General features: G+C 57.8%; 1 protein-coding gene and 3 long non-coding RNA genes across 6 annotated transcripts; all 4 read right to left on the bottom strand.

The window, feature by feature from the left end:
• Nucleotides 1-7,286: 7,286 nt before the first annotated feature.
• On the bottom strand, nucleotides 7,287-35,398 carry EPHB3 (EPH receptor B3). Of its 2 annotated transcripts, none has more exons than XM_065674452.1 (16): nucleotides 35,234-35,398; nucleotides 21,907-21,971; nucleotides 20,874-21,546; nucleotides 13,200-13,355; nucleotides 12,712-13,047; nucleotides 11,786-11,910; nucleotides 11,454-11,622; nucleotides 11,257-11,362; nucleotides 10,809-10,906; nucleotides 10,485-10,607; nucleotides 10,142-10,389; nucleotides 9,700-9,915; nucleotides 9,460-9,609; nucleotides 9,179-9,372; nucleotides 8,887-9,042; nucleotides 7,287-8,577 (listed from the first exon to the last, which is right to left on the bottom strand). In XM_065674452.1, exons 1-16 carry the CDS (start codon nucleotides 35,328-35,330, stop codon nucleotides 8,469-8,471), a joined length of 3,021 nt encoding a protein of 1,006 aa, XP_065530524.1. In that variant the 5' UTR covers nucleotides 35,331-35,398; the 3' UTR covers nucleotides 7,287-8,468. The 2 variants fall into 2 exon arrangements, with proteins under 2 accessions (XP_065530524.1, XP_065530525.1); XM_065674453.1 differs by having other exon boundaries at nucleotides 10,809-10,861; nucleotides 35,234-35,397.
• Nucleotides 35,399-37,407: 2,009 nt separating this feature from the next.
• On the bottom strand, nucleotides 37,408-38,394 carry LOC136010902 (uncharacterized). 2 transcript variants are annotated; one of them, XR_010611052.1, is made up of 3 exons: nucleotides 38,310-38,394; nucleotides 38,097-38,231; nucleotides 37,408-37,710 (listed from the first exon to the last, which is right to left on the bottom strand). It is a non-coding gene; the product is annotated as an uncharacterized LOC136010902 (long non-coding RNA). The 2 variants fall into 2 exon arrangements; XR_010611053.1 differs by having other exon boundaries at nucleotides 38,097-38,205; nucleotides 38,310-38,393.
• Nucleotides 38,395-45,845: 7,451 nt separating this feature from the next.
• On the bottom strand, nucleotides 45,846-50,049 carry LOC136011907 (uncharacterized). The gene is made up of 3 exons (XR_010611503.1): nucleotides 49,922-50,049; nucleotides 47,421-47,509; nucleotides 45,846-45,879 (listed from the first exon to the last, which is right to left on the bottom strand). It is a non-coding gene; the product is annotated as an uncharacterized LOC136011907 (long non-coding RNA).
• A 13,553-nt stretch (nucleotides 50,050-63,602) lies between these two features.
• On the bottom strand, nucleotides 63,603-67,401 carry LOC136010903 (uncharacterized). Its single transcript, XR_010611054.1, has 3 exons — nucleotides 67,227-67,401; nucleotides 67,012-67,117; nucleotides 63,603-65,434 (listed from the first exon to the last, which is right to left on the bottom strand). It is a non-coding gene; the product is annotated as an uncharacterized LOC136010903 (long non-coding RNA).
• Nucleotides 67,402-68,788: the final 1,387 nt, after the last annotated feature.

Raw genomic sequence — 68,788 nt, forward strand, 5'->3', positions numbered from 1 at the left:
GCAGCCTCCAGCTATCTCGTTATCTCAAGAGCTCGCTCTGGGTCAGGGTGGACATGTCCGCACGCAGAAGTAGGTGTTGCTGGATGCCCAAGTCACCCTGCCCTGGGCACAGGCATGTCTTCGGGGGTGAACAAATAAGGGCAGGAAGGGCAGAGCACCGTGTCTCTGCACTGCTTCTGCTGCGGAGAGGGACAATGGGGCAGCCCTTCATAGGGGAAGGCAGGCACCCAGGGGTGCTGTTCGTATCTGCAATGGTTACAAAACACCTTTTGGCTCCACTGAGAAGCTGCCAGAGCCCCGCAGCAGCATTTATCCTGGTTGAGTGGACAGGGCACATAAAGGGCCCTCAAGAGTCCCCAAGGAGCTGGCTGAGACACTCGCTGTCTCCAGAGTGTGTTTAGGGGGCAAACACTGTGTCCCTCCCTCACAGGAAGCCTCTGAGCCCCGCAGCTGACCCAGCAGTGGGGTGTTGAGGGGAAAAGCCCTTTCCCCACACTGTGCCCATCCCAGCAGCTCCTGCAGAGTCTCTGGCTCCAGGTGGCTTTTGATGAGACACCAGCTCCCAAAGCAGCAGACTCAATGCGTGCCATTCCCCAGTGGATGGGCTTGACCCCAGTGCTGCAGGCACGTCCTCGGAGCTGTGGCCAGCAACTCATCCCAGCTCCACGGGCTATGGAGGGCTCCCAGTGCTGGCATTTTAGAGCATTTTGGGACATTTTGGGGCCAACCTCATGTGGGCAAGGGGGTGGCACACAGGGAAAGGCTACTTCAGAAATTGCAAACGCCAGCACAAGCTGTCCTGCCTTCAGTGCAAGCGGCGAGTGTGAAGTTAAGAGATAAAGAGGGAATTAGGAGATAAAGTCTGCGTAATCCCAGTTGCTCTATGCAATTAAAATGAGCTTCACCCCACTGTAATTGGATGGAAGCTGCCTGCCAGCGTCAGCTCGACCGGGAGCACTGGGCGAGCAGGCGCGAAGGATTCACCGCGCCGAGCACGGAGACTTATCTCCCCGCCAGAAGAACCGAGAGGGCAGCGGCACAGAGAGTGGGAGTTAATGAGATGAAAGTGGAAAGCCTGGCACAAAGGATTAGCTCCCGGCCGGCTCCGCTGCTGAAATCCCAATGTTCTCTGTGAAGACTTTCCTTGCACCATGGCTGCATCCTGCTTGGGTCCGCTTGGCAGATGAGGGATGTACTCAGACCAGCAAAATTTGGCTGTTCTTCACTGGTGTGATCCCTCAATAGAGACTGGACTGTCCCAGCCACCAACTCCCCTGCTCCACTCCATCCCTGTCCTGGCGCCTGGTCCCCATCCTGAGGGTCCCTGCACGAGATCATCCCTAACAGCATTTGCAGCTGCTGGTATTAAGCAGAAATAAAAACCACCAAGTGCAGATTAAAAGGACACTGATGGAATGTCAGGAGAAGAATTACAGCCTTAATAAACCACTGCCTTCTGCTGGGGGTGGGTGACAGGGGGTTTATGAGGCCATTTAAGCTTCACTGTCAGAAAGGTGTATTAAAGCCATAAAGGCCCTGTCGCCTCTCCTGTCCCAGGGATGCCGGAGCACGGCTGCAATCATAAATCCACCTGCTTGCAGCCCAGGGCGAGGGGCCCGAGCCCCCTGTCCCTGGGAAAAGCTGTGCACAGCAACGGGGCCTCCTTGGCTGGGGTCTTGGGGGTGACGTCAGCCCTGGAGTGAGATAAATGCCGGCCGTGGGCCGGCGGCTCTGGCAGGGATGGGATTATCTCGGCGCGGAGGCTGGGACATGCCTCGTCCATCACCCACCACCCGCTCGCGGGGAGCATGTGAATGGGAGCCCGTGCCCCCAGTGCACCCTGCGCCCTGCCTGCCGCCTGGGCCCAAGGGGACATGGGCTGGAAGCGCAGCATGGCTGCCATCACGCTGCCAGGGACAGCCCTGCTCCACACCAGCCTACAGATGTGCTGTGCTGGGCCTCCATCACCCAGGTCCTTGACCCCATGAGCTCCATCCAGATCAAGGGCTGGCACAGGATGGGCTTTCCCCATTCCTCTGCCTGGCTCTCCACTGTCCCGGAGGTTTGCTTGAGCAGGGCTGACAACTCTGCCTCAAACACCTCCGGGCTCTGTCCCTGGGCTTGGTTCATCCTCCCGCTCCCCTTCCGCAAGGCCTGAGTGTGGACAGAAACTCCCACCACCTCCCCAGAGCTTTTCACCTCCCTCCTCTGTCAGTGGCTCCCATGGGGAGCTGTGACATTGCAGGATGGGGATGGGGATGGTGTTGGAAGGTGCTTTCCAGCACAGAGCACCTGGCACAGCCTGACTCACCCCCCGTGGGATGGGTCATGGTTTCAGCTTCATCTTCCTGGGGTGCAGTCCTGGCCCTCTGCCTGGGTGATGATGGGGACAGTGGGATGGGGGAAAACTGTGCAGAGGGAGGATTGAGCCACCTCAGAGGGCTGTGGCATGGGGCACTCTTGGGCATCAGCATGGGGCTGCTGTGGTGGAGGGGATGTGCTGGGGGTCAGTGGGGATGGTGGGGGAGCCCCAGGAGCAGGCAGGACCCCATGAGGGATCAGAGTGGGTGGTGGGCACCTCTCTTCCCCCCATGTGCTATGCTAAAGGAGCTGCTCACCCGCTCCACTGCCCCAATCTGGGGGCCCTCAGCCCTTGCTGCTTCCCACACCTGCTCATTAGGAAGCTCAGAGTGAGGAAACCTGTTAATGGCACGAAATGGCTGCAGGCTGCGGGGAGCGTGTGCGGGGCTGAGCCCAAACTCTCATGCAGAGCAGGGGCTCCTGCTTTTCCCCTTCTCCTTGAACTTCCGCAGCTGCCCGGAGCTGCGGTTCCCCTCAGCACGGACGGGGGCAGCCGGGGCGGCAGGGCACAGTGGGGTGCAGCACCCATACACCCCTCCGCACTGACCCTCACCCCGGCCCCAGGGCAGCGCATGGGTTCGAGGCATCACACCGGGGCGTCTGGCTCTTGCAGCGGGATGGGTCACCCGAGTTTTGGTTTTGCCATGCTCCTGGTTACGCCATCCCCAGGGGAAGGGCTGGGGGGGGGGGGGGGGAGCACCATGCCGGCGAGGGAGGCCAGCGTGCCGGGAGGTGGCCCGCACGCCCCGCGGTGACTCAGCGCGCCCCGGCGGAGGCAGAGGTGCGGTGGTGATACCGGCGCTAAAAAAAACCTGGCCCTGCGCCGGGGAGAGGAAATTTCTCATTAGGCAGAAATGTGCGGCTGAACCTGTCCGACACCCGGGGCGGCCCCCAGCCCCCGGCTGCGATACTGTCCCCGGCTGCCTTCCAGGGAGATCAAAGCAGGAGCAGGGCCGAGCGCTGCCCCAGGAGAAGCCAGATTTGGGTGGCAGCGGCACGGTGATGCCGCCGTGCGGGACGTGGGCAGTGATACCTGCCCTGAGGATGGTCCGCACAGACCAGCCACCCAGGGATGGGCAGGGGTGATGGCCTGGGTGAGACAAGCTGGCCGGGACCAGAGCATCTCCACCTATTGTTCCCGGCCGTGCAGCAGCAGCCCCTGTGTTCTGCTCATTTCCAAAGGAGCCGGCGCTTCCAGCTGAAGCTGCCCTTGGTGGGAGTGATGCAGCCCCAGCCCTACCAGCAAGGCCACTACAGCTTTCCCTGTGACTTCCCCTTGCGGACCCAGCCTTTCCCCAACACCAGACCACAACCTTGGTCTTGTTTAATAACCCAAAGCTGCTTTCCTCCTGATCCAGCAATGGGTCTGATTCTGCTCCTCAATCGAGGCAGGCAGGCAGGCGCGGGGTGATTAATTCTGCGGGTGCGTTCATTCGCTGGCTGTGTGCTGCCAAAGACGATGTCAGCTCCCAGGCATCCGGAGGAGAGCTGCCTCCTGCTCACAAGGCAGCCCCCCAGCCCTAGGATCCCCTTTTTGCAAGCATCCCAGGCTGGCTGGCAGCTCCTGGAGCAGAGATGCTGGGCACAGCTCATAGGGTCCTGTCCCCCATGGTCCCCCTGTGGGGACGCTCAGCTCTGCTTGAGAGGGCAAGGATGCAGCCCCAGCAGCGGTGGGCAGGGAGGACAGGCTGCATTGGCAGCCAAGGCACTGCACCATGTGCAAGCCCCCCACTGGCTACCAAAGGAGCCTGGAAGGAAGGAGTGGGAAGAAAATGATTAAAACTATTTCTTTCCTCTCTCTTTTTTTTTTTTTTTTTTTTTTTTTAATAAAAGAAAAAAAAGCCCTGGGAAAAATCTGTGTAGGGTCCTGGCACGTGAACAGAGTCTGTAAGAGGTCTTAAAAATTACCAATAAATAATCTTAACGGGAAACAGAAGGAGCAGAGCCGGGGCGCTCGTGGGTGTCTCGCAGCTCCTTGCGAGCATGGGAAAACTCGCCGGGTCCCGTCCCTCGGGCAGTGGGGCAGCCCCTTCCCTGGCCGCAGCGTGTCCCCCCGGCTCCGGCCATGGGGCAGTGACCCTCCCGGCCGCCATCCCTCCTGCCCCGGCGGAGCGCGGCTGCGGGACGCGGCCCCGGCACGGCGGTGCTGGCGGCTCCTATGGGCGCAGCGCGGCAGCTGGGGACGAGGCGCCCGCGGGGGCGATGGCGGTGCCCGTGCCCCGCTGCCCCGTGCCCCGCGCTGGCTGGCCGGGTCGCGGCCGCGCTGCGCCGAGCCGTGCCGAGCCGTGATCCCTTCCAGCTGTGTCGGCCCCAGGCGGCTGACAGGGCTGCGGGATCCTCTCCCTGCCAAGTCGTCGAGGTGTCAGCCAAGAGTTAGCAGGGAAAACGCCAAGCAGCCGGCGAGCCGGCCAACCCATCACCCACAGCCTTCCTCCTGCTCTGCTGCGGGAGCCTCCCACCCGCCCACCCTTGAGACCCCAGCCCACCCCACCGGGGTCCCCCTTAGCACCGCTGTGCCCTCGCCCCAGCCGTGCCCCTGGGGGGACCCTCCTCTACTGCTCCCGGGGTGTCCCCATCTGGGGCGCGCATCCCCCTCCTCTGGGCCTGCCTGGAAAAGGACGATCCCCCCTCCCCGAACTTTCCAGCTCTCTGCAGAGCGGGAACAATCGTAGCCTTTGTCTTCCCTTAATCTCCTGGTTAGGAATTAAAAGGGGGGAAAAAAACCCAGCAGCACAAAAGGCCCTTTTGCGCCGGCTGGGAGGGGGGAAGAGGAGGGCGCAGGCAGAGCACAGGCAGGGTGCAGGCAGGACTTGCCTTTCCCCCCCTCCCAGCCTGGCCATCATGCTCCCCAAGGGCCACCCCATGCTGTCCCTATCCCCACTTCCCCAGGATCTCCACAGCAGCACGCGAGGACTGCCCTCAGCCCCCAAAGGCTGAAAAGGGGGAGACTTTCACCCGCACGGAGCTAAGTGGCCCCTGCTCGCTGCCACGGGCCTGTTTTTACACACACAAGTACTCACACATGCCCACACGTCCCACAGTGCAGAGGTCCCCACCACCCAGAGCCCCCCAAGAACCACGCAGGCACCGCAGACCTCCATAAAATTCCTTAAATAATTTAATTGAAAAAATGTCTTTCCGTTAAAAAATATTTTTACAAACGCACGCTCGCATTAATTTCCCTTGCTGCTGTTTTTTTGCTGTTGCTTTTCCCTCACCATCGAACACAGCTTTTCCCCTGTAGGTATCCGTGTGGAAAGGGAGGCGGCAGGCACAGCACATGAGGAGCTGCTGGGTGCAGCCTTGCATGCAAACCAGGCAGCATGGGCACTGAGGCTGGGGGAGACTCAGGGCTGGCTGCAGGGACCCCGAGTCCAGCCCCACCGGGAGCAGGGTGTGCCTGAAGGCTGGGAGAAGGGGTTTGTTGTGGGTTTAATGCTTACAATGAGCAGATCCCCCCTTCCAAAGCAAAGCCAGGCCAGAATGGAGTAGGGTTGAGGTGGGGATGTGTGGGATGCACTGGGGCTGTTGGGACCCCAAATCTTGCAGCAGCAGGGGTTAGGGGAACAAGGGTGGCAGGGCCAGTCCCTAAGCCCCATGGTGCTTTCAGCCAGGGGGCCTGGAGAAGGTCAGCAAGCCCAAAATGGGCTCTAACATCTATTTTACCACTTGCTTTCAAAAGCCTCCCAACACCAGGTTGCTTCGCCTGACCTGGGAGAGGGGTGAAGTCCACCCTGTGCTGCCATTTGGGGTCCCACTGTGGCAGGGTCTGGGGAGCAAGAGGGTGGGGAGCAAGCTGGGGCAGGCAGGGCTAGGAAACCCCAGGGAAACACATCTGTGGTGTCTCCGGCAGCCAGCATCCCTGGCACATCCTGCAGAGGAGGGATGGTGGGATGCAGGGAGCCTATTCCCTGGCACAGGACCTGCTGCCGACCATCCTCCTGGCCTTCCTTACTGTTCCCTGGGGAACAGGACAGGATTAATGAGAAACGCAAGGGCAGGCGAGTTTCAAGGGAAGGGGAAAAATAGCACCTGCCTGGTCACTCTGGGGAGAGAGGAGTGGGGCCGGGCACAGAGAGAGCACAAGGGTGCACCCCTCATTTCAGGGAGCACCCGCTTGCTCCTCTGCACCACCAGCAAAGCAGCCTGTAGCCAGCGGGATGCACATCAGCCAAGAAGTGCTAGGACGTGAAACCACCCAGCATGAGCAGCTGGGGAACCCCTTGGCTACTAAGGAGCAATCCCCCCTGGGCTAAGGGCACAGGGACCCCTGACCCTGCTCTGCCAGGGACGGCAGCCCCTGAGGGAAGGGGTTACCCTGCTGCTCACAGCCGGGCCGGCTCCCTTGGCGTGCTCCTCCCCGGCTCAGCAGCTGCCATTTTGTGGACAGGAGGAGCGAGGCTGGTGATTCAGGGGTGCCAGTGGCTGTTGCAACACTCCTGCCCAGGGCTGGACTGCCTGGGGAGAACAGAGGAATGGAACAGGCTCTGGGGAGAGGCCCGGGACTGCAGGGACCCTCCAGCCCTGGGATAGGAAGCAAGCATGGCTGCTCCCTGCTTGTTTTTCACATACTGGGTTTGGCTCCCACAATTCCAGCTTGACTTGAGGAGGGGACAGTGGGCAAAAACCATAGCCAATGAGTGTATTAGATGGAACTTCACCGCCAGCGCTGCCCTGTGACTCACAACCTATGCACCTCCATGGGGGAGCACACTGGGTCCCCAGACACCGCAGGGTAGGTTCAGCATCACTGCCTGGTTTGACCCTGCGGGATACTCAAATACGTGACAGCAAGAGAAGGGGGGAGAAGAAAGGGGCACAGAGCCTGCCTGGGGCACAAGAAGGAGGAGGACCCTGGTGAGCAGCGAAGCCGCAGGCACCCGGGCCCATCCAGAGAGAGCGCGATCGAGCAAAGGAAACTCCGGTAAAATTCTTATTGCCTTTATTCTGCCCATTGCCTCACACAGTCCTGCCGGCCAGCACACACGCACGCACGCATGCACACACTCACGCACACTCAGGCACGCTGGGAGTCTCTCCCTCAGCTTGGAGGAACCGGGCTGCAGTGAATCCTCAGGGAAAGGTGAGTGAGTCTTTTGGCAGCAATCACAGCGTGTGTCAGGAGCGGGGCGGCCGCGCCGGCTCCCGCTCCTTCTGCATAAAAGAGGAGGCTGCGGGAGGCCGGGCCTCAGCCCCCGGCGCAGCCCCCGCCCCAGCCCGGCTCTGCGGCCCCGTGGGGGGGGGCGCGGCTGCCGTTGGTCGGTCCCGGGGCGGAGGGTCCCTGTGCAAACGTGCTGACGGCCTCGCTCTGCAGTCCAGAGCCGGCCAGGAGAACCAAGAGGGTAAGAGATGTGGAGCCGGGCTCCTCGTCCCCTCCCTCCCCTTTCTGCTCCCTCTTATTTTTTATTTTTTTTAATATATCTCTTTTTTTTTTCTTTTTTCTTTTTTTTTTTTTTTTTTTTGCCTAACTCCCTGCATAGTAAATCAGGTTCGGGTTCTGGCGTGCAAAGCCAAGAAAGGGAGCAAAGCCTTCCCTTCGGACACGTTCCAGTGCAGACCCTCAGGCAGAGGGGCCGCCAGGGCTGGAGGAGAGGAGTGATTGTCTGGGGCAAATTGCCCTGGCCCTGTTGCCGGCTCGGCCTCCCCTGGCTGCTTCCACACGGGGACCAGAGTTAGGGAAGGCTTCGGATGTGTCTGATGGACTCAGCGGACAGGTCAACAGTCTGTGGCCTCAGGGAGGGGAGGGAAGTGAGGACTTGGGGGGGAAATGGGGTGAAAAGAAATCCAAGAAGCAGAACAACTCTTCAAACTGATGAGCACCGAGACAGGGCGGGAAGCGGGATGTGCCATCTCTGTCCCATAATCCATCTTCAATATGAAGATGCGTTGCTGCCTCACCGCTCCAGGACACGGGACGAAAAGCTGGGCCCCCTCTCGGCACGAGTGCCTCCGATCCAGGGAAGGGCGGCCCATCCCGTCCTGTCCCAGGTGACCGTCCGAGGCAGAGGAGTGCCATGTGAAGGGGGAAACGGGAAGCCGGGCTGCACCGCAAACTGAACCTGGTTGGCAGGTTCCCTCGGTCCGTTCCAATGCAGAGTCCCCTGTGGTCAAACCTGCACCGGGAGCGTCTGGTTCATCTGCAGCCTCATGTCCTGAATGCTGCTCAGGATCTTCTTCTGGTGCCCTGCTAGCGTCACCCCTATCCTCAGCAGGTCTCTGCAAGCAGAAGGTGAAGACTCAGCTCCTGCCAGCAGCTATACCAGCACGCAGCCCTGCCCCATTTAGCTACTGCCAAGGGACCCCCCATCCATCTTCATTACAGCCCTCTGCCAAGTTCCACTGTCTCTCTGACACCACAGCGGGACTGCATGCTGAATCCCAGAGCTTCCCTCACTTGGGAAAACTCCATGCACAGCTCAGCCCTGCATGTGCTAAGGCTGGAGGAGCTGGCTGCCGGAGAGGCGAGGGACAATGTGCAGCAGCCCCAGCCCCAGCCTTATCCCTCCTCCGCAAGCAGGGACTTACTCTGCAGTCATCTGCGCCACCAGGTCAAAGGAGGCAAAGCCGGCGTTTACAAAGTTCTCCTTGTACCGTCCCATTTTGATGGCGTCTAGCCAGTCTCCCACAGTGGTGAAGGTGGTGTAATCTGGGACGGTGCGGTCCAGGAGCGGCTGGGAGATACTAAAGGGCAAGAGAGCCACAGGTCACAGGGAGCAGGAGACAGAGAGGTGTAACTAGAAGTGTATCCCTGCCCTCCCAAATCTCTAGTCCCAACCCCTCCAGCTTTCCCTGGGCTGGAGGCAGGGATACCACTGACCCAGACTGGACGCTGGCGATGACTTTCAGGCTGGCAGCGTTGCGGATGAGCTTGTCCAGCGTGTTGACTATCTGTGCAAACTTGGGCCGCAGGTTGCGGTCCCGCACCCAGCAGTCCAGCATCAGCTGGTGCAGTGCTGTGGGGCAGTCCATGGGGGGTGGCAGGCGGTAATCCTGCTCCACTGCGTTGATCACCTGTGGAGAGACATGCAGAGACAAGCTGTGAGCTAACTGGGCTCCCATGGGCAGCCCACAGCTCCCTGCTCCCCAGGGAACACTTACATCCTGGTTGGACATGTCCCAGTAGGGTCGCTCCCCGTAGGACATCACTTCCCACATGACAATGCCATAGCTCCACACGTCGCTGGCTGAAGTGAATTTGCGGTAGGCAATGGCCTCAGGAGCCGTCCATCTGATTGGGATCTTGCCTCCCTGCACGGATACACAACTCCATTATTTAGCACATACTTGAGGTGTCTCCCCCTATCCCCAGATCAGTGGATCCCCATGAGCATCCCATACCAGGGAGCTGGTGTAGGTGGGGTCAGCCGGATCATCCTCCAGGAAGCGAGAGAGCCCAAAGTCAGACACTTTGCAGACCAAGTTGCTGTTGACCAGGATGTTGCGGGCAGCCAGATCCCGGTGCACGTAGTTCATCTCGGAAAGGTACTTCATGCCGGCGGCGATGCCTCGCAGCATTCCCACCAGCTGGATGACTGTGAACTGCCCATCGTTCAACTGCCATAGGAGAGATCAGAAGGGTTTTCAACACCCCAGATGGACTGGGGGAGGATCCCAGTGTGCTACCACCACCTTCATCCTTCCTACAGCCCCCCTCTTTCCCATGCCATGGTGTCTATGCGCAACTTAGCTCTGGGGATACCAGCATGACAATGCAGAGGGATGGAGAAGGAGGCCTTGGAGCTGCAGCCCCCAGCTGGGGCAGGAGGGAATGGATGCTCACCCGGAGGAAGGAGTCGAGCGCACAGTTCTCCATGAACTCCGTGATGATCATGACAGGGCGGCTCTTGGTCACCACACCCTCCAGGTGGATGATGTTGGGGTGGTCAAACTGGCCCATGATGCTGGCCTCGCTCAGGAAGTCCCGCCGCTGCCGCTCCGTGTAGCCCACCTTCAGCGTCTTGATGGCCACAAAGATCTCACGGCGGCCAGGCAGCTTCAGGCGCCCACGGCACACCTCGCCGAACTCCCCTGCAGTGGGAGGGGGAGAAAGGGGTGGCACGGTGAGCCACGCGGCAGGGTGAGGCGACAGTCTCAGCACTGCTGTGCACAGCCCCAGGACTTGCCTGCTCCAATGACCTCCTCGATTTTGACACAAGAGATGTCAATCTCTTTGGCGAATTCCCGGACAGCTTCGTTGGGGTCCTCGTAGGTGAAGGGGTCAATGTAGACCTTCATCCCAGGGGTGACTGCAAGGGCAGAGGAATCATCACCAGGAGGGACACAACATGGGTGACAGACACCAAGCCAGCTTGGCTGGCTGTCAGCCCATCCCTCCCAGGCCCTGGCTAGCAAAGCCTGCCCCTTTGCTTGCTCATGGAGCAGGAACGGAGAGGGAGCAGGATTTGGGAGAGAGCAGGCAGAGCCCATTGCTGGGCTCTCACACTCACCGTATTGCTGCAGCTTTTCTGTGTACTCGGGGTCCGTGCTGTTGCGTTGCTTCCTGCCCAAAGGAGACGAGAGGAGGTGTTCAGTAACCATCCCTTTCCTGATGGGGCAAAGACATTCACTACCAGCTTGCAAATCCCAGCACAGACAGCTTATGCCAGAGAGCTTCCCCTCCAACAGCCTGTGAGCAGAGCCATCCCTCTGCTTGAGGTGCAATGGGACAAGATGGCCTAGTTGTGCTGAATGAGGATGGCAGGAGCTGCTGGGGAAGCAGAGATGCACAATCCTCCCACAGGACCTGTGCTCTGGTCCTACGCAACAGGTCCAGTCCTTCATTCTCAGACTGGAGCTGCCAGAGCTCTATTCACAGGCAAGGGGGAAAGCTCTGGGGCAGACACAAGCAACCCCGAAATCCAGCTCGGAACTCCCTCCTCCCTGCAAAGCCAGTACCTGAAGCAGACGATAGCGATGATCACTACAACGATGACGAATAACAGTCCCGCAGTGGCTGAACCCACAATCAGAGGAAGCTCCTGGAAAGTCTTGCTGGTGGAGCCTGATGGAGGAGAGGCAGGAATCTGTCAAGCTGGGGAAGGAGCATGCATATTATGGGTGGGGGACAGAGGCAGCCCAGTCCTGGTACCTACCATCCTCTGCAGTTGTCTGAAACTCTGTGGGGAGGCTGTAGCGGCCGTATCCAGCCACTGTGCGTGCCCGGACCTGCACCATGTACCGAGCATTGGCCTTCAGCCCGTCCAGCCGCACTGAGTTCTTCTGGCTGGTGACTGTGTTGGCAATGCCATCACTCTGGCCTTGCTGTAGGGGAGACACGTGGATGTCACCTCTAGGAAGCAATCCCTCCTCTGCTGGCTCCCACATCCCCCACGCACTATCTCTGCAGGGACCACTTTTGCCATGGTGCTGATGACCAGCCAAAAGGGCTGGAGGAGGGATAAGGCTACTCTGCCTTCTGCTTTACCTTCTCTGAGTACTTGATCTCGTAGTCGAGAATGATGCCGTTGGGTCTCTCCGGGGGAGTCCACGACAGTGTCATGCTGTTCCCAGTGCTGCTGTGCAGGTGCATCGTAGGCACGGCAGAAGGGGCTAGGAAAGAGGGCAGAGGAGGAATGAGCCATCTGTGCTAGGCTACCCACCTCCACCATCCTGCATTGTCATGGGTGAGTCTCTGCCTGGGACCTGCTCAGATAACCTTGCTGGAAAGGCATGGAAAAGCTTTGAGACTGGCCTCCCACAAGTCTCCATAGAGAGCTGCGATATCAACATCTTGCACACCTAAAGTGATAACGGACCAAGGGGAGCCTCAGAATTAGCACAGAGGTAACACTTCACCCCATGCCTAGCTGCAAACTGTTCTGGGGAAGCGAGCCCAACTGGGGGCTCCCTCCCCTCCTCCACTTGCCAGGAGCTCCACACTCCACCCCACTGATGAGACCCGTGAAATCAGATCAGAGCGCGGTGGCTGGAGATTACCAGCACGCTGGAGCCGGGCCAGAGTGGGAGGAAGCAGGGAACGGCAAAGCACTTGGCTGGCTGCGAAGGTTTGGGCTGGTGCTGAGCCTTCCCAGGCCCACAGGGGAGAAATCTCATTTCCTTCCTCCTCCCTTCGCAGCAGGCACAACATCTCTGGGGTAGGTCTAGGAGATCCAGAGCTCTCTGGAGCATCTGCCAACCCTGCCCTTCTCTGCTTGCATGCATTCTGATCTCATCTCCTCCAGGGACACGCGTTAAATGGAGAGGACAATTTACCCAGGGGATTAGATGCAGGCGCGAGGAGCCAGTAACACGGCAGCACAAAGGACTGCAGCCTCCAAGGCTGTCAGCAAGAAATCCCTGCTCTGCTCTGCAGCAGAGAGCCAGCCCCCACTCTCCAGCAGCAACACTGACCTGCCTGGTTGGTGGTGATGTTGACAGCGGCGAAATGGGGAAGGTAGGGGCTCTTGTTGGAGATGCCGTTCACAGCTTGGATCTCAAAGGTGTACTGGGTGTGGGCCATCAGATTGCTGATGTAGATGCGACGCTCGGTGAGGCCGAGCTGGCGCGGCACGAACTCCACGTTGTCGTCACAGCGGGTGCAGAGGTGCCGCTCCACGCTGCACTTCTTGCAGATGACATTGTAAAGCAGGTCATCCCGCCCGCCCGTGTCCTGCGGCTCGCTCCACTCCAGCACCAGCGACGTCTCGTTCACATTGGAGATGACGTTACGGGGGGCAGAGGGGACGCCTGTGGGGAGAATGTGGGGGTCAGCGATGGCACGGCCCCGTGCCCAGCTCACCTCTGGCGTGAGCACAGCACACTCCCTGCACACCAGCTGCGGACCCCCATCACCTCTACAGCAGCCCTCGCCTCCCCTCCTCGCCCCAGGCAGGACTCACTGGTGCAGGCGCTGTCTGCGGGGTCTGTGTCTGCTCGGAAAAAGCCGTTTCGACAAGTGCAGACTGTTGCTGCTCCGGACGTGGTACGGCTGTTGGGAGGGCAGGGAGAACAGGGACCTTCCCCCTGCTTAGACTTGAAGGTTCCCGGGCCACATGCTGGAGGAAGGGAAAATAAAATCATAGAATTACAGAATAGTTAGGGTTGGAAAGGACCTTAAGATCATCTGGTTCCAACCCCGCTGCCATGGGCAGGGACACCTCACACTAAACCATCTCACCCAAGGCTCTGTCCAACCTGGCCCTGAACACTGCCAGGGATGGAGCACTCACAACCTGCCTGGGCAACCCATTCCAGTGCCTCACCACCCTCACAGGAAAGAACTTCCTCCTTATATCTAATTTAAACTTCCCCTGTTTAAGTTTTAACCCATTACCCCTTGTCCTGTCACTACAGTCCCTAATGAACAGTCCATCCCCAGCATCCCCATAGCCCCCCTTCAGATACTGGAAGGTTGCTATGAGGTCTCCACACAGCCTTCTTTCTCCAGGCTGAAGAGCCCCAAATAGACTTGAGTTATAAAATGCACCCAGAAAACATTCCTCAACCTCCTTCCCAAAGCTGGGCAGACCCTTCCCCACTGCCCTGCCAAATCTCTGATCAGAGGCTTGAAGTACACAGGCCACCTACAAGCCTTCCCAATGCCATCAGCCATGCCTGGGGATGCAGGACCCCCGGCTGGGGCCAAGTGGGTGAGAGTGGGCTGCTGACACTAGGCAGGGGCACCCACCAGCACAGGCATAGCTCTGTCCTGGAGATGCTGTGCTCCAGCATCAGACCCAGGGCAGTTGGAGATGTGAAGAGCTGGCTGCCACCAGCACTATGGGGGTGAGGGCAGGTCCTGCTGGAAGAGCACACCCTCAGTTTTGTTTCTTCACTGCGCTTCCCCTGCTGGCTCCCAGACCCAGCACCCTCCATACGGCCAGTGATCTGTGGAAATATGGCTGCGAAGGAAAGGACCCCTCAGCACTGCCTGTAGCAGCTCCCCTGCAAGGGGCCTCTATGGCCCAAAATGCAGCCACTCAGCTCCAAACTTTCTGCCCCGGGCTCTCCAGCCACTTCTGAGCCCCGAGGCAGTGGCACCTCCTGAGGCCTGCTCAAGTGGAGCACTAAGCGAGATTAAAACATTCCTGCAGGTCCTTGGCTAAAGAGCTGCTTCAGCATCACTGCCACCTCCTACGCCCACTTCCGATCAGGGTCCTTTAAGGAGCCACAAATCCTGGGACCCTTCCCGGTTGGCACCAGGGGTTGTTTGGTTGTAATGAGGGGCACATGAAAGGATTAACAGCACTTGAGCCAAGGACCACAGTGGGCTCAGGAACCCAACGCATGCCTTGAAATAGCCTGATTTATCGCAATGCTGCCCCTGGAAGCGGGTCCTGTGCTCTGAGTTCGCAGCCAGATGAAGTGGCAAGTGACCTGCTGGTGCTGGCTCTGCTTTGGCATCACTCTGTTTACCACAGGTGGGGCAGCATCAGCACCAATGGCCCCAAAGGAAGGAGCATTCTCTTCACTCTCCTGCGGTTAGGGCAGCTCCTGAGGGCACGTAACCCTCCTGGCGGCCCAGTCCCACCTCCCGTGCCTGTCCCACATCACCCCGTAAACAGGTGGATGTTTCCTGGTGCTTCACCGGGCTGTGGCAAGCGGAAGTTTCCTGCTATGAGGCATCTCCTGACACCCTCCGTGGAAGTTTTCCGGCTGGTTGCAGCCCCACGTGTGGGGTGTGGAGCGCTGAGTCACATGCTGCTGGGCCGGCTCCACAGGGATCCACACACAGCTCCAGGGAGCCAGGGGACGTGTGAGCAGCCCCATGATGGGGGGAGGCCAAGCAGGGGACCTGCGGACCCTGTGCTCTTTAGCTCCCCTGCATGGATGGGCAGCAGGAGTTGCCTCCAGCTTCCAGGGTGCGAGCCTCCTGGCAAGGAGACTCCACTTTGGTCAAAACAGGACCAGCCACACGGCTCGACTTGCTCCGTCTCCTTCACCCGAGTTCACCCAGCCTCTGGGCCTTCCCTTTGGAAATGAAAGCTTAGCCCATTTCAACTGCGCAGGCTGGAGGGCAAAGGAGTGCACAGACCTGCTCCTCTCTGAGCAATGGAAGCTCCAGACCAGCCCATCCAGGGCTCCCGACCCTCAGCCCAGGCTACCCTCACCACGACAAAATGCAAAGACACGGACAGCAGATGGCCAGGGGTAGCGGAGCAGCCTCAGCACAGGCAGACGCACCCCAGCCGGAGTCCCAGGCGGTTCAAACTGGGTGGATGCAGATTCACACATAAGGAACCAGATTGTTGAGGAATGAGAGATGACTGAAACCTCTTGGACAGGAACGTTCTGGGCTCAGAAAGCTGCCAAACATGCTTCGGTTATGGACAAGAGCCCAGATCCATCAGGGACAAAAACCCCTGAAATAACAGGCTTGTTAGGGGGAGAGCGAAGCTGGAGCCACCAGAGCTTGCGTGAAGCTGACAGCCCAAGCATGGAATGGCAGTTGGGGACAGCGAGAAGCCCTGCAAAGGATGCAGGAGGGATGACGGCACTTGGTGCCTAGGGCCACCTGGTGCCAGCCTGGTGGGTTATGAGCATGGAGGGAACAGTGACCTCCTGTGCAGTGAGGACAGGCAGAGCCGTCCTTGGGCAGCTCCTTGCCATTGCACAGGAGTGCCCAATGCAGAGAAAAGAGATAAAGGTAATTTCTTCACATTCTCATGCCACTGTGGCAGGATGGGAATGACCCATGCCTCAGCTCTTTTAAGCAAGAGAAGAGCAGGAGGACCGCGGCCCAGATGCACTTGGGTGTTGAAGTTTCCAACTCTGCTTAATAAATCAGAGTATAAAGACCTTGGTGGCAGCATGACAGCTATCAGCCGCCACATTTGAAGGCTGTAACCGAGCTGAAAGCTGATCCCAGGTCCCCAGTGGATAAGCCGCTGTGTCATCTCTTCTCTGCAAGAAACTGCCTGTACAACAACCACTGTCTTGGCCGGCATGCCGCGGAATGAGCCTGGGAGCTCCAGAGCAGGAACGTGACTCCATCCAGCCGGAGCTGGGGAGCCAGGCTCCCTTCTCGCTACTGAGAGGTTTGCATAAGCACTTTTCCTGCTGAAGTGTCCTCAAATAAAATAACAACCCTGAACCTCAGCACACAGATCACATCTCCTGGTGCCAGGCTGTGGTCACCTCTGGGGAGAACATGACAGTCACTGACAGCCACAGGATAACAGGTCAGGGAAGCAAAGCGGAGCTGCCCAGCCTGAGGAAGAGCTGCTGGTTTGACAGGAGGGAGATGTAGCCTGGCCTCACAGTGGGGACGAAGGGGATTTGTGCACAGTGTGGGAGGGAGAGGGGCAGTAACACAGCCCAGGGGCTGCTGCAAAACTGCCCCTGCATCCTCTACGGGGCACCACGCACCCAGCACGGCACGGCACCCACCACTGCCCATCCAGCTACTTCTGCCCACCTCTGGGGCCTGATCCTGCCTCACAGAACTGCAGCACAGGGCTGGGGGAAGACGAGGGCACTCTTCCCAAAACAATCTCCACCCCGGTGAATAAAGTCCAAGGGAGGGAGCGGAAAAAAACACCTCCTGGCAGCACCAGTGAGCAGTGACTCATCCCGCAGGCAGCCTCCATCATTGCATGGGATGTGGGCAAGCAGCAACGAACCCTGCATGCATCCCCAAAATTTCGGAGTGCCCTCCCTTGGGAAAGGGAGGAAGCAAGGGATAGCCCACAGCATATAGGGAAATACCAGCCCCAGACTACCCTGTTTCAGGTCTCGCCTGCTTTCCCATCCACACAATGCTATTCCAGGCTAAGCAGCATCCTTCCAGCTATTTCTCTCCTTGTAGGACCGAAGCAGAACGCCTTGCTTGAGCCTAGATAAATTAAACCGATCACATCCCTTTGTCCAGCAACCCTGTAATTTCTTTAAAGGCAGCAATCGAGTTTGCCTGGGACGATCTGTGCTTTATGAACCTGCACGGCTCGCTCCCTTCCCGCTTTCGTAAGCGGCTGCAGATGGATTAGAGCTGTGGAAGCAACAGCCTGGCTACAACCGAGGTGGTAACTCTGGTTTTAAGTCTCTCTTAAAAGGCACTCGATTTAGAAAAAAAAAAAAAATAATAATAATGAAAAAAAACACCCTTTGGGTAGAAATATTTCACACTAGCGCAGTCCAAAAACCGAATGGAATAAATCTGAAGGGGAGAGCAGGGGAAGAGCCCCCGGGGGGTTGAACAGTGGCATCCAAAGAACAGTCGGGAAAGCATTTGATTTAAAAAAAAAAAAAGGGAAAAAATTCAATAAGCAAAGCTGCCTCTGGAGCCACAGCAGGTCACAGGCGGGACGGCAGGGGCATATTTCCTCGACTGTGTTACAAGTAACCCATTGTGGAACTGCCTGGCTGTAAACCGGCAGCTCTCCCCTGCCTGCGCTGCTGAGCTGCCTTTGATCTGGGAGCCCGGGCAATTAATAGCAAGCAGTTTCACTTCCTGGGTTTCATGCAGCAAGCCCGTGTTGCAACGCAAAGCTGCAAACAGTTGGCAAGTGTAATGCTTGCTTGGCATTTTTTTTTCTTTTAATACAGGGTGATGTTTCCATTAGTCACTGATTACACGGGAAATTTATTTCTGCAAAAATTCAGGTTTTGGCCTCAGCCTGACCTGCTATCACCTACTGACAGCACCCAAACATGCAGCGCCTGGTGCCATCAGAAAAGGGATGTCAAAAAGGCTGAGAAATGGGTCCAAGAAGAGAGTCTCATTCCTCTTCCCAAGCAGGGGGTAGGCTCTGGGGGCACCATGGCCCCTCCGCAGGACCCTCCATAGGATTGATCGCGATGCAAGGAGCGGGCTTGCTGCTAGTGCTGGCATGGAAGCCCACCTGACCCCAAACTTTTCTGTCTTTGGGTGAAGCCTGCTACACGAGGGGTGCAAACCCTGGTGAATTTGGCATGGGGAGCACATGCCCGGGAGCATTTTCGGGGATGTGCCGCACGCTGAGTTGCTCTGCGCCAGGAGCCCTGCACTACTCAAAGGAAACTCCCACCTGTGCAACATGGGGAGCACCTTGACACCGAATCCCCCCAGAAGTTTCGGCGCTTGCAAACCAAAAGGAGGAGGGATGGGGCTGCAGAAATGCTGAACCATGGGGGCTACAGAGGGTGAAAGCAGGGCACTCCTGCCTGCGGAGGCATGCAGGAGCCTTCATCCCCCTCCCTGCTCAGCAGCTCCTCTTCGTCCTGCAAGAGCCGCCTCTGCAGCTCTGCGTGGCAGGGAGCCTGTGGGAAGCAGCACAACCCCCAGAAGGGCCGTGTGCTAATTAAATAAAGATAATGAGGCTGAGAATGAGATGCCAAATCAATGCTGTGGCAACTCAGGACTAGAGCGCCAGATACCAGCCCGGCGTATCGCATTACAAAGCATGCCAAAGAAACTGCCTTCAGCCGGGCGGGATGAGCCCTCAGCTCCCGAGGGACCGGGATACAAGCTGCATTGTAACAGGTCTGAATGCAAGGTCTAATCCTGGCTCTGGATGGAGATAAAGAGGAGGAGGAGGAGGAGGAGATCTTCAAAGGCCACTCAAAGTCTCGGGAAAGGGAGAGATTTACAACAGGGCTTATCCCATCTAAGCAGTAACTGGGTATTGTTATTTATTAAAATGCCATCTGGCACTCAGAAGTGCTCCTTGCCTGCACGGTGAAGCCCTGGCGGGCTCCCCGGGGCTGAGTGCCGAAACCCCAGCTCCACAGGGCTGCATCCGCACCGCTCCCCACGCAGCGGGGGCTGAGCGCCTTCTCAGCGGTGCTGGGCTGCCGAAGCGGGGTAAGGGAACTTCCAGCCAAGAGCAGAAAAGGGAGCTGCAGCTCCAGCTTCTCCCAGCCCTTCTTCAGCTGTTTCCACTTAAAATGCACGATCACATGGCGGAAAATCTGATCCTACAAGCGCAGCGCAGCTTTCCCAGAGAAACGTGAGGACACCACCGCTTCTGCCCAGCGAGAAGGCAGGCTGCCGGATGGAGACGTGCCCACAGCTCAGTGTGGCTTCCCTGCACGCTGGGGCCTGGCAGGGAATATCAAAGGCGTTGGGAGAGCTGCCGTGTGGGTGTCTGCCCATCTGGGGTGATGTGGAGAGGGGACCTCGCCCCGGGCTGCAGTGATGCCCTGAGCCCAACACAAGCTCTTTGTCCTGCCCTGGGATGCCCCTGCTCAGCACAGACCGGATGCTTCCTGGAAACTGTCACCTTGTGCCCAAACCCTCCCACACCCTGTATGGTCTAAGATTGTCCAGTCCAAGCAAGAAGAAAAACAGCTCCCCAGGAACATACACCCAGCACATGCTTACGTGTGGGCTCTTCACCCAGCGATGGATGCTTGGCACTGGTGTCCACCTGCCCCAGGCAGAGCCAGATAGGCTGCTCACAAGACTGATGCAGGCGGCCAGGGCACCCAAGCTGGGGTTGTGCTGGCATTGATGGTGCTGGAGGCTCTGGTCCTTCAGGCTGAGCTCTCCCCAACCAACAGCAGCGGCATGGCTGATAGCTACACTGCTCCCAAAGCGAATGGAGAGGCCAGCCTGGCCCAAGCCCCATGTTATGAGCCATCCCAAATCACATTGCCCCTGCCAAGAGCAAAGGGCTGGCGCCAAGCATCCCGTCATCAGCAAGCACAAAGCATCCAAAACTGGGGACCCAGCCAGTGTCCATCTCCCTGTGCAACGCCTCCAGTCAAGGGGAGCAGTGACCTTTCTGCCCCAAACTCCAGCCACCCCAGGGCAGGGTCCTGTGTACCAGAGACCACTTCCAAGGACAAGAATTATCCCAAGGGAGAGCAACATCCACCTGAGCAGATTTTTCCTTATCAACACACACAGCCTGGGGGGAAACAGGAACACCAAAGCCACTATGCGAGAGCACGGCAGCTGCAGTACCTGCACAGGACTATGCTGCTGCCCAGGATGCCTCTACATCCCAAACACCTCCATATGTAGGATGCTCTTCCCTGCCCTCGAGCAGGGATAGGGAGCTTTGGCCGCCTTGTCTTTGTTCCACTCACCACCTTCCCCACAGCAAGCCCTCAGTACTGGCAGGAGAACATGCACCCGCATAGTTTCTCCTGAAGCCAGCGCAGCGGGGCCCTGCTCACCACCGGCATTTCTGAATGCTTCCGCACAAGCAGCATGAAATCATGCTTGCCAGGAATAATCACTTGCCCCAGCCATAAGCGCCACAGGAAGGAGAGAGGGGAGACACTGGGCACATCAGCAGGGGCGAGAAGTAGCTTCCAGTAATGCTCAGGGGCTGGATCCCTGCTGAGGACCATGCCTTGAGCTGCGACTCCTGGTGAAGGAGATGCATCCCTCAGAGGATAGCACTGGGGGATGCTAACCAGTGCGTCACAGCGGACACTGTGCCAATCCAGACCACGGAGGCTTTAAGGCTTGCAGATGCTGAGTCAAACTGCAGACTAGTCCGCTGAGATACCACCCTGCTCCCACCTCGGGCAGCCTGCCCAGCTCCCATGCCTCTGAAAACAGACTAAGCTCAACACAAAACTGCTTCTTCCACATCAACACATCCATGGAGACAAGAGCCATGGTCACTCTGCCACACACATACCTTGGCACTGGGTATCCTTCATGGTCGGCTCATATCCAGCAGCACACGTACACGCTCCCACGGGTACCATCCACTCGCCATCGCCATTGCAGTACAGCTTCAGTGGTACAGACACCTCCACCGCATTAGGGATGCAGGTGCCTGGTGCGATGACCAGAGAAGTGGGCTCAGCTCCTGTTAAAGTCTCCGGGAAGATAGCAAAGCCAGCAATGGTGTTGGAGCATTTCTTGTAGAAAGCCCGGACGGAAATGAGGGACATGCAGGCTCCCAGGTCTTGGAAGGCAAGGTAAAAGCCATTCTTTGAGAGAGGGCCAAAACTGCGCACCTTGGTGTTCACACGGCCAGACTCCAGCTTGGAGAAGCTCTCATCTGGGGCAATTGTATCCACTTTGATATAGGGGTTCTCCATCCAGAAAGGGCTGTTTGCAGAGGCAGAATCTGTATCCGACTCATAATAGAAGAGGTTGAAAGTCTCTTTGCAGGAGCCGGGGATGTTGGGGATGCTGTTGCAGTCCCGCACGGTGAACTTCAGCTCCACATAGACACGCTGGACGTCCTGGCGCTGGATGAACTTGGTGCGAAGCCAGTTGTTCTGGTTGGCCTCCCGCACGTTGCACACCTGGTACGTGCGGATGGGGTTCATGGCCTCATCGTAACCGCTGACTTCTTCCCACTGCGAGTGAGAGAGGAGGAGCAAGTTATACCCTCAGCTGGGGAGATAAGTGCCATGGACACACTGCGAATGGTGTGGGGTCGGGGGGAACAGGCAACAGGTAACAGGGAAGAGCAGCAGCTGCATCACCACCTGTCCCAGCCCTTCTGGTCATCAAGGTGACAAACAGCAACCTGGGCTGGGGACCACAGTGCTCACACTCTGCCAGCACAAGGTCAGAGGAGATGGTTTCATGAGATGAGAGGGTGGGGGGAAGATGCAGCCAGCTCTGCAAAGGTGCTATCGAGCAGCCCTGATTCCTGTGAGGCTAGGTCCAGCCGTGCCCTTGGAGGTCAGGACTGGGGCTGGCTCCAGACTTACCCCTGTCTCCGGATGAGTTGTCCATGCCAACTCAGAGGTCACCCACTTCGTGTCCATCAGGGTCTCTGGAGAGAGAGGAGGAGAGAAAGAAGTAATTGGAGATGAAAGCCAAAATTAGATGGAAAAAACCCAGGAGGAGTGGGGGAGAGGAGAGCCGAGCCTGACATTTCTGTGAAAAACAGCAACTTGGGGGGTGAGACATGGTGGGAGGAGGGGGAGCGGCACAGACAGGCTCCAGATTTTTCTCCTCCCGTCAGGAGAACAGGAAGAGTGAGGCGTCCCCGGGGAGCTGCGCCGGCGCAGGGAAGCAGCATGACGAGGAGCTGGGCAGGTGGGGACAGGGACGGGGTGCCACCCCGGCCACCAGCGCAATGCCATGCCTCCTGGCCAGCTTGGGGGGATGAGACCAGGCGCCCCTGCCCGCGCCCTCCCCCTCTGCTTTGGCAGGGCCTGTATTTACTGTGGCTGGGGTTGAAAGGGCCCGTTCCCATGACAGGGCGGTGCGGGCCAGGCAGGTTTATCCAGAGGAGGAGGGACTGGCAGGCTGCTCTCCCAGAGACGCCCCACATCACTCATTTTACAAGAGGGGAGAAGAATTTGACCGTCTGGCCAACATTCCTGGAGCAGACTACAAGACAAACCACCCCGGCAGCATTCCCCAAACAGCCCCAGCCCCAGCCTTGGGGGAGCGAGACGCTTGTCTGGGAAGAGCTGCAATTGCAGGCAGCTGTCGCTAATCCTGGGCAGAGCCGCATGGCTCCGCGCAAGCACCGTGCACAAAACCGGGAATGAAATGCAAGGATGGAGGACAACAATGTGCTCCAGTGCCAAGGGCCCCTCTGTGGGCTGCTGTGCAGTGACCCCTGCTCCAGGGATGGCCCATAGGCTGTTTGGAGGGGGGCACGCACCGCTGGGGTCCTCTGGACTGTCTCCCGGCTAGGGGTTTTTGGGGCAAGGGGGATGTAAATGGCAGAACTGGGAAACAGACCCTGGAGACCTCAATGTGCTCAGAGGGACTTTGGTGCCTGCCCCAAGCAGCACCCAGCAAGAGCTCCAAAATGCCTCCCTGCTGACAGCATCCCCCTCCTGGGCTGCAGGGATGGCCCCATCCCAGACCCTGCACAGCTCAAGGGCTGTCCATCAGTCCATCCCTCAGCCCACCCAGTCCTGAGATGCAGGGCAGGCAGCCACGGCTCTTTAGCGGCTGGGAGCTGCTCCATCTCCATAGCTGGAGCACAGGATGTGCTGGGGCAGCTCAGCTGTGCCAGGCACCACGGCTCAGCCCCAGGAGCGAGAGGTAGTTTCAGATTCTTTACTTCCACCCCAGGAAAACCACACGCTGGCCCAGCCAGGGAGGAAGCACAGAGGAGGAAAGAAATACTGGGTTTTGGATGAAGCCTGGCTGGAGATAAACACCTTCCTCCTTTGTCCCAACCCAGGGAGACCCATCAGCAGCTCCCGTGCCAGCACCCACAGCCAGGCCAGGAGCATGGGCTGTGAGTGCCACCGCAGGACAGATAAACAAGCACATCTGGGGACACGTGGGCTCCCCGACCTGCCTCGCTGTTTGCCAGGATCCCAGCCTGGCTGGCAAGTCTGCCACTCACCCAGGCTCTTTACCTGGAGCAAACACAAATGCAGTCACATTGCAGGCTGGTGGCACTGGCAGCAGACATGGCACTGCGGACAGTGAGGAAAACCCCTCATGGTGCCAGCTCCTAAGCCAGGAGAGGGCCAGGGAGGCAGCACCTATAACAGGCAGGACAAACTAACACCAACTATTGTTTGCAAATAGGAGGAGCGCATAGGTGGCTATTGGGCAGTGGTTATTTGCTGTTTCTCAAAAACACAAACTAGGGATATCCGACAAAAACAAAGGGAGAGAAAGAAGGAGCCCTCCGCCAAGCGGGTAATGAAGGGCACTCGCAATGAGGATATCATGAGGGCTGGGGCACAGGATGTGCAGGATAGTGCTGGGCACCCATGGGGCAGCCTCTGCCTAGTCCCAAAATACTGCCTGTCCAGGGGATGCAGTAAACCACCATCCCTCTCCCCTCCTGCTCCCCACAGCATCATCTACCAACGGCCGGCATGGGCTCGCACGACCATAAGACCTCCCTGAGATGCTGCTGTGCTCCCCAGACTCCAGCACCCGGGGTAACTTCCAGGGACCATAGGGGAGCAGGTTGTGGAGCAGGGCCACCCACACCTCTCTGAGGGACAGGCACAGCCCCAGCCCCAGCTGCCCTAATAAGGGCACAGCAGTGCCGTGCAGGGCCCCAGCACGCCGTGCCGGCAGCAAAGCAGAGCCAAGCGCGTGCTCGGCACTCACAGCACACCGGGCTGCCAAGTCCCGCACAGAGACCCTGAACGGGTCCTGCTCCTGGCACAGGCTGCAGTGGGGCTGGACCCAGCAGGAGGAGCAGGGAAGGGATGCGCTGCGTGCTCAGGGCTGGTGTGGGTGAGTGGCTGCTGCAGTGAGTCAGACCAGGGACCTGATGGGGATCTGGGTGGCAGGGTGTGCCCATGAGCAGGACAACACAAGGATCCCATGGCCAGCTGCAGCAGAGCTGGGCTGGACCTGACCACGTGGGGAGCTTTGCTCCCCAAACCTGCCCAGGGTGTGTGGGAACTCCCCTGCATGCCAGCAGGCCCCATGAAGGCAGCCGCTGACATACTGGCCCAGCCCCAGGACAGGACACATGGGCAGCCATGCCCTCCGGCAGCGCCCTTCCCCACCAGTGCCAGCCCAGGGCAGAGACACGGCTTGGACAGGAGGCTTGCTGCCTGCATCCTAATTTGGCAGCATCTACCATCTGACCAGCAGTGGAGGGAAAAAACCTGACAGAGCCAAGCTGACTGCTGGCGCAAGAGCCACGTAAACCACACAGAGAGAGCGGGGAGGGGAAATCATAAAAATCACCGAGCAATTCAGCTAAAGGAAACTGCTGAGCACGGAGGGCACAGGGGTTTCCTGCAGCCTTGGGAGCAAGTGGGGCCAGGTGGGGTCAGCGGCGTTCCCCAGCCCCTCACAGCCTCTCACTGTGAAGGTCACAGGCGGACAGCCCTGCGGGCTGCGGTGCTGCGTGATCCCGTGGCCTGCAGCAGCACGCTGAGCCGAGCCACAGAAACCGCTCTCTGCCCTTAAAGCTACCACAGAGACCTCATGACAGCCTAGCACCGAACCCACGTCCTTTCTGGGTTTCCTAAGTGCTGGCCCCCATGAAAATGCATGGGCAGACGGGCAAGCACTGGGTTTCAGTGGTTCAGCAGCACCAGCTGCTCTTTCCCTCTGGCACGCACTGCCAGAGCTGGGCTTAGAGGCAGCGCTGGAGGCTTCCCAGCTCAGTTCAGGTTTGCAGGTGCTTCAGAGGGACGTGAACAGTGTCAGGGCTGGCTAAGCAGTGAGTCAAAGCCACCTCAATCCTGAGCGCCACAGCAAGATCCCGGTCCCATTAGTCAATGGGAAATTGGCTCCCAATTTCGCCAGCTTGGGGAAGTCACCCTAAGGCTTGCTTTATCATTGTCTGCAGTGCTGGGGAGTTGTCCTCTCCTTACCTTCAGCTGGGCAAAAGAAAGGGACGCACTCAGCAAGTGCAGCAGGTCATAGTCAACTTATAAAAGCAGGATTTCCACGGCAGAGGGGGATCCCAGGGCAGGGAAAAAGCCTCTTTCCTTGGGCAGAGCTGTGTGCATTGCTCTGGCTGCCTCCTCCCTACCCTGCAAAATCTCCCAGGCACATCCTGAGCTGCAAAGACCAGTGGTCCCCCACCAGCAGTCCTCCCATCATCTCCACAGAGTCCCCAGCAGTTCAGTGGGTGTTTGAAGCCCTGGCGGGGACCCATCTGGAGCTGGGGACCTCTTCCTCCCCGTGCAGGGGCTCAGGAATGTGGCATGCACAGTCTCAGGCCAGCAAAAACGTTTGAACTCCCCCCCTAAGAGGCCCAGAGAGCCTGTCTCGCGCTGCTGAGCGGCAGACGCGCGCAGCAGTGATGGCTGAGCCAGAAAAGAGAGGGGGGAAGAAAAAGAATCAAAATTCTTTCAAGATGAAGCCACTGGGGAAGACTCAATCATCTCCACCAACTGGCTCCGATTTGAATGCTCTCGCCTTTGAACATGGGATCTGCCGGCTTTTATCAGGATGTGCTGGCAATGTAGGACGCCAGCGCCTTGCCCCGCTGAGGAGAAGGCAGCTCGCGCAAGTCCAGAGCATCCTGAAAGAAGGCAATGGAGGAAAGTTAGCAAAGACACCCACGCAGCCTTGCCACAAACAGAGGAACCTGTTCTGCAACGTGCCCATGCTCTCCGGGAGCTATGCACCCGTGGCACCACATCTGCAGGAGCTCAGAGCGGGGCGAGTGGCATGGCCCGGCCAACCGGCCACTCGCCCCGTGTCGGGCTCCTGTAAGCACCATCGATGGCTAGGCCATTTTCCCCAGGATGTGGCTCGTCTTCTGCTGTGGTGGCTGCTCACAGCAGTGCTGGATGCTTCTCCCCCCTGCTGCTGTGCTGTGCTCCTCTGGAAGGAAAGGCAGCTTGTTTAGGGATGCACTTTGAATCCTGGTGACTGCCTGCTAGTCAAAGAGCCACCAAAAGGGGCATCTCCCCACACATTTTAATTTCCTCCTCAGTTTTGAAGATAATTACAGCAGGAGTGAGCGGCCTTGCGCACTCTCCATTCAAGCACCTATCGGTACAATTAATCCCAGCACCGTTCTGAGCAGCGGCACAAAGGGCCTTTGGTGTAAGGTCCTTTATCTGGGAACAAAGAGCTGCCTGTGGGAGAGAACCTGAGGTTGCACTTTTCCCGCTGACGAGTGTTTCCCGTACACAAAAGCTGAGCCACACATAGCGCCCTGCGTGCGCGTCAGGTCTGGGAGACCCCGCAACATATTTTCCTGGAGCGTGCCAAGCACTCAGATCCCTCCTCCTCCAGGAGGGACCTTCCCTCTCTGACCCCATCTAAACCCCGTGGCCATCCTCCTCCCAGGCAGGGGATGGCCCGGCTCCAAGGCCAGGGGACTCCACATGCTGCCTGCAAGGGGAAAGCATTCCCATCCCACTCAGCCCACGGCAGCGCATGTGCACCCTGATGGGGCGCCCCACAAATGGCAGCTTCGGAGCTGTTGTGTGCACAGGATGTGACATACTGGGAGATTTCGGCACTCGCAGCCCCTCGTGCCCAAACTGCACTGCAGGGAGGCTCTCGCTGATGCAGCCGAGAGCCGGGAAGCGCAGTGAGGAAGACTGCATCCAGGGAGCGAGGGAGGCAGCACCCAGGGTGGGCCGGGGGTACCCGTGGCAGAGGTGCCAGGCACGGGATTTGGGAGCCTGGCGAAGGTGCCGGCAGACGCTGTCTGCCAGCTCCCTCTGCAGGGACGGGGCTGGCAGCACCGCCGGCATTCCGCACAGCCCGCGCCCTCGTCCTGCCCGGTGAATCCCGGCTTTCCCGAGGAGCCCTCCCGCACACCGGGCTGCCCCAGCGGCCGGTGCAAGGCCGGGGGCCGCGCGGGTCCCGCCGTCGCGGCTGTCGGTTCGGGCAGCGCGGTTCAGCCCCGGGGAAGGGCTGAGCACTCCCTATTGCTGCCCACGCCGGGAACCCGCTCTCGCTCCGTGCGGGGCGCCTGCTGCTCCCCCGCGCCGAGTGAGGGAAGCCGGCCCCACAGCCCGTCCTCTCCAGGGGTATGCAGAGCTCGGGCCACCCATGCCCACCAACGCGCCTTGGCCCCAGGTGTGGGGTGAGCCGTCGGCTTGCCAGTGAACTGGGAACAAAGGGGAGAGAGAAGGGGAGGAAGAAAGAAAAAAAAGGGGCCTGTATCACAGCTGTGGCCCTTCATGCCAAGGGCGTTTGGCCCATCATCAAAGGGGACTGGATTTGCTGAGGCAAATGATGACACATCCACTTCAAGCGGGGCAGGTTCTGCCTGCTGCTGGAGGCGAGCCAGCAGAGTGAAGAAGTACTGTGGGCACTTAATAATAGACTCATTATTTCTGCATTATGGCAGGGCCCAGAGGCCCCAACTGAGATTAAGGCCCCTTCACACACACCACACATGCACGCACAGGGCAGGCCCCAGAGAGCCTGGCCAAGGATGGACAGCACCACTGGTCCCAGCACTGTGGCCGGTCCTGGTCTGGCTGGCACCACAATCAGCTCCCTGCACAGCCAGAGATGGCAATTCCAATGATGCTACATGGATGCATCCTCCATTTCCCAATCCCACTCCCACACCAGGACATAACAACCTCACATGGGGAGACAGCCCCATAGCTCTGAACCATCAGCTGGCTGCATCTCGCTCGCAGTCTCCTCATCCAACCCTGCACTTTCTTATGGGCCAGATTCAGCTCTCAGATGACCAGGAGGTGCCTGGCACGTGGGACTGAGGGGGATGGGAGCGCTCCCCCTCCATCCAGCCCGGCCCCGTCGCCCACCCGCTGGCCGCTAACTGGCTGAAGAGGGTTTTCCGGCCGCGTGCTCCTCACCAGGAGCTGTTTCCTGATGGCCGCGAGACAGACTGAAGCATGTGAGAGAGGACAGGTGCCAGCTTCGCAAAAAGCAGATCAAGTGGCAGTGCCTGGGATGCGGGGAGGGACAGGCACTCATTTCCTCCCGGTCATGCACTGGGTTGAGCCGGGGAGGACAGATTTCTGCCATTCTGCGCACAGGGACATGCCAAGCCGGGCTCCGGCACCCGCGGGCACCCACGCTCTGTGCGCTCCCCTCCAAAGGACAGTACTTGGGGCCTGGGGCTTTTGCAGGATGGCAGGCTCCTGCCTTGCAATCGCATGCCAAGGACACGTGCAGCCTGCTGCCCGAGCCCTGCCAGATCCCGCTCTCGCAGAAAGGCCGTGCTGATGCTGGGAGAGGACGTGAGCCAGCTGCCCGAGTCCAGCCCTGCACTGCAATTACTGTTCTATTAATACCGTGGGGATTTCGGATGTCAGAGCCCGGTGTGCCACGCCAGGGTCAGCTCGGCCAGGGAAGAGCTGCCATCCCTGCCCACGTGGTGGATGCGCCCTGGCGCTCGCTGCTTCAGCTTGCCCAAGGGGAAAAGCCACTTTCGCTCTGCCAGACTGCGGGCAAGGGGAATGGACAGACCCCACGGACAGCCTCTCAGCCCTGCCTGCTGCCAGACACGCTGCCAGCCTCAGAACAACTGCTGCCCACTCGGGATGGGCATGTCCCTGCCCAGCCCACGGGAAGGGGCAGGCAGGAGCTCTATGGCCAGCAGGCAGGAGAGATTTATAGGTCACCGTCCCCAGCAGGAATGGCTATGCAGCCACCCTTCACTGCCACAGAAATAACTCATCTGATTGAGAGATGCCAGACCCGTTCGAGCTGCGAATGCCATCAACCAGGATGTAGGCAGCAAATTGTCCCGCAAAGCCGCCTTTGTTTCCAGGCCCTGCTACGATGGGGATGCTTCTGCCGCCTCCCTCCACAGCCCCATTGCCCTGTGGCTGTGGCTTCATGGGGCAGGTGTCCCCATAGGGCCACCAGGCTGAGCTGGGGTGGCACGGGTGGATGCAGAGCCCCACAGTCCCTGGGGGAAGGAGGGGAACGCGGTCGGTGCTGCAGGCCTGCCTCCGCAGGGCAGCCGTTTGCAGCAGGCCGACGTCCAAAGGGCCCCTCTCTCCCCACTCCAGCTCCACTTTTTTTCCAGGTTGTGCTTTTGGAAAGAGCCCAGGCAGGGAGTAATGATATTTCAAAACAGAAAAGACGCCACCCCCTCCCCAAAAAAGGTTACTCGCTGCACATCCAAAGGTTCGCCCCACAGACTGGGTGGCTCGGCTGCCAAGCTCCATCCCATCCCGGCAGCGCGGAGCGAGACTTTCTGCCAAGATCTCCCTCCTCTCTCCTGCCTGGGGCAGTTACCCAAACCTCCGTGCTGCACTACGCTCGCTTCCTCGTCTCTCCTCGAGCACCAAGCCCATCTGGAACTGCTTAAACCCAAATATCCCCCCCCTCCTTCACCATCGCCCCCACCCCCAAAGTCAGATTCTTCCAGAGTTAAAACAAGCACAGAGTCAGGAGGGGGTGCCGGGCCGGGCTGACTCGCTCCTTCATTTCAGTTTAATTTCTGGGGAACTAGAATAAATCTGTTCCTGGCGATCGTTCAAGCCCTGCACATTTTTCTCATTAATAAAAAAAGGCCTCGGATAGCACGCCGCGTGTGCGTGCGCGCCCGCCCCACACCCCCGCCCCACGGGGTCCCTCCCGCGCCCCAGCCCTTGCCAGGCAGGCGGCTGCGCACCCAAGGGACAAGCAGGACTGGTTGTGTGTGTGTGTGTGTGTGTGTGTGCGGGGTGGGGGGGGACGGACAGGGACACCGGCGTCCCCTCCCCGGGACAGCGACGGGTTTCAGCAGCCCTGCATGAACAGCCACAGCTCGGAGCCCCAAATCCCCCTGCAGCTGCCATGGGGCAGGAAAGCCCCAGGGGAGGGCTCCCCACCGAGGGGTGTCCCTGCGGCCCCCTGCTCTGGCACCGCAGCCCCAGTGGGGCCCCGGGCATTCCTGGGGAGGGGGCCGGGAAACAGGTGTTTGTCAACAGCTCCGGCCACATGCGAGAGAAAGGCCAGGCCCGGCAGCACAGAGCTTAGCAACGGGCGAAAATAAAACGGGAGGGCCCCCTCGGCAACCACAGCACGCAGCCCTTCCCCGGGACCCCCGCGCCACGCAGGGCGGCCCAGCCGCGGCACCCAGCCTCTTCCTAACATGGCTCCCTTCCCTCTTCAGAGGGGCAGCCGTGCAGAGCCGGCCCCGGGAGCATGGGCCGGAGGGTTCAGCTGCACCGGGGGAAAGCAGGCGCTGGGGAGGGCTGCAGCGCCCTTGAAAACGGCGGCTCTGTGGGAAAGGGACACGTTCCCGCTCTTAAGCTCAGCCCCACGAGGCCTCCATGCTGCCGAAGCCACGGGAGGCCGAGGCTGAGGCCTCGCCAAGCACCAGGACTGGCCTGCCACAGGCGCGCTGCCCACCCACCCTGCTGCACGGCTCCTGTCGGACTCCGCACCGAGCCTGCGCGGCGCTCAGCTCCGCCGGGGGATGGCCGTGCCCTGCCACCGGCTCTGCCCCAGCCCGAGCAGCAACAACAAACATGGAATCAAACGGGACCGTCCCTGCCAGGTGGGAGTGCCACTGCATCAGGCCTTCAAGATGGCAGCCTGGCCCCATGCTACTGCAAGCAGCTTCTTGGTCACGGAGGGGCACCCCCATGCCCACCGCCCCCCAGGTTGCTTGTGAACACGCCTGCTCCAGAAGAGATGTCAACTTGTTACGGCTTCAACCTCAGAGAAGCTCGGGGTGATTGATGGTGGCCGCCGGCTCCACCGCAGCCCACAGGGGCAGTCCCTTTCCCGGGGCTCTCCTCGGGGGGACGCTGCCACCCACCCCACCGCCTCCGCCGGCCGGGAATGGGGATCCCGACCCCAGGGCCGCCTCGGCACCCTTCCCCCAGCGCGGCTCCCAGGCGGAGACGCTCAATCCCGACAAACCAGTTTGACTCAGCACAACAGGAACAGCTACAATTTTAAAAACATGCAAGTCTGTGATTCAGATTGCTCGGGCTGCTTTAATTAAACGCCAAGCTCCCCTGCTCCAGTGGCAGCAGCAAACGGCTCACGGAAAGAAAATGCAACAAACTGGTTTCCCCAAATATCTCTTGCAGTAAGTCATCACAACAAAACAAGGAGTTTCGGTTCATTCCGTAAAAACCAGAGGCCGCTATTCCCAATTGCGAGGGTTGGATGGGCACAGCCCCGCAGCCTCGCCGGCTGAGCTGTATACTGGGTGAGAAACACAGGCCTGCAAACAGACCAATGCTGCAAGTTTTCTGTCTTCCCCGGCTCTCTGCATGCTCCGCCTGACACAAAGGAAAGCCCTTCTTCTCCCCGCCTTGGGAGCATGGACGGGGCGGGCTTCGTCAAGCAGAGCTTTTAGCAAGGAATGGGAGATTTAATGAATCCAGCAAGCACTGCAGAGCCCCAGGACCCGCTTTCCCTCACAGCCCTACCCCAAGCATCAATAAAACAGCAGGGCTAGCTTCCCCCCATCACCCTGCCGAGAAACATGCCATTTCAGTGAAAAGTAATTAAACGGAAAGCAAATCTCCTGCCAAGAAAATACCTGGCAGTTCCAGTACAGGGGTCAATTAAGCAGGGGCTTGCTGGTGCAGAGAAGAGCGTGGTCAGCCTGCGTAACGCCTGGCTGGGGTTTGGAAGCTGCCAACAGGAGAGGCCAGCAGAGGAAAATACCCCCTAGAAATCCTCCTGCTTCAGGGGAGTTTGGGTATTTCACTAGAACCCAAGTTGGCTCGGGGCTACACGCAGCAATGCGGTCCCTCTGCACGGCGTTCGTGGGGGAGTACGTGGGAAACCCCAACTTTAAATGGAGTCCCGTGCCCAGAGAGGCTGCTCAGGGCAGGAGCTGCCTGGGAGCACGGATCCTGGGGAAAGCAGGTCCCAGTCCCAGCCCACCTGCACCCCTGTGGCAACGGGCAGATCGAGACTGTGGCTATCCACACTCCCTTGGGCGGATGTTTTGAAGCTTAGGGTTTTATCTCCGGATGGTTGGCAGGGGCCTTGCACAAAGCACATTCCCCACGCTGTTTCATCGTATCTGCTCCCCACAGGGCTTCTGCTCCCACAGCCCCACTGGGACAAACTCCTCAGCTCCAACCCCTGCACTGGAGAAAAGACCCGCTGTTGCCCCTGGATAGAGCATTCCTTCTGCAGCCGGTCTGGGGACTGCTGAACCGGAGAAGAAAAACACATTGTGACTTCAAACAGACCCAGCGCACTTACAGGATCTGGAGAGAAACCATTTTCTCCTCGGCAGCACAAAGCCCTCACTGAGCTGCTGCCGAGCGCGGCTTTTCCCCTCCACCCTCATGGGGCCTTGTAAAGAAACCCAACTCCCTGCCAAACCCCTGGGAATGGCCAGCACCATCCAGCCCCAAAGCCCCCAGACCTTCCAGCTGGGCGCTAGCCACAAGTCCGGCCTGTTGCCCCGTCGGATGGGACAGTAAGGTGGCCAGGTCTGTGGAGCGCTCACTGCCGTTGCTATCTGCAGGACACGCGTGCAGATTTATGGCCACGCCAGATTTATGATCAGCACTAAAATATTTGAACAAACGTGCATGCTACATTCACAGTAACCGCTTGAACATGCCGGTCTCCATCAGGAAGCAGCATCACTAGCCGCCAGAAATGCCCAGTGCAGCAGAAGCACAGGAGCTCACTGACCCCAATGCAAGCAACGGCTCCCTAAATCTGGGCAAGGCAGAAACCTCTCCTGGCCCAGCTGTAACTTTCCCTTCAGCTCAGACAAGGCCGAAGGGGAAAAGAGAGACAGAGAGACAGATGGGGAAAAAAAAAAAATAGAAGAAGGTAGGAAGGAAACAAAAAGAAGAAAATCCCGAGGGAATCGGGATCAGCCCCAAAAATGTTGGGTGCCTGCCAGCCAGTCCTGAAGTGGTCCCACCGGGCTGGCACTCAGCTGGCCCCTGACCTCCTCGGGCAGCGTGTTTGTCCCGACCCCTCTGCGAGCTCGAGAAGCTGAGAAAACCCAGTGACTCCTCAGCAGGGGCTGTTTATTTTCTCTTCATCCGGTTTTTCACACTGCTCCATCCCCAGACGGCGGCAGGGACAGGCCGGGGCTCCCTGCCTCCCCAGGGACTCGAGGAACTGTCCCTAAGCGATGCCCGCTGGTGCTGCCAGCCACCATGCTGGCTTTCCTTGCCCAGTTCCCAAGCCGCTGATGGGCAGGAACGAGGGGCTGCCTAGCAGGCATGGGCCCCGCCAATCTCCCTGCCCACAACTTCATCCTCCTGCACCTCTTCGGCAGGCAAGGAGGGCTCCCAGGGCTCTGTCCGGTGGGGTGGTCCCCGGGAACCTCATCCTAAGAGGGCTGGCTGGAGGCAGGCTTCTCCCTTCCCCTCCTGCCGTGGGGCTCCCGCTCAGCCCGGAGCTCACGGACCAAGCAGGCCCACAGCTCTGTTTCCTACGGCGTACAAAGGAGAACTAGCTTTTACGGTTGGGTTTTTTTTTTTCCTCCCTTTAAAAGAATTGAAAAAAAGAAAAAAATCGCAGGGAGGGAGAACGAACCGAAACGCGGGCAGCAAACACCCCCCAAACTTTCGGCAAAGCCGGAGGAACCGCGGCCACCAAACCGCAGCAGGGAAGGGCTCCTTCCCACGGCCACCCCCGGTGCCGCAGCCCAAACCCCGCACCGCCGGGCGACGGCGGCGGAAGCCCGAGCCCAAAATTGCCTCCGAGCAAGCGAGAGCCCCCCCCGCTACCCGCCCGGGCGGGGGCACCGCCAGCTCCTCTCCTCCCGGGGTTTCCCCCCTTCCCGGCGCTCCGGCGGTGGGTTCGGTTACCGGACACCGGAGCGTCGCCGCCCCCGGTTGAAGCCGAGCACACTTTGTGCCGAGACAAAACCCTGCCCGGGCCCCCGCCTCCTCCTCGACGCGATACGCCTCGCTCGCCCGGGGACCTCCCGGTCCGGCAGCAGAACCAAGCCCCGCGTTTCTCGCTCAAAGCAGAGAGGCGACCGGGCTGCCCCGTGGGCCGGGATTCACACTGCGAGGTGGGGACAATCAAAACCCCTTTTATATTCGACTGCAAGAGAGCGCGGGGAGGGATCCCCTTCTTTTCCTACGTTCTCTCCCCGCCGGAGAGAGCGGCTGAGCCGCGGAGCTCGGGGATGGATGCGGCACGCGTGGCCGCTCGCCCCAGCGGTCCCACGCCGGACCTTCGGGGGTTAAGGCGACGGGAGCAACGAGCCCTGCCGGGGCAGGGATGGAGCCGGACACGGCACACGGACACTCCTCCGGCGGCCCCGCCAGTTCTGGCACGCCGCGAGCTTCCACTGAAATAAATATTAATATTCCAGCCCTCTCGGTCGTGGCGAAAAGCCTCGGAACGTGAACCGCGTATCCAACGAGGCGCCGCTCCCTGCCAGCGGCCGCCGGCCGCGGCCGCCGCGCCTCGGCCGCACCGGGCTCGGTTCCACGGGGCGTTGACTCTGAAACCTACTGAGGGCGGCTAAAAACTAGGAGCTGGGTTGCGGCGCGCTGCGAAGGCGAGCTCCCCGCGGGAACTGGGCGTCCGCGGCGCGACGAGTCGAGCTGAGCCGAGCCGAGCCGAGCCAACAGCAGACGCCGAGGAGGCCCGTGAGCCGGGGACACCCTGGAAGGTAGGTGCGGGCGTGCGTGTGTGTGTGTGTGTGTGTGTGTGTGTGTGTGTGTGTGTGTGTGTGTGTGTGTGCGCGCGCGGTCGCACGGGCCCCGGTGCGGCGGCCGGGCACGCCCGCCCGGTACTCACCCTCCAGAGCGCGGCGGCCGCCGGGGAGCAGCAGGAGCAGCAGCAGGGGGAGCAGCGGCGGCGGCGGCGGGGGGGCCCCCGGTCGGGCCGCGGCCATGGCGGGGGGCGGTGCGGGCGGCCCCGCCGGGCAGTCCCGAGCTCGGCGCCACGCGCGGCTCCTCTCGCCGCCGCGCCACGCTCGCGCTCTGGCGCCGCCGCCGCCGCTGCCGCCGCTGAGCCGAGCGGGGCGGTGCCCGCCCGCCAATCAGCCCGCCCCTGGCAACCCGGCGCCCCTGGCGACGGCGAGCGCGGCTCCCATTGGCAGGCGGTGCGGCGGGGGGCGGAGCCGCCGCGGAAAGATGAATTGAAGGGGGCGGGCACTGCCCGGCGCGCCCCCGGTGGCTCCGCCTCCCGGCGCGAGAGGCGCAGGGCGGGGAGCGCGCCCCACCCAGCGGCCGCCCGTGGAACTGGGCTCTTAAAGGGGCCGCGCTCCCGGCTTGCCCCGCAGCCCCAAGCCCGCCCTGCCCCCCTTTGCCTGGTGCGGGTGAGTGCGTGAGCTGACGGACCCATGGACCCCTCCGCGGCCAGCGCTGGCAGCCTGGTTTACCTGTGCCACCCGCTGCTGTCCCGTCCTCTACTGTCCCATGCCATCCCATCGTCTCATGCATCCCACTCTGTGCCATCTCAGCTCCCCTTATTCTGTGCCAGCTCGACCTATGCAACCCATCTCATCCCATAGTACCACATCCCAGCCCATCCCCACCACACTATAATTCCCACCACGGTGGCTGGGCTGAGTGTTGGGATCCTGGCTAGAGTGATACCACACAGGCAGCACCCTGCAGTGATCCCCCCCTCCAACACCCACTTCACCCAGCCGGGGTGCCTTCCCACCACACTCCTTGTGGAGGTGGTGCCAGCTACAGCCATGGCTTCTTGAGCCTGTGGGTGCCTCAGTCTTCTTCCTCCTCTCTCCTGCCATTGCCATGGGGGAGGTTTTGGGGCCCTGTGTGAGACAGACTCTGCTCTCCTCGGGGGTGTGTGCACACACACACTGTTCCTGTGGCCAGAAACATCATTACCACATCCTTCAGGACAGACATCCATGCTGTGCCAGGCACAAGACATGGGCTGTGACCCATCCTGGCACTCTGCACTGCATGTATCCTGCTCAGATGCCTGGGGAGTCTGGGCTTGGACTTAGCAAAATCTCCCAAGTCCATGATTTTGGGGTGTGCTGATGCCCCTGGTCCCCAGGGTGGCCAGTAACCCTGGCAGGCCCAGGGGTAGTGGGATGCAAGGCTGGGAGCAGCACCCCACGGCCTCGCTCCTGTGGCACAACCACTTGGGCTGCCCTGCTGCGGCCGCCTGCCATCTGCAAGCAGCACCATGCCACAGTGCTCCTGCTCTAGAAATTCCCTCATTGTGTAGCTGTAGCCCCGGCCTGAGCTGCAGAGGTCCTCAGCCAGGACACTGTGCTCCGAAGGCTGCCACAGTGCCCCAGAACCCCTAGGGATGGTTCTGGAAGGAGAAAGCCATGCTCAAGAGAGCCAGTGTGCTAATTTAAGATGGGACATGACATGTGACTGTGGTACATCTCTGCAAGGCACAGGAGAAGCAGAAAGTGAGGTAGTGTTCTCTCCAGGTAAAAGGAAGTAGCTGGGGAGCAAAGCAGCAGAAAGGGGGCCACGCTGGTGAAAAATACCAAAGTTTGAGCAAAGAAGCAGAAGTTGTTGGTTTGGACACACTGGCACTCAAGCAGATGAGCAGCAGACGAGTGAGTGACAAAGCCGGCACTGTTAACACATGTGCTGGGGTATGGTGCTTTGTCAGCAGGGAAGGACATTGGTGGGGGCTGACAGAGACACCAGGGCTAGAAACTTAACCAAGGACCATACTCAGGGTGGAAGATTTGCTGTTTCCCCATGAAATCACTTCCAGGAAACCTTCCCTGCAGAGACACCATACAACCCCTGCAGCCGGAGCATGCCGGCTTAGCAAGATGCAGAAACCTCATTTATTCTGCGATTCCAGAGCCCTGAGTTACCCAAGCACAAAATTTCTGAACGAAGCACATGGGGAAATTGCTTATTCACACTTGAATAACTCAAAAATGGCTGAACCAATTTTACTTAAACTTTCCCCAAGAATTCCCCTTGGAGCCAAGCCATGCCTGGCAAATTTCAGCCCAAAAGGAATTTATTTCAAAAACGATGAGAAACTGGAGCAGGGAGCTGGGGGGCAGGGGCCAGGGTGAGGATGCTCTGCATGATCGTCTCTCTCCCCTCACGCTGTCATTAATGAGCCCCCACTTGCTCCTGCCAAGCTGGTGCTGGTGGTGGACCGCTCCACAAGCCCTCATGTCCTGCGCTGCAGCCCCAGGCAAGGGTGTCTGGAGCAGGAGCAGTGCAGGTAGCTGGCCTGGGAGCACTGGGTCACTGCCTGGGTGTCACAGCTGGCAGGTGGCCTGCAGAGCAGCACTGGCAGGGTTCCGGCGCCTGCACAATAGGAAATAACTGTGGTAACTGTGTGGTATTTGCTGGCAGAGGCTGGCTCTGTAACACCAACCCACCTCCTTGTGCAAGGGCTCGGTGCTGAGGACGGTGCTGCTGTGGCCCCTGGAGAATCGGCTGATGCTGTGGTTGGGGCGACACACATGCCCATAGAAACATGGGCATCTCCCAGCTCCACAATGTCCCTGCACACACACACACAGAATCAGCCCCAGTCCCCTCCACCAACACCTCCCCAGCACCTCGGAGAGGTGGCTGGAGCTGGACAGGGCTGTTACAGGGACTGTGTTGACATGATGTGGGCAGAGATGTGCTGAGAGGTGAAAGGCAGGTCTGTAGTGTATGCAAGGGAGCGCGTCTGCAGCACTGACCTGAGTTAGTGATGCTCTGCCTCAGAAAACCCTCCAGCCAGCGCGGCAAAGCTGTGGTGCCCATGGTGTCCCCAGGAGGCATTCCTGGGCAGACCAGGAGCAGCAGGACCTGTTAAAAGAGATGAAAGAAAACTCCTGAAAAGCAGCAATGGCCGTGGATATCTAGAGGACAAACCTCCCGGCCCAGCCCTCTCTCCCTGAGAGATTTCCTACCTAGAGGCCCCATCCCTCTAGAGCAAGCCTGATTTTCACTCCCTGCTTCCAAACACAGCCCCAGCGCATTCCAGTGATGGTTGTACCTCACAGCGACACACGCACAGTGTGTACCAAGCCATGGCCATACTCATAGGTGTACCCACAAAACCTGCCCCACCCCTCCCCTCGTTTGTATGCAGCAACCTCAGCTGCAACTCAATAAGGAGAAGGTGATTAGGGAACAATTAGCCCTGTTTTCTCAGAAGATCTAAGGGGCATCGAATGAAATTACCCAGCAAGAGTCTTAAAACAAACAGAAAGGAGTGCATTCCTCACGAGGCAGTGAGCCCCCGGAGTGCATCACTGTGAGATAGATATGGGGACGTGTGTTTTAAGGGTGGCACTGAGGGCATGGGATAAAAAAGCCCTGCAAGAGGCCTCCGTTGCAAGCTTACCAGGAGCACAGCTATGCAGGGGATGTGAAGCTGGGGTGGGGAAATCCCTCCTGTTTCTGGGCTGGGTACCGCTGCAGTGGGGCCGTTGTGACATCTCCGTGCCCCCTGTCCAAACGGCAGCACACAGAGGGGCAGCACCAGGTGCCGTGCAGCTGATGGGGGCCCCTGCGCCACCCCGGCACAAGGGGTGCTCCGGATGCCCCCATTGCCCCGGTCCCAGGGCGGGGAGTGCCGCTGCGTGCCAGCTCGCCCAGCCGGTGCTTTTCCCGCCGGGTCAGCGCCGGCTCCAGCCTGTCTCCTTCCCAGGCTCCCTGGGCCCTCACCCCTCCGGGCTCTCCTCCCCGTGCTGCCGGGCTCTTGGCGCTGCCAGAGGGCTTGGGGCGCCCGGCAGCGCCCGTGCCAGCCCGGCTGGGGCCCGGCGAGGCGGCCACCTCCTGCCACTCCTTGGTCCCCACTTCAAAACCCTCTCCCGTCCCACCCACATCCACCACCCCTCACCTCTGGCAGCTTCAGGATGCAGTTAAACACTTCAGCACTTAAAATTTCAGGTGCTAATTGCTTAGTAATGAAAACTTTAATCACAGGGCAATTAAAACCTTAAGTAGCTGTGGGAGATCCATTCCAGTCAACAAAAAAAAGAGTGCCGTCACTGCTCGGGCACCACCCTGGCACGGCCGCAGCACGGTGCGGCTGGGAGAACCCATCCTGCAGCCCCCATTGCCCCTTCTTTGGGGATCTGAGGAGCCCCCGTCTCCCACACTGAGCGGGAAGGGTCCGAGGAATCATCATCTACCCCCGTAAAACTTAAAACCCAGCTAATTTCGGATTAAGTGCCATATGAAAGGGTTTTGTTATTTTAAATCTCCTACTTTCCAAATTCCCAGGATTAAAATTCTCTGCATTTATTTTAACCACATAACATTTGCAGACAAATCACTTCTCCCAGTGCAAAGTCTGAAGCAGGCTTAGGATATAAAACCCAGCCACAAGCTCCAGGGTGGAATCGCTGCGGACGCCTGCCAGTGGCCGCCAGCCCCGTTTGCCGGCGAGCGCTTGCAGGAGAGCTCAGCCACCATTTCTGCAGGGGGAAAGGCCCCAGCTGCCAGGTGCTGGAGCCCTGGGAGGTACGGTGGGGAAAGGGTGGCTGGAAACCTGGCTCCTGGGCTGATTGCTGCGCGGGGGATGAGCCCCCAGGAAAAATCCGATGAGGTTTGTGTGTTTGCAGATCCAGCCCCTTCTGTCTGCCGCAGGGTGCATGTTGCAGGGTGCATGTTGCAACCGTGCTGATGCTGTCCAGGTGACACTGTCCACTCCTGAATTAGCTCTTTCTTGTCAGATGCTAACAAATGCCACGTAAAAATTGAAATAGAATCAGTGTTTCTGCCTTTCCCCTGCTGCTCCGCAGCACGCTAGGCCCAAAAGGGAAAGGAGGTGTCTGGTCTCTTGTGGCTTCAGCTCTGCCAGGACAGCACCAGGGGAGGAGGTGGCACAGGTTCTAGGGCCAGGGGCTGAGGCTTGGCCCTAGCTGCTGGGAAGCGTGGGTGCCTGTGGGCAGCAAACTGCCCCCTCACTCTATCAAAAGCGTCATTGGTGTCTGGCAAATGTCACTCTCCTGCATGCTTCCTGGCTGAGAGGTCTGTTTCCTCCTGCTGCCTGCCATCATCCTGTTTCCCTCTCTACCTCCCAGCCCTGTGGCAGGATGGAGCACAGTGGGATGAGGCACAGTGGGTTAGGGCACAGTGGGACGAGCTTGTGAGAGGGTGGCCATGGGGCTGGCGGCCAAGGCAGGGATGTCAATTGGTGATGTCCCATGGTGGAGTCCTCACCCAGCCCATCGCTAACTGCTGGCGAGGGAATTAGCAGCCTGGTCCCATTAGTGACATTTTAGGGGGATGCAGCTGAAATATTTGTGCAGACACTCTTGGCATGCCTGGTCCTGAGCGGGGGGCAGCCCAGTGCCTACCTTAGTCATGGGGAGCAAACAGAGAATTTAGAAGCCGAATCCTGCCTTGCACCTCAGCTTGACCCAGCAAAGCCACTCCCAAGTGAGGGATAGTGACTCCCAAGTGGGGTGACGAGATATTTGGGATTCATGTTCATATCTGAAGCATGCAGAGGTGCTCAGCAGACTCTCCTGGCTGCAAAAAGCCAGGAGGTCTCGCTTGACACTTCATGCTCTGCAGAGCTGTTTGCTCTTCTGGACTAAACATGCAAGTGCTGACACTGTGTTCCATCAGGGCTGCCTGGGAACAGCTAGAGGTGACAGAGGCAGTGGGCACAATGGGGCTGTGGCAGGACCAAAACCAGAATCTGGACCCCACCAGCCTCCCCCTGCCCACCCCTCCAAGTGCTGTGGGCCAGGGCAATCCTCAGAGTGGGGGAGCTTTCCTGGACTCAAAGACAAGGCTTTGGGATCCCCCAGCCTCCGGGGTACCCTGGTCCTGCCTCCCAACCCACCTGGAGCATCCCTTACCCAAAGCCAGCTCCGGATACTGTGCCTCCTGTTGCCATGGAAACCCCCATCCTTGCCGGGTTGCCATGGCTCCCCAGCCCCCAGCCGCAGCCGCATCCTCAGCGTCGAGAGGATCCAGTGTTTTGGGTCCTCAGGGACTCCCACCACAGGGAATGCTGTGTGGGGCCTGGGAATGGAGGGGCAGGCCAGGGCTGGGAGGAGGGCTGACAGTGTGCTGGCATCTCCACATCATCCTGATACCACGGGGGGACAGGCTCAGGGACCACCTGGGACCTTGAGGGGTTGGTGGGGAAGGGGTCCCTGAGGAGCACCACTGATGACAAGGAGGTGGCACCACTTCATGGGCCACCCTCACACTCTCCAAACTTGTCTCCTTCCCGCTCAGAGTTTCTCCACATGGCGCAGCAGCCCTGGCCCCGCAGGGCTGTGTTGGTGGGAAGGCATGCAGGTGCTGAAGCCCTTTGGTGTGGCTGCGTGCTGGTAACATCAACAGCACCAAGCACTCATGACCACCCTCCTATACCCTGTTGTCTGCTGCCCACTGTCCCCTTGAAACACCGTCCCACCCACTGCAAACACACCGCCAGGCCCTTGGGGAAACCTCAGCGTGGGGCTCCCGTCACTGAACTTGCTGCGCTGGGGTTATGGCTCTTCTCAGCAGCAGCGTGTGAGCCCGGCGGGCTCCAGGCTAGCCGTGCTAAATAAACACAGCCACCGTGAGAAAAAGGCAGCCAGGAATAAATAGTCAAACAAAATAATAAGCTGAAGGAATAAACAAAGCGGGGACGTGCCCAGGCATGGCACAAGTGTCTGACATAGCGCTTCCAAGCTGGGCTTTGACCCAGCCCCAGTGCCTCGCGGGCGATGGAGCCCAGCCCGCTGCCAGCGCCCCGGCCGACTGTGCTCCCCCATCCCTCCCGGCTGCAGGGATCCCCTCTCCCCGCCATGCCACATTCCTGGGGAGCCCGAGGATGAGGGCGTTTGGAGAAGTGCCAGGCAGCGTCCAGCCTGCCCAGGATTTGCATCCGCTGCCCTGGCGCTCAGCTCAGGAAGGATAAGCCCAGACTCAGCTATTGCCTCGACCAGGGCTGGCTCCCAGTTCCTAACCAGTTTTGCTCTTTCCCACACTAACTGGGGTCAAGGGAGCTGTGTGGCCTCTGTCACCTCTCTCCCCTCCAGCGCTAGGGAGCTTTCATGGTTTAGAAAGTCTGCAGAAGTGGGAAAGGGGCAGCCCTGAGGGCAAGCGTCTGCAGCTGAGGGGACTGTCAGCAGCTGCAGGGATGTGGGCGACCTGCTGGCAGACTGCAAAGCTGGGGTGCAGACCCACGGCTGCCCCCTTGGATGGGGGTTGGGTGCTGGTGTAGGTGCCAGCTGAGAACCTGCAAACTCAGTGCTTCCCTGGGAAAACCCACAGCATGCGGTCTTGCCAGCAGCTAGGGAGAGGGCAGCTCGAGGGATTTGGGGTCTGACGCGCTGTCCACATCACCACAAACCTTCTTTAGAACTCTCCTCAGGGCCCTGACACTTCACCTCCCTCCCTCTCCAGCTGGCATCCAGCAGTGCTCAGCCGGGGAACAAAGGAACACGGTTTAAAGTAGCCAGTTATTTTAAGAGCCTGCACTGGCAGTAACAGGCAAAAAATAGAAAGAAAACCAGAATAAGTGACAAAAGAGCATTCCCCAATACATACTTTCACAGCAGTGCTTCCAGGCATTTGGTGTAGAATCTGTTGCAGGTAAAAAAAACTGAAATAAAAGGAAAACAGCTCCAAAGCTCATCTGAAAGTGGCACCTGAGTGTCTTGATGGGGCAAGATGCTGGCAACACAGCACTGTCAGCAGATGGGTGCTCAGCTGACAGGATTTTCATGCAAACTTCTCATCTGCAGGTTTCCCCTGGCTTTTTCAGCCTGAAAGTGTGGATACAAAACAAATTGCTGGCACACCGTGCTCCACTCCAGCAGCTGGGCAGATGGAGCTGATGGGGCTCTGGTGCAGCCCAGCTCTCTCCAGGAGCCAGCGGTGGCAGGGCTGTAGCTTTGGCTTGGCCCGGACATCCTTTGTGTCCTCTGGCACACTTTTGCTGAGGTTTCCAAGTGAGTCTTGTTTGATCTTTGCCTCCACATGTCTGGAGGAGCAGCTTGACTTTTCTTGGCTATGGTGGGATGATTTCCCATGCTGCTTGGCAGTGAGGCTCCAGAGACTTGGCTTGTTGCAAAGAGATTGGCAGTGTAAGATTTATTACCTTGTGGGCACTATATTCCTAAAAAGAGCGTGTCATGGTGCAGCCCTCTCCCCTGCACCCCAGCTGGGATGCTGTACCTGCCATCCTGGCTCCCCTGATGGCCCCAAAAGCCAAAGCTAAAAGCCTTTGTATGCACCTTTACATTGCGGAAAACTGGTGAGGAGGAGTAGAGGAATGTGGTGTGTGTTGCTCCAGTAGCCTGTGGGTGCTGAGGCCAGTTTGGCAGGCCCATGGCTGGGTGACCCTGGCGTGCCCCTACCTGCCACCTCCACAGGAGCTTGGTGGCATGGGGAAGAGCAGGGTGGTGAGGAGAGCCTGCCTGCCCCACACCAGCACAGAGGAGATGGCAGCGAAACAGACAGGCAGAGCAATGAGCCTGGGACTGTGCTAAGTGTCTGGGCAAACAGAGCCCCAAAATTCACCAGAGCTGGTGTCCCTGGCGCAGGTGGGGACCTGCTGTCCTTTGTTGGATCCGATTCCCTTGGCCACAGCACACAGCAGGGGAGATTGCCAGAGCTCAGCTGGCACAGAGCTGGGGGCCACATATGCTCCCCAAATCAACTGCACCTCATCCGAAAGCAGCAGCTCCTGACCCAGCCAGGTACTGCTTTGTCCACAGCACCAGTTACCCAGGATGCTGTGGCACAATCCTGAAGCCCAGAGGCCAGCATGGTTTTTTTCTCCTAACTGCTTACCAGCTCCAGAACACCACAGAAAGTGCCCCCCACCAAGCTGCTGGGATGCTGTCAAGGCTTGGCCAGCAGGAACATCCCTGCTTGCTCCATGCTGGACTCCCATACTGTCCCCACACTGTGACCTGCACCATTCTCACATGCAGTAGGGATGGCAGCATGTGAGATGCAGCCATGGGGAACAGAGGCAGGGACTGGGGATAGGACACTGACCCCCAACCTTCCCTCTTGGCATGAACAGAGACCCCTGGATGATGCCTTGAAGGCAAAGGTCAGGCTGGAGGAGTGCTGGGCACAGCTCACAGGACAAGCAGCACCCACTCAGTGTTTGGGACAGGAGCCCCTGGAATGCCAGGGACCCTCACCCAGGGGCTCAGCAGGTGCAGCTATGGGTGCCTTGTGTCTTCCCCCCAGTTCCTGGCCTCCAGCAGAGCATTCGGGGGTAGGTCAAGGATTTTCTTCTTTCTCTCTCCCCTCCCTTTCCAAGATGAAGAATTTAATTTTAGTTTTTACAGCTCCTCCTAGGTGGATAAATCCCTTTCTGGCGAGTCCAACCCCTGGAAAATCTTGTGAATCTAACGCTGGCCCTTCTGGCAGTCACTGCAGCAATTCCTGTTTCTCTCCAGCCGCACTCTGTAAAGTTTTATAGTTTCCTGGTTGTAGCTGCAAGACCCCAACCGTGCCGAGGATGGTGGCGGGGGGAGAGCTCGGCACTCAGGAAACTCGAGGCCAGGGAGGCAAAGCGGGGAATTGCAGCCAGGTGGGATGTGCCGGGGAGCCTCCTGCCAGGGATGTCTTGTGTGCAGGGTGGCACGGTCCTGTGCATGGGGATTCAGTCCATTACAGCTGTCATCCCACCCTGGGGCAGCTCTGTTCCAGCTCTGCCTGTGTGCTGTGGGGTGGTGGTGGGGAGATGCCATCCATCACCTGGCATGCATGTGCCTGGGGAGCAGGCAGAGCTGCTGGTGTCACAGCCCCACTGGGTATGAATGGGGCCCCACGGTGAGACCCAGCACTCCTCCGAGACAGTTCTCTAATGAAAGTCAGATTTATATCTGCTTTATATCAGTTCAACGCTGCTTGGCCCCCAGGGCAATGAAGAATGTGGATAGCAAGCATTGCCATGGCACCACCCGTCACCTTGCTCATTCTCATCAGCCATGTGTGTCCCTGGAGGAGTAACTTTTGCAGGTGGGAAAGCAAGACACGAAGGTGTTCTGTCTGGAACCAGCTTCATCCAAGAGCAGGACACGATACTTCACTGGTCAAGTGATGGGGGAGCCCTCTCTGCTCACTCCCTGTGGCAGTGGTGGCAGTGCTCCCCATGGTGCTTCGTTCCCCTGGGAGAAGCGGGCACCCACATACAGGGTGGATGAAGCAGCACATCACCAAATCTCTTGATTTTCATTCTGAGCCTTACCTGTATTTGGCACCTTCTGATGGAAAACTTGGTCCCTGGTGAGGCCTGGGGTGAGAGGATGGGTCTGGTGGCTGTGGGAGGCAGCCCCTGCTAACTGCAGCTGTGGCTAAAAATCCTGGCTGATGCTAGGCTGTATCAGGGAAGCCGTGAGAGAGGTCAGTGTCAATACTGTAGTACCATCAGCTCTGTTAATGCTCCTGAATGCCAAAGTCACTGTGCTCAGCTTTGGCTGCTCCATCACCAAAAAGTTACTGTAAAAATAGTCTGGAGAGAGGCAGGGAGTGCGATGAGCAGGAAGGCGATTTCTGAAAGAAGAGGGGCTAGTGCAGAGAAGAGAGGAATGAAAGGGATGTGACAGCAGTACACAGCCTCCTGCACCAGCCTGCAACCCACCATTGGGTCTCATGGGGCTGTTTGCAGCCGCACAGGAGGATCCAGGAGATTGTGAGTGGGATGAGCCTGGCTGGGTGTGAAACAGCATTTCTTCTGCTGACCCTGCACAGGGGCTTTCCCACATCCCAGCAGCGAGGGACCAGAGGATGCCTGTGGATGCTGGGGTGAGCTGTGGCATAAGGGGAACCCAGGCATCAGGATGCTCTTGAGCGACTGCCACATGGGGAAATCTCTTCTTGCCTTCCTGCTGCAGCCAGGATGGAATGTCCCCATCCCCTCTGCCAGTGCTGCGTTGCTGGAGGACATCATGGGTCACTGAGCAGCAGAGAGACCTGCCTCACCCTTTGCACCCTTCCCAGAAACAAGGGGCCAGGGGGAGGCAGTGAGGGGGCCGTAAACTCTACATTACCACTAATTAAGCACTTGGCTGTCACCAAGGCTTCCCAACACGCCTCTTTCTCTGGCACTTTTACTGTTTGGGGAAATGGTGTCTCAGGCCTTTGATGAACTCGCTATGAAGTTGAAAGGAGCTCGTGGCCCGGTGCCAGGGCCGGTCGCAATTGTCTCTCGGGCTGGGGATGGGAAATGACCCATTTATAAAAAGTGAGGTGATAAATTAGACCTGGAAATGGGAGCCATTGATTCTGCAGATAAAAGGCAGGATGGGCCAGACCGGCTGCTGGGAGCCCCTGCCTGCCCCCAACCCCAGCAGGCACAGGTACAGCTGGGCTGAGGTGAACCCAAGGCGGAGCAGCCCTTGTCCTGCCGCCAGTGCCAGCCCAGCACCTGGTCCCTGCTGTGGTAGGGCATGAGCTGGTGGGGAAGTTGGCACTGCGCAGAGGATGGCTCCAGCAGGGTTATTTGTAAGAGGGCATTTGGGGGTGAAGCAGATTCAAAAGCTGGAAATCCAGGGCAGACAAAGAGGAAAAGCTCCTGGGCTGTCAGGAGGAGCAGCCGCTATTTGTGTCCTACTGCAAAGCCAGCTCGTTGCCGGTGCTGCAGCACAGCCCTATGTGCTTTGCATGGGGAACGTGCGGCCAAGAGAGCTATAGGAGCCCCATGTCAGCAGGACACTAGGACTGGCCAGGTGGAGGCGACAGCAAGTGCAGCCATACATCCTGTGTGGGGACCCTGTGGTATAGACCCTGTTACAAGGGGCCAAGTCCAGCCCTGAGGTCAGGGTGGGCCATGGGGGCCGTCTCCTCCTGGGTTGCAGAGAACCTACGAATTCATTTAATGCAGTGTGAGCCATGGTCATGGGGGACTCCCAAGCTGCCCATGTCCTGGGCAAGTAAGGTGTGACCATGCTGAAGACTGGGATCAGGAGCCATCGCCCGCAGCTACACCACCAGCCACTCTAAAGGTGCTCCTGGTCCCCTGCATCTGACCCCTGCCTCACCTCTGTCTGGCCATGGGCTCAGCTCCAGGGTGGAAAAGCAGCAGGGGGTCTCACCTCAGGGTTACTCCAGCTTAGCGCAGGGCAGGTCCCAGGAAGGCAGCCAGTTCCCAACTGCTTCAATGCCCAGACCCATGGAGTTAGGCCTGCAGGAAGGCAGCAGCTGCCATTCGTATCGCTATCCCTATCCCCATGTGCCACAGGAGACAACACCTATATCCCATCTTCTATATCCCTCAACCCCCCCATCTGCATTTTAGGGTGTCCCCCGTGTCGCTGCTCTTTGCCCTACATTTTCACATCTCCCATCCTGCAAAACTCCCAATACATCTGAGCCTTATTTCTTTTTAATACTATATATATGTATGTGTGTGGGTATACTTATACATATATCTTCTCTGCATTGTATTTCTCATTAATTATTTACATCTCATGAAACAGGAATGAAAAGAGATTGCATGATGCTGGCCTGAGTCTTGCAGGAGAGAAATCAGCCCAAAGATTTCCTGCAGCCACTGCTGAACTCAGGCATGAAACCCTTTGCCCCGGGGCACAGAATGCTTGGTGTCAGGGACCTCGCTGACCATCACAGCACCTGGGGAAACGGACTCTGACTGTAGAGAGACTGTGAGGAGCTCCTCGGCTGTGCGGGGTGGGGGAAGGAGAGCTCTCCTGGTGAGTTCCTGCTGCAGTGTGAGACCTGCTCCAGCCCCCGGCCGCTGGGTTTCATTACATGTTTTTGACTGAAAGAAATCCCTTCCCCATGGAGGGACGTGCTGAATGCTATGGAGTCACATCCTAACTTCGCCTGCGATAGACTAAATAGACAGGGTCCTGCCTCAGCCTCCCACTCAAAGGCAGTTTCCCATATTCCTGAACTCTCTCCAGTTTTTCCATGCTCTGTCTTAAGCTGGGATGCAGCGTCTGGTCCTGCTCTCACCCACCATACACAGAGCCAGGCACATCCTTCACCTCTTTCCACCTTCTCCCCTTGAATATGCCTACCCCAGCCAGCGCACGGGTGCTGTGCCCTAGAGTCAGTGCTCCACATGGACGGGAACCGCTGCTCCTGCTCCACCCAAATAGCCCTTGCTTTTTAAAATAGCTCAACCATGTCCTTGTTATTTACAAATCTGCTGTATATACTTGATCTCTTCTATTTTTAAGAGGTTATCAGGAAGAAAGGGCTGAAGTAGGTCCCTCTTCATGCCCTTCTAGCCTTTAGCCACATTGCCCTTTGCCCATCGTTCTTGCCCTCTGCTCCTACACGTGCTGGCAGAGCTGTGTTGATTTAAGCAGTGATACTGCAATATTTCCACTGCTTTGCTTCATATTCTCTGCCTATTGTAATATTTTCTTCGCTCTTTTGACCATCAGCATACATTGAATAAGAGCCCTTAATTGAGCTGTCTGCATTGACATGTTGGGCTTGTACTTAGTGGCTGTAATTAATTTAGGACAATATATGTGAATTATCTTGATTAGTCTATCCAAGATGCATCATCTTGCATGGGCCCATGGTGAATGTCATATATCTTCATGCAATCCTTTCCCACAGCAGCGGAGTCCTTCAGCCTTAACTAACCTAAATATGTCACGTTTTCGCTAACACGCTGCCTTCTCCACATCGTTAATGAGCATAATAAACCACACCGATGCTAACACTCAGCAGCCCTCCTGGCTCTCTACTAACCTCCTGCCACAGGGAATAGTGACTCTCTTCCCACAGCCTGAGGCAGAAACCAGGACCTGGTCAAGGTGGAGGTGCCTGGATGCCCAGACAGACACTGGGATGGTGGTGGCTTTGTGCGGTAGATGCCGCAAGGGCTTTCCCACCTCTCTGTTGGGCTGACAGAGAAACCAGCCTGTGAAAGGCTCAGCCATGCTGCCTTGGTGGACCGCACTACGGTCAGAACAATGTTCTTGAGATGCAAGGCCATGTTTTCATGTCTTTAGTGCCTTTTTCTAGAGGGGGGGGTGTGTGACTCTGTCAGCTTTCCATGAATAAGGAAATGTGATGGTGCAGTTACTCAGCTCTCCTGCTCCTGATGACTCCCACACTCCCCCTGGCTCTCTACAACCACATTTTGGACACATCCTTCTGCATCCACTTCTTGCCCCCTGCAGAAAGCCCTTCCCGGGTCTCTCCTGGAAGTGCTCAATGATGTTGGAGCCTGTTTTCAGGCATGGCAGGCAATCCCCTGCTCCCGCGGGAATGCTGGCATGACTCCAGAGCCGCCACCGGTAGGACGGGTTATGCTTATGGGGACGTGTAGTGGCTCGACCTCGAGAAGGGCTGGTGCTGCCTCTGGGGCAGGCCCTTTTTTAGAAGAGGTGTGCATCACCAAGACCTCTTTGATAGTTGTACTACAAACAAACACAGAAACAAACCAACCAACCCTTCAGATATCACTCAGGCAGAAAAATACAATTACAGGGCTCAAGTTTCCAACATCAACCTCGCCCTGGCACTTTGGAGAGCCCTGAAACCAGCAACTGCTTAACTCTGCATCCATTTGCAGGTCTCTGAATTTCCCAAGTGCTGCAGAGGTATTTACCCAGTGCAACAGCGCATCGAGATGGAGGAAACTCGGCGGCCCCGGTGGTGCCTGGTGTTAAGGCAGCAGGGAGGTGCGGCACACAAACCTCGGCACGCTGGCAGCCTGACCTTGCCCAAACAACCGCATGCTGCAGGATCCTGTTTGGGACAGACAAGCAAGATGGGAGAGATGTTTAGGCTAAGTCTTCGGTATTTAGCCATCGGAATTTAACCCCGCTGGTTCTGATTATGGCTCAAGAAGTTCAGTTTCCATCCCAGACCACCGGTTTTGCCCACTTAAGAGCAGCCGGTATCACCTCTGACCCCCCGGCAAGCTTTATTGCTGCAGCCTTCAAGGAAGCAGCCGCATTGGCTGCCTCGTAAACCCCAGGGCTGTGGAGGGGTGGTGCTGGCAAATAAAACCCCTGCAGATGCTCTCAGACCCCATATGCTCCCTGGGATGCCCCACGGCCACCCAGCATCACAGTGGGTGAGTGAGAGAGGAACAACCATGGGCAGCCAGAGAGATTCCACTTAGTATTGGTGAATGGTCCCTGAGGAAGGCTTCAGTGGGGACACCCCTCACTGGCATGTGGCTGGGGTGGCATTTCCTTGCAGCAGCTTTGGTCCAGCCACAAACTGGTAAGGTGCCATTCCCCACCTTGCAAGCACTGTGACTGCAGCCATGAGCAAGCTTTCCTGTTTCTTAAGCGATCACTGTATGGGGAACCTCGCAGTCCTCCACATCTCCCCTGGCCCTTTGTTGAATTACTAACACCCAATAGAGACAGGAGGCGAGCTAACCCCTGAAGCAGCACACCACTTCTCTGCTTTAGGCATTCTCCACCTCCTGGCCTTGCTTGCAGCCTTGCCAGGGGCACATGGGCAATTGAAGGGAGCAGCCCTTTCCACTGAGTCTCTGTCCCCACTTCCTGGCAGGCTGGGGACCAGGGAGGTGGCCCCAGGTTTTTCCCATCCCCACTGGGACCTCTCCTTCTCATCCTGAGCCCACTTGCCTGCCTCCATCTCAGCTTGTTCTTTCCTCAGAGTCTCTCCCTGGCATACGTGGTCCCTGAGGCTTCCCATGCTCATCCAGGCTCTTGGCTCCACAGCCTGTCCCAGGGTGCTTGTCCCAGGGATTTCTCCAACTGGCCTGGGACTTCCTTGAGGCCACCACAGCCAGCACTTCTCCTGCTCCTGGCACATGAGCCAGCATGAGCTTCCCTGCCATCCTCTCTGCGGCACCTCCTCCTCCACACCCAGATGTTCCCAGCTACATCTGCTCTTCCTGCCATGGCCTGGGGGTAGGAGACTGGCACTGGTGGCACCTTGGCTCCAGTGTCCTTCACCCTGGCTGCAGTACTGCTGGGAATCCTCCTCCAGAGAAATTGAAGGAAAACCTCCAGGACCTTTCCTGTTTCTGTGCTGTGAGCCCAGGCTCAGGATTTATCTTGGAAACTCTCCCAGGGGAGGCTTTTTGCATAAGTTTTTGTTTCCCCTTAGAAGGATGAGGTGTGCACAGTTTGTGTGGAACCCATGGGGACAAAACTGCGTGCACAGGCTGGCTTGCAGGTCCCCTCCAAGGTGACACAGTGCTGTACATGGCCAGCATCCTCTAGGAGAGCTGAAACTCATGCTGCTAACATGCAGAGTAAGTAAACGCATGGGTGTTTAAATTAAGGAAAGCTAGACTTCCAGGTTTCCCTGTGCCTTGTAAAGCACCACGGAAAGGACATCCAACCTTGGTCCCCCTTTCCAGAAGATCCCTAGAGATGGTGGCTGGTGCCAAATGGCCATGTGCTCCCCAGCACCCAATCCTGCCCTTAATAAGGTGCAAGAGTCCCAACCCACCACAGCGGCCATCCCCACCTTGCTGAGCCAAGGCAGCTGCATCTCTTCCTGCATGACAGACAGGGGATGGAGGCACCCCAGGGTGCTCAGGAAAGGAGGCAGACCTGATGGCTGGTACCCAAGGGAGCTTGGGGCCCCAGAGTTCCCTCTGGATGCTATTGGTTCCAGGACTGTACGCTCCATCCTCCTCATCTCATGGCTGCTTTGGCAGTAGGGGCAGGCAGGGTGGCTTTTTAGGGGATATAATGAGCAATTCGGGCTAAGCTGGAGGCCCCCATCTCCAAACCTCTGTGTGCATGCAGCAGGCATGCACAGGGGCACAGCTGGCCCCAGGGATATTCTCCCCAGGGACACAACACTGACGCTGATGCTCAGACACTTCAAACAGTACCGGTCAAAGCCCCCGAGAGCAGACTGATGGCAGCGCTGCTGGCGCCGTCCCCAGAAGGGCTCCTCGGGTCCGAGAAGGGCTGGGAGTGCTTGCCTCTCTATTTACATTACCAGGAATGCACAAAACAGGGGGGTGCAGGCTGGCGGGGGGTGGGGGGGGGGCTGGTATTGGCTGATTGTTCCCAGGATCCCCTTGTCAGAAGCCCTCCCTGCTCCGTTAGTGTCTCTTGATATATGGCTTGCATTAGGGGATGAAAGTGAGGCATAGCTTGGGGTTTTGGCACGACAAACCCCATTAAACTCTCTCTGGGAAAATGAGTCCAAAAAGCATGTCGGGGGGTTGAGTCACTAACTGAGCTGTGAGCGGCATTTACCAGCACCTCTGCCAGCCTGGCCTAAAAACCCAGCCAGGGCAGCCGAGGGTGCTGTGTGCTAGCAAGCAGCAACAGCATCCTGCTTCACTCACCACCCCTAGCACCCACCGTCCTACAGAGGACCTGGCAGCACTGGCAGCTGGCCCCAGCTCTGCCAGGGGTGTTGGTCTCAAATCCAGGCACCCCTCTGCCACCTGGAAATTTGGGGCTGGGTAGGGGAGTCACAGGGTTGGGCATCTCCCAGTGGGGCTGCTCCCCCAAGGTGGAGGGGATGGGGACAGGACCTTTCCTCATCATGGCAGCCTGAGCTGGGGGTCACCCCATGCCCTCTTTCCTCAGGTGCTTGATGGGCAGTGGGATGCACCCTCCCGGTACCATACATTCCTGACTACTTTCATTTCACCAGAGACAGCAGGGCAAACCAGGGGGGACCCAGCTGAGCCCCACTTGGGAGTGCCAGGGGCTTTGGTCCTCTGCTGCTTGGAGGTCAGGAGGAGCAGAAGCCAGCCACCCTGAGGGAGCACAGTGGGAGTGAGCAGCTGGGGGAACCCTCTTCTCTCTCCCCAGAGGCCAAGAAATCAAAGCCACGCAGGAATCAGGGTCAGCGCAGCCCCGAGCCCCCTAGGCCCTCAGCTTGCCGATCCCAGGCAGAGGTGGGGGCAGGCAGCACAGCCACCTGCCTGCACCTCCCAAGCCCCACAAAGGCCACTTTGCAGGTGATCTGCTCCAGGGCGAGGGGAGGGGGCTGTCGAAAGCTTTCCATCTCCCAGCGAGGCAGCAGGAAAATCCCCACGGAGGTGAAGCCGGGAGTCACAGCAGCAGCAGCAGCTGCTGAGCACAAGGAACTGAAAATTGCTCCTGGCCTGGAGAAGGCAATCCCCTCCCACCCCCAGACCCTCTCGCCCTCTCCTCCATGGCCACGCTGGGTTTGCTCCTTGCCATGATGAGGAGACACTTGAATCCCCAAGTGCCAGTTGTGCAGCAGCTAGAACATGCCTGACCACAGTTACCAAGGGCAAAGCAATAGGAAGAATGGGAAGAGGGGTGGTGAGGACCTTGTTTGCCCATGTGTCCCCCTCCTCCCCACCCTTGCTGTGCTGCTTTCATCCTTGGTTTCCCCACAAAAGAGACCAGGAATTTGCTGCGAGCTGGGGACAATGAGCAAAGGCAGAGCAGGGCAGGAGGCAGAGGAGCAGCTGCGGAGGTGAGCATCACAAAAGCCTCTGGCTTCTGACCACGCTGGGCTCCCAAGCCGCCTTGCTGGGGGAGACAGTGGGGATCTGGGCTCCAGTCTTGCAGCACCTCTCATGGTCCCTGGGTCCAGGGACAGCATCCCAGGACAAGTTACATGTGGGGACTGAGTGACACTCAGGTCACCATCCTGTGGGACATCAAATCTCAGCTTCCCTGGCCTGCCATCCCTGCCCGGTGCCGATGCCCAAGGCACCCTCAGCATCCCACAGCAGGGTGATGCCTTGGGGGTGCTCAAGGCAGCTGTGCCTGGGTCCTGTAGGGGAGGGGATGGCCATCAGAAATGAGAAGCGAGGTCCTGGAAGATGTCCAGCTCTCTTTTAATTAACCTAAATAAGCCAGAGTGTAAGTTTCCGAGCCAAGCTGAAGTCTCCCTGTTAGGAAAAGCCTGCAGTACCTGGCAGTAATTTAATAACTCTCATTTCAAGCTCTCTAATAGCAGTGCTGTGGAACGGCTCCAAACCCGCTGGTCTCCCTGCCTTTCCGCAATCAAGTTACCTTTATTGCTTTATAGGAATATTAACAGAGATACCAGTGTTAATGCCTCACCTCAAACTCAGCTGTCAGGGACCTGGCACAGCCGAGAGGAAACCCGGCGGCTTGTGGTGGGGCCTGGCCGGCAGTCTCCCGGCACACACTCCAGCACCCAGCATGGTGAATATGCTGCTCTGCTCCAGCCCTGGTGTCTAGCACATGGGGGTGACCTGTCACCCCCAGGATGCGGACTGGCTCTGTGGTGCCCCAGAATGCCTAGCCTCAGGAACATCTATCAGGTGACACCATCACCCTGGAATCAGCACTTTTTGGGAGATGCTTGCATTGCTGCAGGGGTACAGGATCCAACCCTTTCCCAGCCACCACAGGAGCTGCCAGGATCCATGGAGGATGTGGCACCAGCTCCCCTTAGTACTTCCCCAGCAGGCTCACCCATACAGCATAGCAGGAGCTGGGATGTCCTGTGTGGCAGGGAGTGCCTGCCCTTCACCCCTCTTGCAGAGATGAAATTAGCTTGATTGCACTAACCTAGAGGAGACATCCATGGCTTGAGGTGCTTCAGAAACACTCCTCTCTCTTCCCCCAGAAAGGGCAGGATACCTTTCACTCTTCAAACCCACAAGCAGAAGGACTGGAGAATCAGATAGGCAGGAAGTTCCTCCATAACCTTGCTGCTCTGCAGAAAATACCCATCACACAGCTGTGGGCATGGGAGCTGTTTATGGGAGTCCCACCCCTCCATCACCTGCAGGTGGGGTTTTCTCCGGCTTTGGTCTCCCACAACTCAACCCTGGGGCTGATGTTCTAAGGGGGTTCCCTCCAGCCCTGCCGCAGGTTTGTGGTACAATCTGCATACTGCTCTGAGAGCATTTCTAGAGGATGTGCTTCCTCTTTGCTGGCTGGGCATTGCAAGGAAAACTTGTCCAAAACACAGCCTTGACCAAGGGTCGTACAGATGTCAGGGGTCACTCTGCCCTCCCTGGTCTCTGCTGCGTTTGGGAGAGATCCTAGCTAGCCTGGGTGGCAAGGGGCATATTTGTCACCACTGCCATGAGCACGAGGCTGCAGTGAGGAGGAGGAAGGGCCAAGGAAGCAGCTGGTGTGTGGCATCTCAGCTCTGCAAACCTTTGCAGTAGCATGAGCAGAGCAGGGTGCTCGTGTGGGGAGGGGCACACATGACCTGGCCCCATCTGTGGGGATGGCAGCACCATGTCACCAGGGAGAGCAGGACTGTGTAAAAGCCTGGCTACCGGTGTGGGAGCTGACAAAGCAGCACTGTTCCAGTTTATGGGATTGGAAACTGCCTGTGGGACGTGGACAACCTGACATGGCTTGGACAGCACAGGCTGCCTGGGGGGACAGGCTGACACAGAGCACACCAAAGCCCTGCTGGTCCCTATCAACTTTAGCTGGGATCTGGTCTAGGGCAGCAGAGACTCCTGGGACCAGCCGTGGTTTCCTTGCGCATATCCCAGCTTGGGTGGGAGGTTTTCCCCCGAGTCGGGGGCGCGGAGCCGAGTGTCAGCCTGCATGCGGAGCTGCTGCTAATACCTTCTTTGCTATTTTTAGCTCAGCAGCCTCGTGCTGTTGGTTTCAGCATATATTTTTTCCTCCCAGTAAATTCCAAATCTTTTCCCTCTTTCACCTTCTATTCCGGGATGCTGCCTGCACCATTTGGCTTTGATCTGCACTGATGCCAAGTGTGTTTTGAAACTCTAAGTATAGCACATCCCTTGAATTTCTCTTATCTAGCAAAGCAGTAATATCCTCAAAGAGCTCCAGCAGGCTGGTAAAAAACCTGACATTGCACGGCTCAGTCCACACTGGCTACTCCTCAGCCTGGTTCCCAGGCATCCTTCCCTCCAGAGTGCTCCATGGGCTCGTGACCCAGGCTGTGCTTTGCTGCTAGTGTCTCGAAGCTGCTGTCAATCTTATTTTACAGCTCAGAGACTGAAAAGGGCAGCTAGGAGCAAAGAGGGCAAATACTTCCCCTTTCTTCTTTTCTTTTTTCCCCTGAAGATGCTGAATGCAGCCTCAAATTCTGCGTTTGTAAAATGATTGCAGGTAAAAATAATAGTATTTAGGACTTCAGGATAACTGTTTTTCCAATGTAGGCAGGTAAGCAGATGACTAAATGCAGTCATTTGCGACTCGCAGTGGATTGCAAGGGCAAAGATCTGAAGGCTGCTCTTAAATCTTGTACCCAAAATGTCCAGTGCTCCATACCCAAATACTGCAACAAATTGTTCTCAGATGCTGCATTGGGTATAATTAGACAGGATTTAGACTGGCAGAGCCAGTAAATTGATATGATTTACATGAAGCCCCTACCCAGAAGTCTGCACCCACCACTGGTTCATTGTCACTGAAAATCCATTCTTCAGTGGGAAAAGCCAGGGCGACCTGCTCCCAGATTGACTCAGTCCTTCTGGCCACTGTCCCGGGTGCTGTGCACTGCTGGGCCTCAAACGTGGTCTCTGGGTGAGGCACTGATGCCCGCTTCTTGGGATGTGGGCTATCAGTGGGAAGCAACAGTGCTGATAAACTTTACATAACCCATGAAAGACACGTACAGCAGGCGGAGCGCTAGGAAGCACCGATCTCAGTAAACCTTTGTCCTCCTTTCCCCCGCATCCAGTATGAATGAAAAAAAGAAATGGAAAAGAAAAAAAGAAAAAGCCCTCATTCCCTAGTTCTCATTAAGAGATAAAACCAATCTGGCTTAACTAAGCCAAGCTCTGGCAGCGGCGGGCACGTGAGCGGTGCGGGTCTGCTCCAAAGTGGAACCAGCTCCTGGCCCCACGCTTCAGGAAACGTCTCATCCAGCGAACCTCGTATTTTTCCCACAAACTCCCCTCGAGCTGTAAAGCACATCTGGATAATTTTAGGCAGAAAGGGATTTTCCCAGAAAGTTGGAGGGGGAGGGTGGAGGAGGCAAGGGGCTGGTTATATATGGAAACCTCTTTTAAGCACAGAGACCCTGTTGCGGCTGCAGCATCGTGGGGTGATGCTAAGTGGTGCGGCACAGCAGCGAGGATGGCTGTTGCACCGGCATGGAGAAACGTCTCTGGCAGCAATTTGTTGCAGCGGGTTCAGAGTTTTGCTCCTCACAGCTGAATTTTGGGGTGCGCTGCTCCCTCGGCTGCCCAGGTTGAAGCGGGGACGTGGTGAAATCCTCCGGAGATTTGGTTCATTTGCTCTGGGGCAGCTCCGGACATGGCATTGCTCAAAAGCAATGGAAAGGCAAAAAAAGCCATTTTGAAAAGACAAAGTGCCCCGAAGGCCTCGGGACGCAGCCAAGCATTGCTCAGAGGGGCCGGCACAGAGGGTAAGAGGAGGCAGCTCATCAAGGCCTTATTAGCACAGGAACTGCTGAGTGCAAATTAACGTGCCAGGCTGGGGCTCGTCCCAGCCGTACGGTGAGTGCTGTGTGCGCAGCGACACTGAGCAGTTTAATCAACTCAGAAAGCAATTTGTTCTCTCCCCGTTTATAACCTTGACAAGCTAGTGGGTTATTTTTAAGCATACTGGCAAAGGCAAAGGCAATTTCCAGACGTGGGGCAGCTGGCAGGCAGACCACCATGCCAGGCAGGTGAGCAGCACCCTGCCACCGAGCTGGCAAAACCCTTCCCCCAGCTCCAACCCCTTCATCTCGGCAAGCCCAGGTCAGGGGCACGATGCTGCAGGCAGGGTCCGCTGCCCTGGGGCAATGTGACGCTCTCATGCCATTGCCCTGGGGACATGTGCTCCTCCCGTTAGCTCTGCGTTGTGCTCTGGGGAAGGACAGAAGAGCTGAGTGGGGTGCAGGGCTCAGTAACAGAAAGAGCAACTCAGCCACAGTGTTTCCCCAGAGGGTGGGAAAGTAATTGAGAACTGTGTTGTAGTGATATTGCTTGCCCTGCCTAATCCCTTCCTCCCAGAGAGGGCTGTCCCCACGATGAGGGGATGGAGGAGACGGTGCTGTGGGATGGCAAAGACCCTGTCCACAGTGCTGGCTCTGTCCCTGAGAACGCAGCCTGCTGCCCAACCCACTCCTTCACCTCTTGCATCCAATCTCACAGTAAAGGAGGGCACCAGGCACGGTGCCCACTCTGCATGCAGCATGCCCGAGGTCAGACAGTCACCACTGTCAGAGCACCAGCCCAACTCTCAGCCAGGGCAGCCTCCCTGCTGTAGCATCTCTCCTCTTGGTCCCAGTGCTGGCCAGGTTTGCCCTGCAAAAGCCTCCTTCTTTCCGGAGGCCAACTGGACTGCTGCAGTGGGAGAAGGGAGACCTGGAAACCGGAGAGTAGGTGCAGCTGCCTCTGATGTGCTCCCTGTCCTCAGGGCTCTGGGCCATGTTTGCTTTGGCCTGCCGCTGCCCCAGCAGCTGCTCAGATGTGCTGTGATAACATGATTAGTAGCTAATTGATTAATGCTTTCCCAGTGAGCAGGACGCACAGGGTGCTGAGGCCACCCCAAAATGCTGGGTGCTCTTGGGGATGATGCTTCCACATAGGTCCCCCCCCCATAGAGCTGGAAAGAACATGGGGAGAGGGACTTCCTCCCCCATGATGGTATGGTTCAGTGCCTGCACTTCCAGCTGATTTAAAGCAATGCCCAAGTTTATGGAGAATGATCCAGACTACAGAACGTTATTTTTCTTTATTAGGTTAAAGGGTAAGCAAATACAATCAATCTTGTCATGTATCACAAGATGTCAGCAACTTCCCACCTCAGCCAGAAAATTACCAGCTCCTAAGTGGATTGTGGAATTACATTCGTAACCACAGAAAACAAATACACACATGTATATTTTTATGGAAACACTGAAGGTCGCTACATCACATCATCATCACAAATAGGTTACTTCTGAGCTAATTTAATCAACAACCAGACCCAGGCTGTGGAGGAACCCCCGCTTGGCGGAAGATACAGCCCACATAGGGAGAACGTGGTGCTGGTGAAGGGATCTACAAAGGACAGAGCTGGAAACACAATACCAAACCCCAGCCTAAGCTGGTGTCCATGGGGAGCTGCTGCTTCATCCCCCAGCTCTGAGTCAGCCAGGCACAGCCACATTATGTTGCTCTGCCCCGGGTTTTAGTGGTGTGGCCATCCTGCATCGTCCCTGCTCTCACTCAGTTTGGCTTCTTCATTTAACAGCTTCCTAATTCAATTGCTGTCATCCCCATCCTCTCCTCACTACTGCTGGTGCAGATAACCTTGCTGAGCTCCTCTTGGAGATTTACCAGCAGGAGGGAGCCCATTAACTGATCTAAGCTTCAGAGTTGCTAATTGAAGCTAATGAATTAACCAAGCGGGTGTTGATTTCCAATCTGAACCTTTAAGGGGAGGGGCAGGATCTTCTCTCTCCTCTGCCCCATCTCGTGCATCCCAGCGTGGTCCCCTGCCCTGACAGCGCAGGATGTTCGCTGCTCCTCTCACCCTGCGCTGAGTTCCACCTGGCTTCAGGCCAGGCAGGAGCGAGGCGAGAGGAGAGCCCCTTCGAGCTGGAAAAACAAAAATAATCATTGTAATAACGGCCGGTAAGACCCGCGCTGCCTGCCAAGAGCACGAGCTGCTCAGTGGTGAGGCTGAGAGGCAGCTGGCAAGCACGGGCTGCCCATGGCGGTGGCGGGGCAGAGGGCAGGGGATACAGAGAGGTGAGGAGGAGCACCGGGCCGAAGGCTTTCCTGCCTGGCAGGATGGGGGATGTGGTCCAGCAGGGCCAGTCCCACCGGCGCGGGCACCGTGCCATGAAGGAAGCTGTGTGTGCTGACTGCACTGCTTCTGCCCCATCTGTGACCTGGCTTTGACCCTGCTCTCCCCATAGTCTGTGCCACAAGGGCGGCCGAGTGATGGTTTATCCAGGACCAGGCTGTGTTGTTACACATAAACTCGCTCTCTCCTCTCTCAGTTAAGAGACAGGACTGTATCACCCTCCTGGCAGCGCCTGGCCGGGTCTCTTTTGCAGCTCCAGGGCCCCAGTTTCACTGTGTTCACACATCAGAGACAAATCCAAAAGCAGAAATGTTAGGTGATCCTCAGCAAGGTCTCCTGGACTACGGGCAGCAACAGAAGAGGGGTGGCCCAGGCAAGCAAATGGATGTGGCAGGGTTTTTCAGTGCACCTTCCACCAGCCGGTGTGCAGGGCAGATGCTGTTCTGTGCCACTGTGACATCGTGGCTGAGCCGGCTGGTGCCATGGTGGAGCAGGAACGAGCCTGACCCTGGGGATGCTTGTGAGCAGGTGCTCTTGGCTGTGCATCCTTCCTGGGGACGATCTGCACACAGAGCTGGCAATGCCTATTGGCCCCAGTCAGGTTACTGTCCATCCCTGTCCCACCTGCCTGCAGAACTGTCCTGTGAAGTCTCTGTCACCCCTGTCACCCTGGCTGGCAGAGCCACCCCTGCACTTCAAATACTGACCAGTGCTCAGACTGTAGTGACGTGCCATAAAACACATCAGCACAAGCAGATGCATGACAGTGCCAATGACTGCCTTGCTGGCTGCCTGCCTTCCCCGGAGAGCACTTTCCCTGATTCAGAGGGCAGCCGCGGTTGCCCTGCCTGCCCAAGGCTCTTCTGGCACTGCCAGAGCTCTGACACAGCCCTGGTGAATTGCAGGGAAGCTGCAGCAGCTCAGAGCTGTGGAAACAGCACCACGTTACTGCGGTGGCACCACTCGCCTGGCTGATGCGGGCTGGCAGCTGCTGTGCGTACACTGATGCTCCCCAGGACCCGCAGTGGGACGCTGTCTGTGCTCCCTGCCTGGCGCTTGCCTGTACCACCCGCTGCCCATCAGACACCGACGGCTCGCGTGTGCTGAACTCCGGGGCAGGAGTGCAAGCCAGCGGCATGCATCACAGCGCTCACACCGAGCAGTGTGCTAGGGGAAGCCGAAACACACCCAGGCACAGACACGAGGTGTGCAGCCCCCTGAGCCTGGCAGCTCATGCAGAACGCAGCCTGAAGCCAAGCTCTTCCACCAGAGCCCGGGGCTTTCAGCTGAACCCAAATGCTCTTAAGTAATTAAATAAAACGAGTGTGATCTTTCAGCAGGGCACAAGGACGGGGACGTGCACCAGGACAGCAGTGATGGGGCTGCACCCTGTGCTGCAGCACTGGCTGCTGCCGCCGGCTGCCACTGCACAGGGGCGGGCAGCCCGAGCCCGCCCTCATTTATCTCCCCTCCGAGTTGTGAATGAACGAACTTTCTCCCAGAATAAATAACAATCGCTCAAAAGTTATTTTAGGGCTGGTCTCGGTCGCTGGAGTTTCCGCGCCTGCCGAGGCCCATCACATTGTTTTCTGCGGCTTTCCTTGGCACGGCCCCAATTCAGGGTTCAGGAGTTATTACTATAAAAGTCAAATTGCTTTGAGGGGGGAGAGTGGGGGAAGCAGGGCCGGGGGAGAGCTTGGGGATGGGATTCCTGGAAGGCCTCCAGCCAGGGATAATTGGAGCTGCACGGGGTTGGACTGGTCCCCGCCGAGCTCAGGGGAGCCTTTTGCCTGGCCTGTGGCCAGTGGGATCGGGGGCAAGGAGGAGGGCTGGGGCATTGCAGGCGCAGCCCCTCCGGCAAGACGATGTGCTGGAGAAGTCCTGGGAGGCTCCGGGCTTGGTCTCTGTCACATCCCGAAGAGCTCCAGCCCATCGTCCTCTTCATGGCCCCTTCGACCTGCCCTTGCCCTGCTTCCATTTGACGCTGGTTATTTCCCCACCTACAGCGCTAATTACTTTCCTGCTTTTGCACCGAGGATCATCTCAAGCCCTGAGGCATTAGCGTTTTATTTCCCGTCTAAAACTTCCTCTTTCAGTGTTCACCACCAAAACTCTCAGTAAGTTTGGCCATCCCTAAAAGCAAATGCCCTGCCCCTTCACACCAGCCTCCACATTTAGTTGCAGTAAAGCTGGTAACAAGATGCTAGTGCCCATCCTGCACCGAGCACCTTCTCCCTCTGTTCTTCGGGCCCGTTCACCACCTGCTCTGCAGGACAGAGCTTGTCCTGGACCTTCCCCAGTGCAGTGGGGCAGGAGCAGCTCACGGGACCTCAGTGGGGACGGGGGCACAGGCCCCCTGTGACCCCATGGGATTGTGCCCTGGCTGCTGTGATTCACATTCTTCAACCTAAATTTGATGTCCCTCCGACCGGCACAACAGAGACATGCCCCGGGGCTCCCCCCCAAAAAAAGCCTGGCACCTCAAATCCACCATGACATACGGTGTCAGGAAACTGCTGTGAATACTCTGCAGCCAGGAATCCCGGGCTGGGAACAGGCAGGAACACAGCCAGGAGATAAGATGTGGCTCGGCTTTGATACGTGTAGCTCGTACGCCTGCAGCAAAATGATCAAACACGGGTATCCACTCTGCGAGATGACCGCCTGGCACCGTGGCTTCAGGGAGATAGGAAGCTGCAACAGGAGGTTAACTAGCAGCGGGATGTGGCAGCAGACGTGACCTGCAGTGGCATTTCAGAGAGGACACCTTTGTGGCATTACTACCTGGAAGAGCCTGGTGCTGCTCCTGCCTCTTCTCTCCTGCTGGCACTCCAGCCCAGCTCAGCCACCCTGGCATGGCAGGGCAAATCCCAGCCTCTTCCCTGCCTGGGTGATGGGATGCTGGGCTGCCTGTAGTGCTCAGGTGAGCAAATATAAAAGCACTAACTGAGTATAAAGAAATAAAATGTGAGCAAAGCAGAGCAAGCAGAGTGAACCCCAGCTGCCGTGGCAGCTGAGAGATGGGCAGACCCCCCTGCCTTAGGGCGTGCAGAAAACCCTTGTCTCAGGGCTGCCAGGCTGCTGTTCCACACCTGCAGTGACCCACTGCAAACCCCGGGTACGGCTGCTAGGGAAAAGCTCTGCTTCTTGCAGCTTAAAGCCAGCAGAAAGCATCCCTGGGGACACATCCAGCCCAGCCGGTGGGTGAGGTAGGCTCCTGGCTCCTCTAGACACTTCTTCCACCTAACCATCCCATTTAATCCCCCGCTGTGTGCCCCTACCACACCGGCAGCCCCCCCGCCTCTCCCGTGATAGCCATCCACCAGGCACGGCTGGTTCCTTCCCTAATGGATCTGGCAGCTGAGCCGGGTTTCGGTTTCCCCACGGTGGGTTTGGTTGCACAGTCTGCTGCAAAGCCAGAGCCGGGGCCGGCGGCAGCAATGGTCCCCTCGCCCCGGTGCAGCTGCCTCGCCTGTGGGTCATCCTGCCCGCACCCTCTCAGGCAGTCATCGGCGCGCTGGGGAGGGGAAGGAAGAAAATGGAGTCGCAGGAATCAGGTTGTGAACTAATATCGCATGCGGAAGAGCCTATGGGGAAGGGGCTTCCAGGGCTATTTTTGCCCAACCAAAGTTGCAATTAATTTGCGAAGGAAGTGGCTCGGCATTAAGAAACCCTCCGGGCAGAGCCGGGACCCAGCGACGCACATCACATTATTTCCTCGTTTAAAAACCATCGCGGTGGTGAAGGGGCTGCTCCCCCTGGGCTGGCGCTAACGGGGAGCTGGGGGGGGCTGGGAAAGGGGGGAGCTGGCTCCGGAGAGGGAAGCGCATTTGGAGAGGGAGAGAGGGAGCAGAAATTAACCTTGGAAAGCATTCAAATTAGTCTGTGTAATAAGAGACCCACTTCTCTGGGTAAATTTGTTAGGATTAGGGCTCACTGAGCTGTTGAGGAGAATTCAGTGTGGCTCGGAGCCAGGGTGAAATGAAGCTCCTGGCTTGGTCGGCTGCGGGGAAGTCCAGGCTAATGGGCTTTGGTTCAAACTTTGATAGGAAAAAAATCCAGGAACAAAGGCACTAATTCTTCCAAAAGCCCCCAAATCTCAGTTTATACATTTCTGTTTATGTTCATTCATAATAGATATACACAGCTGTTCTTATCATTCATATTCAAATTCCATATGCATCTTTAGCAGTTATTACTCCTGCCTCAAAAAGAAAAGAAGAAGGGAAAAAAAAACATACGGAAGATTAAAAAAGAACCCCCAAACCAACCTGCCTTGGGGTGTGAATTCTCCCAGCATCTGCATAGAGCTCAAATCCCTCCGTTGGGGTCCAGCCTCGGGGCAGGAGAGGAGCCCATTGCGAGCCTGAGCTGGGTGTTCTAGGGACTTGTTTGAGGCTCTTTGTCACCTGCCATGGACCCTCTGCCCTGAGTAGCGAGGGGGCTGGTTGGGGTTCACCATGTGCCGCTGCTTCTGGCACCCGCCAACGAGGGCATGGCTTCCCCCAGCAATGTTCTGCAATGGGAGAGGAGTAGATGAACCTGACCTGCTCCCCAGCTGGGCTCACACTGCCCGGGGTGAGCAGAAGGAAATTTCTACAAATTCATTGTTTTTAAGGAAAAAAAAAAATAAAATAATTGTATTTTTATTTAGTCTTTTCTTTTAATAAGGTTTGTCTGTCTCACAAGCTAGAGGATCTTTCCTTGCTTCCTTAAAAACTTACCCCTGGAAGCCGGGCTAAAGAACAACAAAACACATTTAAATTAGTGTATCTCACGGAATATTTGCATCTTTAAACCTCACCTCTTTATCCACAGAGATTGCTCTTACAGGACAAACCTAGTGCATTTAGTTAAAGCTCATCAGTAAGAGCTGGCTGCTAGAATGAGCAGCAGGGATACAGATAGCAGATACTTAAAGTGTTGTCACTAGGTTTCAGAGTTAATCCTGCTGACAAGTTCTCCTCTTAATTCTTAGCTGTTCTGCACATTCAGGGGGCCTAGAGACACTGCTATTGATTCTTAGGATTATTAGGAGATGGCTGAGACTCCATCCCTCTGCCAGTGGACATGCGACCTTTGGTCCCTCACTATGGAAAGCAGGAGCAGCAGCGGTGGAACTGGCTTGTTGCAACAGCCTCTAACCCTCTTCCTCCTCACTTCTGCGCAGTGCCCAGGCGAAATGTGGGCTCTCCCGTCCGGTGGCAAGGACGGAAGAGGTCTGAGCTGTCGCAGGCAGCTCTCACGCTGGTCCCCGGGCCAGGAGGGAGCGACGCGCCCCGCGGCGCAGCGTGCCGCTGCCGTATTTACATTCCAGCGTAAATTGCTTTCTCCTCTCGTCTCTCACGCGTCCTGTCCCAGTCCCCTCCTGCTGCACGTTCCCCGGCCGACGCAGCCCCTCCGTCTGGTTGAAATATCCTTTAATCGGGAGCTCATGTCTTCCAGCCGCAGCAGAATGGAGCATCAGCCTGGGGACAGGGGACAATGCGAGCCAGCCCAGCCACGGCCCCCCCCGCTGGTGCCCTATGCCCCCCACATGCTGTGCCCTGGCATGGTCCTTGGTGCCCGGGGAGGTGCACTGAGTAGTACCAGCCCCTGCCCCCTGCTCACTCTCAGCCCCAAACCACATCATCCCCATCACCCACGGCACAGGTTAGCACCTGACCAGGGGCACTGGGACATGTAACACTATACAGATGTGTACCCCACTCGTGGCCCCGCTGGGTGTTTGGGTGCCTGTGAGACATGAAGGGAGGCATCGTCCCAAGATTGAAGGACCCTCTCCGGGCTGCAAAAGGGGCGCCAGAGGAGTGGAAAGTAGGCTCACCCAGCCGTCTTTCATTTAATGAACAAACACACAGAGACCTGGAAGCAATAAATCCAGAGCTTGGACTACAAAACCAAACACGGCTGCAGCTCCCCCTTGGAAGGAGGGAAGCAAGAGGAAGAGGACAGCCACAAAGCCAGCTGGGAAGCAAAAGCACCATCTCCCCTCCTGTAACCACTCCTGGCAGCAGGACTGCCTGCTGAGCAACCACGATGCTTTAAAATGTCCTGATCAGGGCGTTCTGGCCAAAGATGCAGCCCCAAAAAGCTAGCTGCTCTAGTTCTTTTGGACTGTCAGTCACCGTGCCCAACGGATGCACAAAACATCCTTGGATGTAGCTTGGATTGGCAGATCCCAAGGAGAGCAGTCATCCCTTGCCCTCCTGGCAACAGCAGGAGCAGAGGGTGCAGGGGGAGGACATATTCCTTCCATGTCTGTGGCATCGCCCTCACCCCTGCATGAGGTGCCAGCCCGTGCAGGCAGCTGGAGCCTTCCCAGGGGCCATGGGCCACAAGTGCTGTGCCAGCGGGCTGTCTGGCTGCTGCGCTCTCATGGGGCTACCCCAGGGGTGCTGAAGTGGGATGCGGCTTCCCTGAGCTGCTTTGCCAGGCAGGAGTCCCCCAGCCTGGGTGCCGCCTGCCCGGGGGTGCAAAGTGGCACAGGGCAGCCAGGATGACTCCCCCCCTCCCAGCACTCCCTGGAGAAACAGCCAGGAGCTGCCAGACCCTGATGCTGCGAGCTCCTGTTGGGTGTCCCTAGCCTGGCTATCTCCCTCTCACTGCCAACCCCTCTTTCCTGCTCCCTCCTTGCAGCGAGAGCTGAGCTTTGGTGTTGCTGTGCCAGCCCTGTGGAGACCCTCCGGCTCACGGCTGCCTTCCCACACAGCTCGGTTGTGCAGCTGCAAGGATGGGTGTGCACCCAGGCCACAGCATAGCTCCCTTTATGAAGCCTTGATCCCCGTGAGGGGAAGAGACATCCCACCCAGAACCCTGGGGAGTCCTGTTCATGCTGGGCTGGAGACCCAGGGCATAGGAAAAGGATGAGGGTGGAGAGATGACAGGAAGACTGGTGGGCAATACAGGCCACTATTAGGATCCCCGGCCGAGCCCCCACATCCCCATGTTCCCCCCAGCAGCAGTACCAGCTTTCCCCACGTCCCTGCTGGGTGCTGGGAGGTGCTGGGTGCCCACCAGCCTCCCTCCCCAGGACCCCGCTCACCTGGCTGCCAGCTCACCCATGGGACCCGGGCATCTCCCCTTGCAGCTGGGGAAGCTGCAGCAGCATCACTGGAGCCACCTTCTCCTTCCAGCGCTCCGGCAAATTGCTATTTGTGAAACGAAGGTGGAAACATAAATGAAATGGATGAGTCAGAGGAGAAGTTCAAAAAGGGGAGCACAGGGAGGGGGTGAAGCAGGATCCATCTCCCCTCCCACCTGCCAGCAGGCAGGGAAGCAGGCAGCGTGCCTCGCCTGCTCGGCAGCCCATCATCGCTTCAAAGCAGGCGCAGATAGGATCTAGGAGCCAGAGAAGGCACTGAGCAAGCGCTTAGCGGGAACAGAGATAGCTCCTGATAAGCCAGCGTGTGAACTCCCAGATTTAAATTAACTAATGACTTCAGATGCTGCCGATAGTCTGCAGGGGACAGGGAGAAGTGATTTATGGGGGAAGATTAAGCAGACTAATTAGGCCAGCCTCACCACTTAGGAGTTTTCCAGCCAGGCTAGGGGCTGTGCTAGGGAAGGCCTGCTGTGCCCAGCCCCATGGGAAGGGGTGGAGAGCAATCCCAGGGCCCCCTCACAGCTGTAGGTGTCCTGTCAGCTTTCCTACCCAGCAACATCACTGCCATGCGTGTGAGCATGGGGGATCCCACCGTGCACCCCAGCACTCGCCCACAGCTGCAAACATGGGATGCTCATGGGCTCCCTCCCACTGCGTGACTTGCCTCTCCCCATACTCCGCAGCCAGCACCAGACCTCTGCTCAACCCACAGCAGGCTGTTTTAAGTTACAGCCTGGCTTCCTACCCAACCTAAACACCTCTTGTCTGCCGGGTGCTTTTCCTATTAGCCGATCATTTTTATTGTTCTTAGACAATAGCCTGTTACAGCACAAAGCCAGGGTGTGTGCATGCCTCAGCTCTGCCTGGCACTTACCTGCTGGCAGGGGCACACGGAGGGATGTGCCCACTATCCTTCCACCCCTCTTGCTGCTTGCCATGGCCACCATGCACCAGGCACCACATGGACCAGGCACCACAGCTGCCAGGTCTCTGGGGAGAGTGCAAGGTCAACAAAACTTATACCAAGCCTCTTCCAAACCCCAGTTACACACACCCTGAAAACCAGTGATTTCCAATGGCTGCACAAGCACTGAGCTCAGCCCCATGCACACTGATTCACTGTTCTCACGTGTAACAAGTTGCTGTGGTCTCAGCCAAGAGAGCTTTTTATCACGCTGTGGGAAAGCACTTGCAGTTTCTTTTTCCCGAAGCCCTGGATATAATAAAAAGGCCTCCTCAGGCTTCAAAGCAGGAGGATTTTCACTGCTTCCTGGGCCAAGAACAAAGCACTATTGAGCATGGCCAACACTTGTTGTCTCTGTCCCTTGATGTGCATCAAGTATCCCATCCTTTGGGCTTAGTGGCAGCATGGAGGCCCGGGTTCATAGGGATGGAGATGGGTTCATCCTGCTCTTGCACTGGACCGTGAGCACTCCATGCCATGAGCTGCCAGGGTGGTCTGACCCAGGGGCTGGCATCACCTCCCCACCACCCGCTCAGTACCTGCAAAGACAGCGAACTGCTGCTGCAGTGAGTAATGCTGTTTTCAGCAGGGATTGTATGCATGACTGTGTAAATGACACAGTTACAGGTATCATGAAACCAGCTGTTCTCATTTTAAAATGTAAATTTAATAGAGTGACAAGCAGGAGCTGCGAGGGATGCAGCGCGGGCTTCCTCCCGGAGCCCACACGAGCTGCAGCTCGACGCTGGGGTA

This window comes from Lathamus discolor, chromosome 3 (assembly GCF_037157495.1).
Source record: "Lathamus discolor isolate bLatDis1 chromosome 3, bLatDis1.hap1, whole genome shotgun sequence".
Taxonomy (NCBI): domain Eukaryota; kingdom Metazoa; phylum Chordata; class Aves; order Psittaciformes; family Psittacidae; genus Lathamus; species Lathamus discolor.

Coding starts and splice junctions, on each gene's coding strand:
- EPHB3 (XM_065674452.1), bottom strand. CDS start 35,330: ATGGCCGCGGCCCGACCGGGGGCCCCCCCGCCGCCGCCGCCGCTGCTC. Junction 13,048..13,199: donor CGCAGACAGCGCCTGCACCA/GTGAGTCCTGCC, acceptor TTCTCCCCACAG/GCGTCCCCTCTGCCCCCCGT. Junction 10,390..10,484: donor CGAGGAGGTCATTGGAGCAG/GCAAGTCCTGGG, acceptor CTCCCACTGCAG/GGGAGTTCGGCGAGGTGTGC.